Source organism: Molothrus aeneus, chromosome 6, assembly GCF_037042795.1.
Source record: "Molothrus aeneus isolate 106 chromosome 6, BPBGC_Maene_1.0, whole genome shotgun sequence".
Classification (NCBI taxonomy): domain Eukaryota; kingdom Metazoa; phylum Chordata; class Aves; order Passeriformes; family Icteridae; genus Molothrus; species Molothrus aeneus.
This window is the reverse complement of record NC_089651.1, coordinates 21,630,332-21,702,420: the sequence shown is the minus strand read 5'-3', so window position 1 is coordinate 21,702,420 and position 72,089 is coordinate 21,630,332.

Here is a 72,089-nt window from a genome sequence, read left to right as displayed (position 1 = left end):
GAGCTGAAATTGTTTTGTGTTACATATAAACTGGAAGGGTTATGCCCTGTACAGCTGGATAGACAATGGCCAAGGCTTTCAATTTTTAACATTATTTTACATCATATAATGACAATCATATATTCCACAACAACTGATGAATATATTTGTGGTCTGGAAACCTGAACACCCTTGAGGAAAATGCTGCAGCCAGTGACAAACCTCCTGAGCATACTCTAACATACAGACAGCCTGAACCACTCAGCACTGGGGGTGGATTACTAGAGTGTGAGGAGAAAACAGGAAGAATAGATCAGGGTGTTATCTCCTTGCTTTTGGGACACAAGCAGACATATTGAGGAAAGTGTTACAACATAAGGTCACACCTTTTTTTAAGAGGTGAAGGAGTTATAGATAACCCAGGTAGGAGCATAGATCTTTCCTTAGTTTAGAGTTTTATCTAGTCATTGAATAGAAATATTTCCAGCAGTGAATTTGTTTTCCTTTAAGAGAAAGCAACTCAACAAGTCTGTAAAGAAGAACAAACCTGAAAATAAAGCAAAACTCAAACCGATTCTGACATCAAATGAAACATCAAACTGGGCTTCTCCAGCACCCCTAACCATGATCCTTCTGACATACCTCAAAATTGTAATTTCCAATATCTTGCATACCCCTGTTAGACTGAGAGGACTCCTGATCTCTGTGGTTTGCTCTTTTACCTCACCAAATTTTGCATCTGAAATGTTCTCTCCTTCTCTTGAATGGGAGAAATGCTTTGAGAGGAAAGTCAGGCACAGCTTGTGCAACTTGTGCTCTGATCACCCACTGGTGACCCACTGAGGCATGGTGGGCTCATTTGTAACAGATCTCCTGTTGTCCTGGGACTGTATAACCTCTCCTCTGTATTATTTTGGCTCTTCCTCTCTGTGTGAAGAAAAGGGGAAAAGAACAACTACACTGGAGGCAGGAGGCTGAGGGTCTACCTGCAGTGGATCTGGTACTGACAGGAAAACAGATGATGATATCAAAATGTGTTCCCTGTCTGGTCTCTGCCTTTAGAACACTGTGGGCTCCTTTCCACAGCTTCTCAAACAGCATCTTCAGGACACTTGTTCTGAATGATCCTCGCAAGAGTTTTAAGTATCAATTTGTTTCTGATGAGATATTCTGTGTTTATTCCCTGTGTGGTTTTTCATAAGATCTATAGCCAGTTGATATCATGAACTATTACAATCACACACTCTCAAAGTGGCATAATGAGATTTTCTTCCTTTATCTGCAGTGTTCTTCTTCAACATTTTCCATAAAGACACTGTTTGTGATGAATTCATCCCTTTGATTGTGATGTAATTTGCATTTATATTGTAAGTTAGAATTTTGGAATAAAAGATTCTAGCTTTGTTTAAAACTTTGTGGCTTAGAAAATCTCATACAGTACAGATAAGTATAGATAAAAAAATTAAGCAGCCTTTTGTTTAATTAAGTAGGATTTTTGTCTGTGCAGGTGAGTCCTTGGATATTGTAAAAATTCTTATCTAAATCTAATGTTTAGGTTACTTTTTAATACACAACTTGCTTGAAAGCTTAAAATAGACAAAAATTTATTTAAATAGTTAAGGATATTTGCTGCCTGTGAATCTTGAATATAAATTACTACAAACATCTATCTTCTGAGAAGTAAGCAATATATTGGACTTTGTTATTTTAATTTTCTTTTCCCAACTTCATTCATCATGCACCTGTCAGTGAAATCCATCTACTTTCCAGTCCATCAAATAAACTTGTAATAGCATTTGGTTTTGACTGGTTTTGAATAACAACTTTCAGAACAAGATGGAAATTCAGTAAACATGAATTGTGAATCTGGTCCAAAATAGATGTTTCCTACTGTGAGGAAGTAGTTGTCAGTTTTTTTCTGCCCCTAGCCAGTCATTCTTGCCCTGTGGCAGCAATGTCTTGCTTTTCCACCCCTCATTCCATTATTTTGGGGTGCTCAATAAATCTGATAACTAAAATGTTCCAAGTTAAAAAAAAGTTAGCTAGCAAAACATTGTTTTAAACACTTGAGTCATTTTGCAACCAATGCTATTATATCATGGAGTTCTTAATATCCTGGTATGAAAATCAAAGGAATAAATGTCTTCATGCTGAGAAGAAGGCCTAAACTGATTATTAAATGACCGGATAAAGATTATGGCTGGGTGCCAAAAGTTAGACTTGGTGTTGCATGGTACTGGCTTAGCATTAGACTTGATAGCCTACAGGATGAAAGAAGAATTAATTCTTGTACCCATAACAATTTCAGTGTCTTCCCTAAGACTGAACGACTGGTAAAGTAGCTTTGGAATGGTGGACATTTGCCTTCTAACATCATGGACCAAACCCCAACAGTTCCTGTTGAAAAACAAAAAATTAGGCAACCAGCAGGCAACCATCAGACAGTAAAATTCATTTGATATGATTTTAATATCTGTGGTCCTCTATAGGTATGATTTGTTCATACAGGGCTGGAAGACTCCTTGCCCCATTTCAAATAAAGTTGCTTTATAAAGGTCCTTGAAAGGAAAGCTCAGGCTGTTATCAGATCACATCTGCCACACAATAGTTCAGCTTAACAACTCTCAAAACAAGCTAGTAGGAATGTGTTAAATCTTGCTTATATAATAAGTCTTAATTTCTGTGTTTCTGATGCTGTTTGACATGGCCTGCATAGCTGGAATATTTCCTGGTTTACACATCCTTTTAGTTTGTCTTTTATTTTCCTTGCATTTTACGCAGATTCAAGTAGTCCTTTGTGAGGTAACAAAAAGTTTGAAAAAGTGCCTTAATGTTTGAAAAAGTGCCTTTATATTTGAAAAACTGCATGTCAGGTAATGGAGATAGGAGTGCTGCAGGAAGACTGTGTTCAAGGGAACCTGACTTTTACCACTGAGTAGGAAAACATAGATTATTCTTGCAAGATTTGTTCTCTAGAATCACAGGCAATTTAGCAGCATAGCTGCATTTAGCAGAAGACATAATGGTCTTTCCTTTTAAGGCTTTGACACTGCCAGCCTGTGTACATTTTTATGCATACAAAACATACACTTTGAAGTTCAACCAGTCAGTTCTAAAAGCTATTTTTCTCGTATGCTTATTACTCATCTGTCAAGAAAAAAATGCATATTTTGTAGGTGAATTGAAAGGCCCACTTTAAAACTGAGAAGCACTAGACTGTTTAAGATCAGCTTTAATAAGTTAGCAGTATGAGTGCTGACATTTTAAAATGACCTACGAACAGAACAGACTACAAAGTTGAAACTCATCTCCAGTTTAACCCTTGAAGTCCTAACTTCAGGCAGAGATGAGAAGGTAGCCCAAAAAATGTCTGTAAACACTGTGCTCAATGCATTATTTTTATGGGTATAAATAAATGTGTCCAGATTTCCAAGTTTGTTTGTGCTTTCATTTGGAAGAAAATAAAGGCTAAGGAGAGTATCTCCTGAGCTGTAAGAGAAACAAATTCATGAACATTTGTCAGGGTGTTTGCATAGTCCTTCTCTTTAGACCTGAAAGATGAGAAGCATCTGGAAGAGAAGCAGAAGAGACAAGAGCAACAGCTACTTTGTGCACACCTTGCTCAGTCAGTGAAGGATGAAAACACAGCCCAATTCTGGGGCCATAGCAGCACCTTCCAGGAGAGCATGGGGCATGGGCACACAGAGAGGGCCCAAAGCATCAGACGTGCCCCAGATCTGGGGAGAAGTGTAGGAATGAGGCAACAAGAAGGAGAAGAACCTGTAGGCTGAATCTGATAACTTCATCTGCAAAATCAAACCTGTCTCTTTTGGTAGGCAGCTGTTGGCTTCAAAAGTGAGAATGGTGTTTGATAGCAGCATTGTCTGAGAACTGGAGACCAAGACATTCAATAAATGCAGTAATGAGAGGTTTGGCATCTTGCACAGAAGATCCCACACTCCATACCAAACCCCACAGTTAAAACTAATTGGCGAATATGAAGGGTGAGGAACTATTTTACAGATTAGAGCAAACCTGCAGTTATGCATTGAATAATGGAACTATTTTGTGAAAATATAATGAAATGGTGTATGAATAATCCTACCTATAGCTACAACATGTTGAAATGTTTATTTACAAATATGTGTCTACTTTTCTAATCTGTTAAGAAATAAAATAAACATTATCCCCACGTAAGTCCTTCTAGAGAAGACTGGTTTTGAAAAATGCTCCTGTTGAATCTTTTAGCCCACAATTAAAAAAAAAAAAATCCTTGTATTTATCTTACTACACCCAAGTCCAGGAAGACTGTCTATGAAAATACAAGAGACCTTTTTTTTAACAATTTTAATTCAGTGGTGGACTCTCTGTCACGTTTAATTAAGTTCCTCTAGTTTCCTCCAAGCATAACATTTCTCTTTTTATTGAAATGTAGCAAATAAACATGTATAGGAAGACCTGCTTATCATTCAGCCAAGGCATTCTAATGTATTTAGACCTGGTGTAACAAAAGCTCAAGAGCAAAGTGACAGGTAATATGGTATGGGAGTGGGGGGGACAAAGTTACAAGGGATGATATCACTTGCCTTGTATATTTGGTTTTTATTTTCTTTTTAGAAAACATTCAAAAAAACCTTACTCTACATTGCCTAGATTTCAAATCATCTGAGGTCTTGGCTTGCGAAATGCAGATGCTCTCTGCAGAACCTGAAGACACCATAGGCAAGTGCTGCAGGAAGGCAGGTGGTGTTTTTTGCCATGTCTATGGGTTGAAGCTGCTATATTGGGTGCATGTGAATCAAACTCAGACTATGCCTTTTCATCAGGTCCTCTGACAGAAGAAAGTCAGCTGGCCAGGCTTTGGCTTTGAATGTACTTCATCTTTTCTACAGTAAAGACTGTGTAGTTGCCTAGTACTTCTTTCAAAGCTAGCAGTGCTGGTTTGAAAGAAAATGTATTTCTCAGGACACTTGGCTGTCTGCTTACTCAGTCAATTTCTGTCTGCCCACCTGACTAACCGTGTGTACCAGGGTTCTCACCATGATATCTTCAGTACCAGATCTAAATGTATTCTAAAGAAGAATCTAAAGAAGAAAGTTAAAACTTTTCTTTCTTCTGCTGCCTCTCACCACCTCCCAGAATACATATTGGCATTTGCTTGGAACAAGCACTAAAAAAGTATCAAATCCTCGTCAAAAGAAGTTAAACAATAGGGGGATGGAAAAAGGAATAGAACTAATTTTTTGTAAATTGTTTATTTATGAGCTCATGATAGTTCTCCGAAGAACAGAAAAGGAAAGGCAGGCCAAGGAAATACTTAAAGGATATCTCTTAAGTTTCTGAATGTTCCTCTCCTTAAGTGGAACAATCCAGGATTTTGATTCATAATACACAAAACCCTGGAAGTAATAGATCTGAGTTCTATAATGTGAGTTAATTTCCTATTAATATAACAAGTAAAATGTTAGACATGCTTAATTCAAGAGCAAAAAAGCATTTAACATCAATATGTGTTTTTCATCTACTATAAGTGACACCCAGCTATACCACCCAGGCACCTTAAATACCCTTGTCTTGTGAAGCATAACACTGACATCTTACTTAGATTAGAAAATAAATGATTTTACTTGTCTTTATAAAATTTTAAATCAGCACCAGACAGTGGAGCTAAAGAGCCACAAGCAACACTTGGAGCACAAGCAGGAAAATGAACTTAAGGTTTCTTTTCTACATGTTTGTGTGGAGTATGTGTATTTACAAAATAGTCAAGCAGGTATAGCTCATTTCTACATGCAAGTGTTAAGTCATAATATATCTGATTGAGTGCAAAGTAAGAAGAAAGTATGTTATAGGCCAAATTGAGTCCTGTCACAAAGGAAATAACTGGTGAATTCAGAAGTGAATTTTGTCCATTGAAAAAAACACGGTACCTATTCTTTCTGGTTCCTTTGGAATAGAAACAGAAAATGCACCTATAAAGTCTTCCCCATTCAATTTATTTCATGCTTCATGCAAATGACTTAAGGCCTGTTCCAGTGAAATTGTGGGAGACTTGGTCCTGCAGTGCTTGTTGAGATGGGGAGAGGCAGAGCAGGGCAGGTTCACACCGGACAGGGGAGAAGCAGCTGTCTGTACCATCATGTTTCTGAAAGGTTGAACAATTTCACAGAACAGCTCCAGACTGTTATTTTAAAGGAAGTGACAGAGGGCTGCTGAGAAGAAATTGCACACGGACATGCTGTGCTGAGATGCAGCAAAAAGGCTATAATTTAAGGTCCACTCTTACTGTTCTAAAAGCCTTATCTGGCACAAGGAACACAAAGGTTTTTGCCTTATTAGTGATAAAATGTAAGTTTGGAGGGTTTTTTCTGTACCAAAAAATGTTTAGCTCCTTTAGGAAGACTTGAGGATCTTCCTGCTCTGATCTGCAGCTTTAATACTATTGTGTTTTTCACACAGATCTCATCCAACAGTTCATCAAAACAGACTACCTGTGCTTCTTCTATACTGCAGTCTTTTTCCACCATGGGAACTCAGACATGATGATGGTGAGTTTGGGATGCACAGAGATATCTCTACACAAAATCTGGATCATCTGTGCATTATTAGAGCTGATATCCTCTTTGTAAGAATTCAGCCACTAGAGAGACAGAGTCACAAGCATGTGAGTAGTTTTGATTCACTGCCCTGCAGCTATTGTTGAATTGTAGCACATTCATTTTAAAAATCAATTGGTATCTAGTTAATGTTTGCAATAGTGAAATAGGATTGAGTTGGATGTTGAAACCCAGGGACATTGTACAGTTGGTGACTGAAAATGAAGAGGTAATTGTCTTCACTTTGACTGCCTTATGTTGATATTATTCATATAAGTACACCAATAAAAATGGTTGCTTCAGCCCCTCATTTCATTCACTAGACAAAATAGAAGCTTATTTCCTTTTCTCAATTGATAATAGTTAATTGGTAGGCACTGCAGTCTGGAACAATACCTTGAGGAATAGTTATTAACTTCACCTCTGAGCTAAATCCTTTGGCTCCTGAGCTTGTTTAAGCAGAGATCACTGAGAAGCATGCACCCTGAAATTATTTTCAAAATGACTGCTACATACAGAAATCCTTTCCATCGTCTGGAAGGGAGGATCCTCTGCTCCATTATTTCTGTCTGCTACTGGAAAATGTTCTCGGTATTGCTACATAGTTTTTGGGGCCATGCCTCCTTCTATTTATTCTGAAAGAAATTTGCAATGTTTTTGTGAATGAGGGTTGTCTGGAAAGGACATGGTGTTGGGACAATCTCAGTGGCATAAAGCTTTGCTTAATTATAGGTGGGCAGGGTACAGATAGCAGCATGTGGGCTGCCTCAGTAGGTTTCAAATCTACTTGAGGAGGGATTAGGGGTGGTGTTCAAATCTGAGCATCCATGTTGTGCTTGGCTTCTCTGCTGTCACACCAAAATAGCAAGGGTGACTACAAGTCTCACAGTGTTTCACTCAAAGCACATTCTCCCTTCAGGAGCAGGATAAATATGGGAACCATGTAAGCTTAATAGTATAATAAATTGATCAGACTTTGCATTCATAGCTCCCTCTGCCTAAATCAGTCAAAGCTATCCACTTCTCCTGTGGGCCCTCCACAGCTCAGAGATAAAGTGATTTTCCTCATTGTGTTCTCAGTTAAGTTGGTTAGTGACAATTCTGAAATCCTTGGTGGACAATAATTTGTTTCAGAATTTATTTAATACTCAAAAAGCTACATTAATTTAAATGAACATTGTGAGGATGAATATGCAGGACATTAAATTTAAAATGATACTGCTGTGTCTAAAACCACTAAGAGTTTTACCTGTTATTTCTGGGTGAAGCACCTTGAAATTTTGTAGCATGACTATACAAGAGCTCAACTAGTCAGTGCACTCTGCCGCATTCCTTATGTCTAATCTAAGCCTGCTCTCTTTCAGTTTTCTACTCCAGTTTTTACAGCTTTCCTCTGGTTTGTCTCCAATAGTATACACTCTGCTAGGAGTATCAAGAGCTTGGGATATCTTGATATTGGGACAGGACAGAAATGTAACTCCAATGGCACAAAAGTATGAACTGAGTAACTAGGGACAGAGCAGGGATGCAAGGTAACAGCTTCATGATGAAGCACTTCTGCATTTCTGAGGGTGACTAAGGAAGACAATACATGTCCACTCCCTCAGAGTGTCCCTAACCAGGTCATCACTAAAGCTTTACATTAATAAGCACTACATATAGCACTGAAAAAATAGTAGGAAAGAGATCATCTGGATAATAGACTGATTTTGAGCTCTGTTTGTGGAGCACTGTGGCTCCACAAACTTTTTGAAATTATCCCTCATGGACAGAAGAGTACGTGAAAGTGAGCTAAGACCAAAGCCCCAAGTAAGATAAAAGAAAAGTTCATTTTCCTATTCTTAGGCCTTGTCTACAAAAGCATGTTGCACAAGTTTAATTCAGGTTATTTTTTAAATTGATATAGTTAAAAGTAATACAAATTCTTTATGGATCCAGTTAATTCAATAACTGAACTGAGACAAATCCATATAAATCAGTTATGAACCAAACCTATTCATATGGGATATGGAACAATTTAACTAAATCCATACCTATGCCTAGGTTGTAACCAAAGCAATGCAACTCTTCTGTGTCATCAAGGCTGCAATAACCCATTATTCTATCAAATCTTTTCAATTAAGCTGGAACATATTTTTGAAGCAAGTCAGTATTACTGAAACAATTTTTTAGATTTAGAACTTCTATTGTTTATGTTGTACTTATTGTATACATGGATAAAGTAAGTCTATAATTGAGATTGTTCACTAAGACATCTCTAAAAATGCAGCGGTTCATTTTTAAATACAAATCCTTTCAAGTTTCATGTTATGGACAATATTTTATCCATGTTACCAAGAGGATATTGAGCTACAGAAAAATTTCTGTCAAATATTTCCAAAAGTACTTTTTACTCAAGTCCTTAAACAGATGTGCCATAGCAGGAGGCAGACCAAGAGCACAGAACCTTACATGCCCTGAAATCTTTAGGAGAAACATCAACAGACCTGCATGGCTGCAGCAGCAGGAGGCACTGCTACGACACGGAATGAACTGTGCTGCCAAGTGAATTAAGAGGGATAAGAGCTTTCTTTTGACCCTGCTCCTCAAGTATGAATTTCTGAGCTATTGCCTGTAAATTACAAAGCTTTGATTTTCCAGTGCACAATTTAATACATGCTTTGACCTTTCAACGTGCCATATGAAACTTTGATCCTTACCAGCCGACTGTCAGGGTGAACTTTGCATAAGATGAAAACAATACATTTCAAAATCATATTCTCCCTCCCTTTTAGAAAACCCATAAAATATTTCTGAGGTGGAGTAAACTTGTCTTTATACACTAAGGGTAAATGCTACAGAAGTGCTACGTTTTAATGGCTATGGTCAGAAGCCTTGATTATCAAGACCTTTATGCAAGGTTGATACGAAGCACAGATTGTCTAGGAAGAAGATAAATGCCTAAGAAGAATATAAATCAAGAATACTCAAAAGAATATTCTTACTTCAGCCTTACCTTGGAAAGGATGGAGAAGTCACTGACAGGGCAGTCCATTGCTCAAAATGACTTTGGAACTAGGAGGTAGTTGTATCATTTCATGCACAATTATAGGGTGAGTTCAAAAGGTCTAGTTCATTCCAAATTAAGAAGAGCTGAGAGATTTCTGAACTGCTCACCTGAGAACAATGAAAATTTCATAAACACAAAATCCTGTGATATTTCTAGTCTTGCTAATGCTAAGAAAGTAAGAAAAAAGAAAACAAACCAAAAAACCCAGCAACCTCAGGATGAAGAAACTAACCCAAAAGCCCAAACAGAAAAAAAACCAGCACAGAAAAAAGGTGAAAATAAATGTTTGCAGCAGAATGTACTCCTTAATTTATTTTTGTTTGTACTGGGCTTTTTCTGTCTGGAAGCCCTATAAAATCAGATTGCAATATTTTAAAGACTAGATGTATTCTGCTATTTCCCCCATGCATGGTAACCCTATATAATTTTATATCACACACTATAACCTATTTTCATCAATTTTAAAGATAAAGAAATTTGCAAATTTGTCCTCAGTAAAAAAGCTCTTCATGTTTAGCATAGATACATCCTACTTTTTTTTTTTTTTTTTTTTTTTTTTTTTTTTTTTTTTTTTTACTGAAGGATATTATGAAACCTCCCACTTCCAGAAGGACAAAAAAATCATAAATCCTCTTCTATGTGTGAGCTGCAACATTGCCCATGGAGTTGCTGTGCTGCTGGTATTTAGCTCTTTGTCTTAGACTGCACAGTGAAAATCCTCAATATCAGTTCACAGTCTACTCTAAACAATTCTTCAGACCTACAAGCCTTGGATGTCAGTTTAAAGGCAGGCTTTGTCAGTTTTAAATATCAGTTTTTTTCTAATTTGGAAAGTGACTCTAGAGGCAGCATCTCTGGTATCACAATCTTCCTTCAGTGCTTTCTCTCAGAAACATTCTGTTCCCAAGCCAAAAGATTTCCTGGCTTTCTTCTGACTGCCAGTAGGCATATACTCCCCACATTCACAGAAAACCCACCAGCATAAATGTCTCTGACTTTCCTCCCTTGTCATCATGTGATCAATGGCACTGGAAAAATGTGCGCAGATGAGTGCAGTGACAGGACTCCACAGCTCAGCAGGAGATCCCCATTGTGCTTAGCGCAGATCCTGGAGGAGGGGACATCACTCCCCTCTGACCCAAGGCAGCCTGGGGTGCACCTTCTGATGCTTGTTTGGTATGTACTAACACCCAAGCCATGCTAATTCCTGACTGTCACACTGTACAAAGGACTCCCAGGGAGGGTGTTATAGCCTTAAAACTGGCTATACAGATTCCACATCAGTCAGGATTGGCTTTTTGCCTCAGAGCAGTCAAGCCTATTTTGCTGCCAGTTTATGCCAGCGCTACTAGCTGACCTCCTCAGCTGCTGGCATAAATTGCTGCAACACACCCCTAAATTTCCTCCACAGGGAGCAGATTTGTTGAATTAGAAGGTGCAGTCTTTAGATGGCTACTTTTCTGCATAACACGTGGAGGCCAGGAAACACAAAGAGTGTATCAACTTGATGTGTGCTCAGTGAGGAACTAAAGTGCCACAGAAGCCAGCCCTGGCTGCTGCGCTGTGGGGGCTGGGAGGACAGCAGGACTGATCCATGATAAGGGGAGACAGACATGGAAAGTGAACAGAACCATGATTACAGAGGAGAAATGAAGAGTTGCCTGACAGTGTCACACTGGGAAAGAAAAAGGCAGAGAGGATTAAGGATGGCATCAGAAGATATGTCTCACTGCTCTGTGACTCCAGCATGGCCCTGCTGGCAAGCCAAGGGGGCAGAGATGTGGTTAAAAAATACTGTCTAGGAAAGTGATGAGGGCCTGTGAATCACTGGTGATGATTCCTGCTTTTATTTTGATTGCATTAGTGGTTGTGGTGTTTCAGGACCTATTTTCAGTAAGGCATTTCCTTGGTAACAGGAATATAGTTTCAAATGCTTTTCATGTAAGACTTGGAAGTGTTAGAAACAGAAGTCTGATAGGTAAGCCTAGAATGGGACCAGATTGAATAAAAGGTGAGGCAAATTTCTTTTAACTCCTCTGTGCTATTATTAAAAGGCCACTAATTAGAGATAGAAGATAATGCTTGTAGACTTTAGCCATCTTCACCACAGCTGCAGTGGTGTTATTTGGGAATGAGAGGGAGAAAGGATAAGATTATAAATGAGAGGGATCGTAACACAGGCTTTCAGCACCACCAATTAAACTGTGCCTCGAGGACTATCTTCACATTTTCAGTCATTTGGAGACCTCACAATAATTTATAGGAATAAATCACATGGTAAATCATGTGATAGCTCCCTTGCAACCTCAAATAATTGAGACTCATTGGGGTCAGCTAAAGTCAGCTGAAGTAATTTTCACTTGGTTTCTAAACATGCATTAAAAATTAGCTTTGATTCAGCTGGAGAAGGCAAAGGAAAAAACACAAATCAAAACAAGTAAAACCCAACATGTGTATGTTCTCTCTGAGGTCTGCCTTTGCCTGATCCACTGTAGCCTTTCAGCGCCTTCTCCAGGTCCTCTCTTAATGATATTTGATAATTTTCCCTACTTAATATTAGAATCTTGTCTTAAAAGATGTAATTTTTTTGGGTAACAGAACTGGATATGATATATATACTTCCAATTCCAGCAAATCTGAAAACATGGTAAATGAGCACCTGGCACATTGGACAGGTGACGTTTGGGACATCCATGTTCAAGAATTGGAAGAAATTGGAATATTTGATCCAGGACTTGTGACACTAGGTTTATAAGAGATGTTAGCTAGGTAAATTTTATGCAGATGTCCAGACTTTGAGACTAGTTTCCTCTTAAATGACAGTTTGGAACAAATTTTGAAAATTTTATACATTACCTCATGTAGTTGACTTTGCAGAGATTCTCCGTTTTTTGAATTAGTACTATCCCCCTACCACATTAGTGCACTGAACCTATCTGTATTTAAACAGCTTCCTTGTGTGGATCACTATAGGCTGCTGTCTTCTAATTGCTGAATCAAGTATGCATAAATAATTTACTGAAATTGCATTGTTGCACTTAGACAGTTTTTGAAATTACCTCATGTAACTTCATTAAACTTCAAGTCTGGAACGTTAATTTGAGGGAAGAAAAATCACTGTTTCTGTATTATTAGATCATTCAGCTGATAAACACGTTCTCAAAAAAGTCACCTGATGAGTTTCAGTCATCAGATTCAAATTGTAAATGGAATCATTGTCTATGTATTAGAAAAGCACATGCCATGTTTTGTTAACATAATCAGAAAAATGGAGCTGCCACAAATCCTTTCCCCATCTGCCAGTCATTGCACTAAATGTTTCTGCAATTTTATTAGAATCCTGTCTCTGCAGATCCTGCTCAACTGTGAAATTGGAATTGCAAACAGAAATATTACATTTCTACATACAGTAGTGAATAAAAAGTCCAATTTTTACATGTAGAGAGACAGGGGAAATGTTTTTTTAAGACAGAAAAACAGCAGAGGGAATATCCTCTCTTTCCCCAAGTATGAGGCAGAAGGTAAAAGCGTCTGTTTCCTTTATGACATTTTCTATGACAGCAGGTAGAAACTGAGAGCAGCTTTCTGTCAGGAGCTTTAACACAGAAAGGACAAAAGACTGCCCATCCTTCTGGTCCTTGGAGAGGGACACCAGGTAAAGGTTAATAAACCTGAGTTGCTTTGGCTGCTGCAGATCAGACTTCCAGAATGGATGAGTCAAGGTTGGAGAAGGAGTGGGCAAGCCCTGCTGCCTAAATCCTCGCTTGTAGCTCCATTCTTACTGTACATTTGTTGCAATAATGCAAGAGATATTTATCTAGTTTTGATAACATCACCTGTATTGGATATTCCTGAAGTATTATTTCCAAAGCTGATAAAGCACAGTGGTTAAAAAGAATTTTGTGAGTCTGATGATTGAAGAATCGTGTCTACAGGGTGTTTTCACACGTCTCTTAATAAAAAGTCTCAATATAAGGTGTTTCTCCACTTCCCCACTCTCCCTCCTCCCATCTTCCTACTTTTTTGGTATTTGTTATCATTTCTTAAAGGGTATTTTCCAAGAGTCAAATGCAAACACTTTTGCATGTTCAGTTTGCCTGCAAAGCACATTTACATACTTTCTGGAAAATGAGAAATTAAAGTGGAAAGAGGGACATGAGGAAACTCTGCTTGTTCAGCTCCTTGTGCAAGCATCCTATCTTTACCATTCAAGACACAGGAGATGTAGAAAGAATGACCTCTAGGATATCTGGAAAAAAACCAGCAATGCCTCTGTAGAGCTGCTTTTTTTCCCACATTGACTGCAATATCTTAGTCATGAAGTTTAATCAGTCCTGCATCAGCAATACTTGATTTTTTAGCTCTTTGCATTGATTGACACTTACCTGCAAACAAAAGGTAGAAGCTACATGCACTTAGTCCAGCATTCCTAAAGAACTGCTACTATCTCCTTTCACAAGAATGAATATCCTTGTTTTTTTTTCTCTTAATTTAATAGGATGTTCGGATGTTCAAGAGCTGTTAAAAAATTTCTGTCTTTTTCCACAATTTTTTTCTTCAGCAGTCTCCACCTTGGATCAAAGTTTTGGTCTACTTTACTTTCTCGTCATAACTGAACTCTGGTATTAGCTATGGCTTCTTGTGATTTCTATCTAGTCTAGGCTTCTGTAATGATTCATGGAAAATAGCATTCAGAGTAGCAACTTTGTCATGCTACCTGGCTCAGGACACAGGATCTGCAGCTGCCTTCACTCTCTGATGACTATTATGAATACTTCATAAATACTGCAAATCAGCCTGCTGCATTCATCTTTCTCTCTCTAATAACATTTACCCTTAAATATTTTTAAAGAAATCCAGCTACAGCTGTGTCCCCTTCTACTTTTTGCATGGGGCACAGCCCACAAGGTGTCTCTGTGCTCCCTGGTGCCAGTAAGCAAAGTTCTCACTCAGGACAGGAGCAAAAGGCAGACTCCCTCTCTCTCTGGCCTGTGGGCATCAGCACCTTTGCCTTTGCTGTAGCCTGGGCTGACCTGATACCTCAGAACAAACCTGTTACAGAACAGTATCACAGCTGGTTACAGGACTCCCCTAGGCAACATCCACCAGTCCCCACCCTAGGTACTTTTTTCTGAAGCTGCTTCTTTTTCTGTTTGCAGTTTGAAGTGTGTAGGCAGATGTTTGAGTGTCCACACAGACAGAGTTCCTCTCACAGCTAAACCCTTAAAATTAACTCTCCCTCCTTCATCTTGTGGTAGACAACTATAGGTACATCCTTTTGACACCTGTGATGTACCTATCATCTGTTGCATCTTGAAGCAATTTAAACTTGGTTCTTAATTATTTACATCAGGTTTAGTCCAGCTTTGGTAAGGTGAAATAACAATGATGCAAAACTTGTATAAGGAGATAAGAAAAGGAGACCCCATAACTCTCTTTATAATCTGCCTTGAATCAGCCTTCTCATAGGCTGCTTAGAAGGATTTCTTCTTGCCCCCAATTTGTAGGTTCTACAAGCTGTGCTTTTGTACAAGTCTTGTTTAATTAGGATTTTATTTTAGAATAAAGACACACTTCCTTGGAAGGTCAGGGATGGCTAGATTTTAGTCTCAGACAATTTCCTCAAATCAAATTCATCCAAGGATAAACAATGAATTCAGAAAAGCTGTGTAATGTCCTTCTAAATGTCCCTGGATATAGGCAGGGGGCAACATATGAAGAGCTTCAACATTTTGCAGTCACACTATAATACATAATCTAACAATTTTACAGAAGAGAGATTTTCATACCTCTGCAAACTTGTCTAGAATAATTTTAAAACCTGTACTTTCTTGACAGGACCTACTCTACATTTCTGAGTTTCATATTCCATGTGAAAAAGAAACTGGCACTTTCAGCTTTACTTCAAAGAAAACCAGTGAAAAACAAAAAGCAAACACAAATTTCTTGTGATGGTGTATCACAGGCATTTATTTTTTAAGCTACCATCTTGAATCTCTTCAATGTAGCCATCAAGCAGGACTGCTAGCATTTAAAAGTGTTGCATAGAGAAAGTAATAATGAAAATAACATCTTTGTAACACTGTAATGAAGAATGAGATTCTGCTTTAACCCACATTTCATTTCCTTTCTTGATGACCTTCTTGTAGTTGTCAACATGGAAGCAGGAAAATGAAGCTTACCATGGTGTAAATTTACTCTTATGACCTTGATGCATAACTAAGTGATAAAAATGGACTAAGCTAGGGTTGTGTAACAACTACAATAAATGAGCAAAGTCCTGAAGAGAAATTGAACTGATTGTCTGCAAATGTAGCTTGAATAGAATGTTGAACAGTATGCAACAAAGCCAAGTCAAAGGACCACAAGCCAGAGGTTGGCAGATTTTTCTGGAGTTGCTTTACTGGCTTTAAGTGAAGATGTGGATGTCTCTGAACACAAACTGAACAAGATATCCCAGTTCAGTTTATCCTAACTATATCCATCTAGGTCTAGATCTAGATCTTCATCTTTTTCATTATAGAAGAGAGAAAATATTTTAGCTTGCAATCTCAATTCAGTATTCCCAAACTTTTTGTTTAAGCTCAAACACTTAAAGACTTTGCCTGTATTTGGAATAGTAACAACTTTATAAAAGCCCTATCTGCTTTCTTAAGAGTTATTATGAATTAATTTTCACCCCTACAAACTGTAGGGTTTTTAGCAGTAGATGTCATTGTCATCTGGCTTGTCTCAAGCTCGTTTCCCAGTGGAGCACAAATACATATGACACTACAGACTTACTCAAAATCAGACCATGACCAATTTACTCCAAGACCTCAAGGTGACATAAGAGTTTAACTTTGCATCTGATCTCATTCCTTGTGAGGCTTTCTCTTAGAGACTTACTTAATACAGATTTTTCTGATATGATCTATAGATTTGAAGAAATGCAATGAGATCTATGGGAAGATGATTGGGGGTAAAGTTAGACAAAACTGGAAAGTTAAAGTCACATTCTAACAAATGTTATAAGAGCACAGAAATTATACTAAAATGCAGCTGCTACTTCCTGGATGGAATGTGGCTGGCATGCAGAAAATCTCTTCAACAATGATTTCCCCCTGCCCCCTTAAGCAAGCACCTGCAACCTTAAGCAAGTGCTAAGAGGAATGAAATGGAGGGTGGAGTGGAATGGAAACACCAAGGCCAGGCTCTGCACGGAAGGGAACCTGATGGTGCCATGTAGCCAATAAATCGCATAGCAACTGTCAGCCAAGGTCTGTGGGACATGTCCTGCTGTTGAACCAGCAACCGTGGCAAAATTACTGTCCTTGGATTAACTTGCTTCATTGTAATCTCATTGCAACATCAACACACACCTGAATCCCTGGAGTTAAAGCCAAAGTTACCTGCCTCCAAGGTACAACTGTCCCTCACTGAAATTGCTCTCTGTATTTCATTGCCTACATTTTAAGAGTGAAACCAGAGAATTTTACACCAGTCAGTAACAAGGGTATGTATGACTAGAGTCACTCAAGCCTCATGCAAATGTAAAGAAATAGTATAAAAATGAGGTAAGGGTGGGGAGAAATTAGGGAAGACTCCATCATAACTTCAGGAATCAGTCAACAAGCTGAATCTATATTCTCCTCCATAGAGATGCCTATTGGTTAACAACCTTACTCTGTGTACACTAAATGATTATCTCAAGATAGTCCAATTTTATATTGTCAGTGTATTTTTTATTAAAGTTTGTTATTCCATCCTTTAAGGATGCTAGCAGTTCCTGGCAGTGGATATTTAACTAGGAGTGGGGAGATCCAGGAAGGGGATCTCTCTCACTAAATTGCAGTAAAGGATTTGCCTCTGATTCACTATTGGCATGTGTCTCTAAACAAGTCAGTTGAATTGGCCTCCAATATAGCAAGCTGTTCAGTGGAGTCCCCGTAATGGGACACTGATAGACTGAGCAGCCACGAGGGTCTCATCATCTCTGGGGCACTGGCACACTGATCAAACATAAGAAGGTTCAAGAAAACCAGTTTTTCACTTGGCAGGATTACTAGCTGATCACTGATTTTCTGCAGTCTCTAAATCATTTATCAAATAGCAAGAACTGACATACCTCAGTGCTTCTCCTGTAAGAAGCTATGAGATGAAAGTCTTGCAGTATTTTCCCCATGGCCTGAGCTACCTTTTCTTCAAGCACAAAAAAAATTTCTGTTTACGTACCAGAATTATTACCTACAGTGTTAACACAGTTATAATACAACATAATTTTGGATATATTTGTTTCCATCAAATCTAGCTATTGAAAAAATAGGAATATCAACTGGGTAGTAATATGATTTTCTTAGCTGATGGCAGGATCATATGCTGCCTAGCTGAGCATATAATACCATCCAGGGATGTCATACATTTGTGCTCTCAGGGTTTTATTACTATTTTACAGGTGGCTTCTGGATTGAGATGTAGTAGTCTGACTCAACCTATTCTGGCTTTTTACTCCAATCCCACTGTGAGATTGAATGCTGCTCTGGTATGAATAGGGGATGACTTTTTTGAAGTCAACAGAACAGTATCCACTTGTGCCAAATGAGAATCTGTCCCATATTGCTGTTTTAATTATAGTCATGTCAGAGCTGCTGTTTCATACATATCGATTAATCAAAATGTTACAGGAAACATATGGCACCAACAGGAGAAGGGTAAAGGACATCATCTTCCACTAGGACATCCACCTTCCACAGTCTTACCACATGAATATTAAGTCATCATTGCTATCAGATAATGCAAGTATATTTCTGTCAGGTGTACAAAACCACGGGGATATAGTCATCACTATTAGGTTGATGCAAACAGCTGTCCACATGGGATAAATTTAATGACATACTCCAGATGCTGTTGAAAACTGGCTCCAGAAATCCAGCAACCTGCCACTACTCATCCTTCCAGATCCAAGCTCCCAGCTTCCAAACTGAGCTTTTCATCTTTTAACAGTGCTTAATGATAGCTGATCTTGTAACTCCATAAACAAATCAAGAGATATGGCCCAAGACCAAAATATTCTTTCCCTGAAGAGAAGTCTAGACACATCACAGTATTTTTTATTTTGCTGGCTATTTTTTTTAACACTGATTAATCCACCCAGGCTTCATTATGAAGCATCGCCAGAGGCAATTTGCATAAGCTATTTTGTGTGCATGGTTTCTCTCCATCTTTTCAATATCTGTGTATCACAGGAATCACTCTGATCTATCTTAAATAAGTGTGGTGGCACCAAGCAGCTGCTGCTCTGCCATTGTTCCAGATTTCCAGAAATATAGAACAAAGGTCCCAACCGTTTGTGGTCATTAAAGCTAGTCTTGCAATTTACCATATGGATCAAGTTGTTGTGCCGCTATGCTCTTGATGGAATCCTGTCCCTGATAATTGCTCTGCCTTTATAAATTACTCTGCTTTTCAGCTTTAAACTGGTTTTCTGATTCCATTGAAGCCCTTGGGTGGTTTTGGCACTTCACTACTTAGCTCAGTGAAATTGCTTTTTAAAATTACTAAGCTGCCACTTCTAGTGTTGAATGTGACAGCAACTTCAACATCATTCAAAGATACTCAGTCGTTAAGAAAAATAATGACGAAAAATGTTGAAAGTCGAGTGCGGATTACTCAATAAACAGTTATTGTGTATGCTGGATTTTGGCCAGATAGGTTTGCATCTCTATTCTTATGAGGAGTGGCATGAAAGACACACTATTAAAGACTGGACTTGACATCAGAAGGTGTAATGTGTAGGGAAGGATACTGCTGCACAGCAATACAACTGCAATTGCTCTTGCAGGTCTGCATGCAAAGCCAACTGCTTCCATCTTTGACCCTGATTCTTCTGCAAAATTACAAAGGAGGCAGCTTAAGCCCTTTTCTTCCTGAAGTAAATTTTCTACCTGGGAAATGATCTTCTAATTCCATTTGTGGCTTCATAAACTATCAGGACGGTATGTGGGGCCAGATGTAAGATAAAAACTCTATGCTCTTAGTTTTGTGGGTATTTCCTCAACTATAATTTATTGAATAGGCATAACTTAAACAAATGTCATGAGCACTTTTTTTTTTTCTGCATAGGAAGAATAAACTGTTTACTTAACATTTCAAATAGCATTATCCCTAAATACCTCTACTTTCATTGAGTAGACACTCTGAAAAAGATTCTCAAGCAACAAAAGATAACATCAACACTATGAGCCTGCATCTCAGGTGCATCTTCATCCAGAAACATCCGTGTGATAAATGCTAAATGAAATTATTTATAAGGAAATAAAGGAAATAACTGGCCTTAATAGACTGGACTGTGTTATCTGTATCCAGAGTTATTTGTCCTGTCATTTGAGAATCATCCAGTCACAAAAAAATTTCCAAGAGAAAAAGCACAGGTCTTTTGCTCCTGAGGAGAATCTGCTAATGTAACAATGAGGGAAACTAGGCCCTAAGGAGCAACTGTCAATTAATTTCACTATTACACTTCATCTGAAATGCTCATGGTTCTTTTATTAAGATATAAGCTGTTCATCTTAGAATAAAATGAGAAGTATTTGTATCATTATGCTTGCTTTCCTTTGCCATCTCACAAGGAAATGAAATAATTTTATGACTTTTCAAAAGATCCTCTAATCTTGGGCACCTTTTCTGAGACACTACAGACACTGATTTCACGTGCAGTTGCAAATGTGCAGCTGCTTAGGAAAATCTGGTGCCAAATCTCACCCTGCAGACGGTGCACTTGGAAAATATGGAACCAGGTGATTTTGTTGGATAGCCTTGAGAAGGGGCCAGACAACGGATTTCTCAGTCACATGTTTTCTCTTCAGCTGAGAACAGTAAAGATGAAAATCTTATTAAAATAATTCCTTCTAGGTGCTTACAGCCCTTTACTAGTAATATACAAACCCGCATCTTTCTGTGCACTATCTACAATGTAGAAACAATTTGCAAACAGTGAAATTAATAACTGGAAATTTTATCACAGTACTGACACCTTTCAACAGCAACCTCCAGAAGTCAGTACTTCAAGTTTGATGAAGAAAACTGAGAGGGGCAAAATCCCCTTTCTGTCCCAGAAGTAATCCCATACACCTACTAATAGAAAAAAGCTGCCAAGGCTTTGGGAACTTAGCTACAATTTGTGAGCTCCAGTCACATCAGCCATGTCTGCATTGTTTAAATTTCCACATCCTAGGAGAAGGGCAACTCGATACATTACTGAATTCATATGCATTAATGTAAACCCTTTGTACATTTCCCTCAGGTCCTCCTTGGAGAGATGTCTTAACACAGTGATATCTTATCAAAACCTCTCACAATGTGATTTCAGAGGAGAATTTTTGCAGACTAAGCTGTGTTAAGGTAGAGCAGAAAAGGGAATAAGAGAAAACAAGATACAATTCTTAATCTATGTATTTTCTAATTTTTAATCATTATCTTGGGACTAGGTGCAGGTGGCACTGACCAGTTTGACACAGGCTGTATGTTAGTTTGCATTCTTATACAGAACAGGCTGACATCCTGAAAACCTGTCAAGGTTGCTACTGTCTTTTAGGAGAAGTTCTATTACCTGGGGATAAAACAAAATAGTCATAAAAGTATTTAAAAAGTGTAGAAGCCTAATTGACATTTTACCCAAGATCGCAAGGTATTCAACTAACTTTTCAAAGTGATTTCTGAAGTACAAACCAAAGTCTGCACATACACAAATTCAAGGTCATCTATGTGTTATATTTTTTCTTGCATGGAAAGCACGTTGGTGTTTTTATTCTGAACAAGATGTCAGTTTAGTCATGGGGACAATAAAACCCAGGAGAGAAAACAAGAAGTCAGCATACATCTCTTCCTTCTACGATCATCTGCTCTGCACAGCTCAGTGCATAATGAGAGCTGTTACAGGCTCCCAGCCACTTGTTATTCTTCTGTTCCAGGGCAAAGTCAGCTGGCACAGCATAGACAGCCTTCACTGCTGTTTTCAGCTATCATGTTTTCCTTGTGCTGCAGTAGATGAGGATCACTCACAAAACAGGTTCCTTTCCTTCTGCTGGCCTTGCTGTGGGGTGGGCAACCCACCACAGAGATGTTTTACCAAACTAGATGAGGTTTAATAATGTCTTCTTGCAGAGAATATCTGAGCACAGGCTGAATTGTTACATGAAATGTTGCATAGAACAGTGGCTGTTCCTGAAGCTAGGATCACATGAGAAAATTTAAAGTTATGGTACAGGTAGCATTAGAATACTGCAGGGCACAATTACATAAAATAAGGAAGGTTTTGGCAATTTGCACCCAAAGCAAAGGTGGGGACCTCTTGTTTGAATAGCTGCTTGAGCTTGAGAAAGGATGCTTACAGTCCATGTGCTGTTCTTTGTTTTCTGATAGTATAAAACTAGGTTAACATGAATCATAGTACTTTTTTTTCTTTTTGAAATTATTAACTCTATCACATTATTTATGATGTACTTGAATAAAAGCTCAATTTGAATTGATTTTGCAGTTGTACCCTTAAATAATGACTATTACAGCTGACGAGGGATGAGCTCTAAAGCAGGTTTGAAATTATTAATTATTAGGTCTTAAAGATGGTTGCACATATGTTTGTTTCATTTTATCTTTGTGTCAGTGAAGTTGTTCTGAAAAATCTGTGGCTAGAGAAGCAGCTTTGTTTAGTTGTGATTTGATGATAGAAGAAAAATAGATTGACTGTTTCCGTGTAAGCACAGGAGAAGTGTCTTTCATTCCTCATCACAAATTGCTATTCTCCCTAGTCAGCAGTTACCTGCACGGAACTTTACTGTCTCTGCAGTAAAGTTTGTATTCAACTGCTGTGGAAGGAAGGACTAGAGAGAAAGTATTTGACCTGGAAGGTCAGGAATTCCAGGGAGAGAACTCTGAGTTTTGCTGCGGGTGTCTCGTTAGCTGTAAATTCTTAACCCCGAACTACACGTGCCACTTTCATTCTCACTGCTTTTAGGTTTCAATTAAAATGCAAGCACAGGAAAACATTTTATTTCTTTGAGCTATGTGCAGGCTTCTTCATGGGGACTTCTTGACCCTTGCTTCTTAAAAGAATGGAGATTCATATGTGAAAACAGAAAGACAGGTCCTGTTCTTCCTTGTAACAGTAACAACCAGAGGCCATTAGAAAGGCTATAATCCAAATTGAAGGAGAATTGAATCCATTCAATTTGGATTATAGCCTTTCTAATGGCCTCTGGTTGTTACTGAGAAAATCATAGCAGACTGACAGATATGGCCTTATATTAAAGAGATTGGGATCAAGGGGTAGGACACCTGAGTCCAGTCAAAATTAGGCAGAATTCTTCCTTAGGCTTCCAAAAATAATTTTCAAACCACTTACATTTGATCTCTCTAAAACCCTCTCTTGTTGCAGGTCTTGTTTACTCGATTGAAAGTTGTTTTTCATGAGCACTGTTTCTTAGTGTAGTATTCCTAGATGTACCATCCTAAATGTACTATTTCTAGGCTTTTAGGATCACTTAGGGTGTCTCATTTTTTTTGAAATACAAATAATACTCATAAATAGAATCTGATTTACTTTGGAAGTAAAGAAGGTATAGTGAATACTTGGCATTTAGGTGTTTCTCTAGCCGCTGGTCAGTAGGATCACAGAGAAGAAAGACAGGAAAAACTACAAGAGAAAGAATGGAATATATCTAGAAGGAAGGTTATACTGAAAAAGAAATAGGGACTTGAGAGATTGAGGTTACAGGAGGGTAGAATTGGGTACAGAGAAAAAAAGTTTTAAAAGAGGTAGAACAGAAAGAAAAGAAAAAATATGGAGGTGAGAAAGGACCTAGAAAAGAAAGAAAAATAAATGGGAAGACTAAAAAAGCAATGAAATTTGGGAGAAAAGATTTAGGAGAAACAAATACACTACAGAGAAAGAAAGAGGATAAAAGAATAAAGAAAGCATGGAGGAAAACAAAAAAACTCAGAGCATTGCAATACCTTTGTTCCCAGAGCATATGCGTCCAGTGGATATAGGAGATACAGAAAGTCATTCTGGTCTGTAATGAGCTCTTTGATTCTGTACGATGGTCATTAAATACCTATATACTCATTTGTGTGACTGTCTTAGGCTAGAAACTACCTTATCACTGAAAGAACAGGACTTGTCTCTGAAGTATTTGCCTTGGGTGTATTCCAAATAAGCAGTATTTTAGCACTAAAAGAAAGCAGGAGGAGATGGAGTAGGGCAAAATTGGAGAAGAAAGATCAAGAGAAAAAACTAAAAGAAAACCCAGGTTTAAAATTACAGTTGACACCTTAGGTAATTATATTGGCAGGATCATTCAGTCTCTGCTCTATTTCATTAGGCTGCTGTACCTCTTAGCTTTTCCAGGGTGTGTTCACAATGTTTACTGTGTTTTGTTCTTCAGCAAAAATTACTGACCAGTATTATTATGATCGAGATAAATAAAGAAATAGATCAATTTACCTTGTATATTGTTTATAATAATTCAGATGCTCACTCTGACTATTCCTTGCAGTGGCATAAAGAATTGCAATCAATGGAGTGTTAGAAATTACTTATATCTTTCCTTCCAAACCTAAGCATGCTGCCCCTTGTTTTTAATCTACTAAGTGACATTAAAATAGTCATTTGGAAAATGTCCTCTGAGGCTGCTTTGTTCAGTTGACTGTTCTTGATTAGACTTGTATTAGTAGGACTGAAACCCCACTTTATAATCTGGAAGCTGTACTAAGACTTGTTCTAGTTTTATGTAATATTTTTATATTTTTATATTTTTTCATATTTAACCATACTTAAGATTATCGTGAGCCCTAGAAAAACTGTCCATACTATTTACTGATAATTTGCACTGACTCTGGAGGTTTACTGGTGCCCTGTGTTGAGGAATAAAGCTGTAGGTGTAGGTTCCTTATGTGGGCCTGTCTTTAGATGCGTAATCTAGACACTTAAGATATTTAGATAGATAATGGACAGATAGCATTGCTCATTCATTTGGTAATGAGCAGGCCAGAGAATGTGTCCTGAATGGAATCAGAAATTAGTAATAGCAAGGTTCTAAATCGTTACTAGTTAAGGACATTCTTAAAATGGCAAAGGTTGAGAACCCTTCTAACCTCACCTACTTTTTCGTTCTATGATAAAAGTGGTGATGTTACATGGCAGAGACTCTTTGCACATTTCCATCTATTACATGAGACAAGGATGTGTTTCTGAGGTCACAGATGCAAAAGGGACAGAAAACTAAACATATAACTATTCATGAGATAAGTGACTCCAGTCAGCTTCTATTGTCCAGGTGATAGACCTGTCTTTCCCTCCACAACAATGATTTTCTAATTAGACTACATCAGGTCAAAAGACTTGAGTGGGCCTGTCTTAAATGGACTTTTAGATGCTGGCCATTTAAACTATGATTTAAGATAAAACACATGGACAGTTTTTGAAGAATAAAGTATGGGAAATCCATATTGTGCAGTGCCAGTAACTTGCACGGGATTTTCCTTCTTTTGTTGTACATTTTTAGAGGTTGCTTTTTTTATGAGGCAGGAATTTCAAGACAATAAAGTCTCACAGTTAAAGCAGACATATGCTGAACTCAAAAATTAGGTCTTATGTTTTCTGATGAATTCTGATGTGTTTCTTAGCAAGTTTCTTCAAATCCAGGTGGGGTTTTCAGATGGGGTCATTAACAGTTTGTTCCTTTTTCCCAGGGTGCCCAGCATGAAACTCTTTTTCCTGATTGGCAGGAGTGTGAAATCCTCACAACTATAGCTGCAGTCAATCAAGGATGTGCTCTCAGCATACAAAATCAGATTGACTGCTAAATACTCTGAAAACTTAGGTGCTACATATCTCAGAAAGTGTGCTTGGTGTTAGTGGCTGTGTTTGACTTGAACTCTCCTGTGGCTCAGTTTTAGGTCTACAATAAGAGGATAATGACAGCCTCCACCTCACCTGGGCTGGAGAAGATAAAGTCATTAATGTTTGCAAAGCACTTAGATATTAGTCATCACCACTATAGAAACGTCTGCAAGGAAATGAACAGTTATGTATTCAGGGCAGGGTTTGAATGCAATGCAGTAAATAAGAACTGAGAGCACACACTGAACAATAAGAAGAAAGTCAAATATTAAAGAGCTGCTCATTAGGTACATCCTCTGAATTCTGAGCACTGATTGAGACCAGAGTTCTCTGTAAATAAAAACGAGTGATCATGGAACTAAGAGATGTATTGTGATGCATACATACCAGAGGCTAAACTAGCTTTGCAGGTACTCTCTTAGTCCTGTAATTTCCTAATTGTCAATTCTTACCCTTGAAACTTTGATAAAATTCTTAAAATTGTGCACATAATTTCATATTGATGTACATATATTAATATATACATACATCTTCTCATAAACACACAATCACAGAGCACAATCTATTTTACATGTTTTTATATCTTTCTTTTGTTTTTCCACATTTTTCTGACGCCATTTCAGCATCCAATCTGATTCATAACTGTAAATGTAGATACTGTGTCTAATGACATACCTAAGTATAAATCTGAAGGTTAAATAGTTAAAAATATTAGTAGATAAAATAATGACTTCTTGTAAGTAATCAAATACATTTTTCCAGACACATTTTCATCCCAATATTCCAAATTGTTAACCTGGCAGTTTCCCATATTTCTCCTTGATAAATTCCGTTCATTGCTTTTTATGTTAGAGCCAGGTTTACATTTGCAAATGAAAAGCGTTAGTTTTTTAGAATGATAACTTTTAATGCTCGACTCTAAAAGCACAGTTAATATAGCTAACAAAGGCATTTTAAAGATACAGAGCTAACAATGCTGAAGGTTAGAAGTGATGGATATTGTAAAACTGAGTTGCCATCACAAAAAATATTGAAGGTGAATCACTTTTAGATAGAAGACAGTGCTTATTTTGCATATACAAATGAGAAAAGATAAACCAAAATAAGATGTGGTTTTTATTTAAAATAGATCTGTGTACTCCATGCTCTACCAATATCTTAAGAAAGTCATTTACTTATGTCTGGTTTTAAGATGAGCGACAACAATTACCTTACTGCTGTTCTGATCTGTTCTGATTCCTGCTAAAGGGCAGCTTTTCAGGATGTCTAATGGAATGTTCACTTCAGGTTTTCACCAGAACCAGAAAGTTCAACTCTGCTGTGAAACTTACACTGATGTGCCTAACTTTTGACAAATGGGGATTTATCCATTGAATGCAGCTCTGAACAAATGCATAGAAAGGTGTGGAAAATATATGAGTAAGAAACAGGGATTTCACAGGCATAGCATCCTTTTGCTATTATTGTAATCCAGAACCTTGTATGGCTCACAGGCAGGATGTAGTGTCTGCATGAGGAGAGGAGCACAGGTTGAGGGATGGATAGTTTGAAGATGATAGAGAGTCTTTATACACAGATTGAAAATTATAGCTAATATTCCAACAGCACTGAACATCAGTTTACTTAGCAAACACTAGAAATGTGAATCCTCTCACTATGCTGTGCAACAGAATTTATACCATTTATAGCTTTACAGAAGAAACAATCCTGGGATCAGGCAAATCCATGAGACACAGATTCAGGGATAAACATTTCAGTGTTGGTTTAATTTTGAGACTGATACAGTACAAGTGATGTAAAATAAATGTCAAGGTGTGATGAGTTCATCAGAAAGAATATAATTAGAGAGTGTTGATTATGTAAACAAAATACCATCCTTCTCTCATGTACAGAAAAATTAATTCCACAGAATTAATTTTGAACAAATGCTCCTCTCTGTCAGTGATTTTTCCTGATATTCATAGCCAAGGGATAAGTTGATTAAATTTATTTTTCTGATACCCACATGACCACCCTCATTTTTTGACATGGAAAGTTGCCCATGCATTCAGGCTGGTAAGATTTGGATGCGTTTTTTGTTCAGGGCCCACTCTGCAGGAAATTTGTACATGAATAACCACTAATGAAAGCTAATTAGGAGCAGTCCAATGATCTGTTTTAGAGAAAATACAGTGATTGACTTAATTCTAGGAAGTATGGATTTAAGTGGAGTATTACTTTTTATTTTCAACATTGATATTCAGGGCACAAGTGGAAAAAAAAGAAGAGCTTAGATGCTGGACAATAACTCATTTGGAAAGGCAAGAAATAATTTAGAGGTGTCTGTGAATTGCAGAGAAGAGTAATGGTGTTACTGTATGTACCATGGCTCTATACCTGAAGAAATAACAGGACTTGATCAATGATAACTTATGCAGAGGAAGGATAGGAGATGATGAAGAACCAGCAGAGGCATCCCTAAGAGAATAATGATATCTTTCCCCATGGTCCACGTCGCCCTACGCAGCAGGTGTGCTTGGATTGATGAGAGCTGTGCTGAGGGCAGTCAGTAGTAATTTAGTGTGGTAGGCCATGCACAAACGACTTTCGTTACTGCTGACAGCTTCATTACAGCAGGACCATCCTTCACTTATTGTAGACCTTCTTCCATCAAGCTGAAGACAAATGCAGGAATGACTAAGGCCCTATATGTTTGCAATATTATCCTCTCCATTACTGTACCCTGGCCTGTTTTGTCTGTAAATTCTACAGTTGTACCTTTGAAGTGTACAGCAAAGAACCAGAAACATCTCTAATGCCTTCATCTGCATGCACTTACTGTATGTACTCCAAAAGATACACTAGGAGAAAATGAAAGAGGGACTTTAGCATAGTCTGAAAGTGCAACTTTTCTGATATCTTATAGGAAATGATTTCTGGAACACGCTGGGTCACCATGGAGTCTTTTTCTTTCTGACATGGTATGAACCATCTTTCTCTAAAACTGAGTTTCCAACCAGCTTTCCAATGCCTTTTCTAAGAGAATTATTAGGTTTCTGTAAAGCAATAAAATTACCCAGACATGAGTCATCCTCCTTAATCTTTTAAGTGGGTGTATGCCATAGAATGGAGCAAGACTGCAATCAAGTCTGAAAGTCTCTTTTTCTCACAGCAAGTGACTCAAAGCAAAAGGGAATTTCTATTTTCTGTGATAGAAAAAAGTAGCATGAAGGAAGTAAGGGGACTGTTCAGATACTTTATACATACAAGGACTGCAGGAACACAGAATGATGGAGTAAGGAATACACAGGCCAAGGCTGCATAGAGCTAGATGCAAGAAATCAGAGGAATGAATTTTAAAGGATCTTAGACTGGAACTCTGTATTAGTGTCTCCAAATGCATGTGAGAAGGTGCATTTTTTCCTGCTGGTAAATGTGGTTTTACTAATGCTACAAGACTGATGGAATTGTTTGTGAGTTTCTATAAGCCCTGTAAAATCACTGTTTATGACAGCATTTGCCTCTGGTTGTTATCATCCCACTCAGGAGATCTGTCAGTGCCAATGCAACAACTGAGATTCTTCCTTGGGTAAGTTCTAAGTCACTTGTTAAATTATACATTCAACTACCTTAAAAAACCTCTAGACACTGTACATAAAACCACTAGACTTCATAATAATATTTATAACAATAATCAGAACTTTGAATGAATATAAAGTTCTATCAAAATGTTGTATCTTGGATTTGGAAGATGTTTGAATTTATTACTCTAAGGCTGCATACCAGATAATAATGTAATAATGTTTTTTTATTGACTACAGTGTCTCTGACTGCATTGCACTATCTTTTATAGCACTCCCTACTGGAGGCTTGGCATTTCATCATGAAACTTCAGGACTTCCATGTATGAATGATCTGTGCATTTGTCACACAGTAAGTTCACTCTTGCAAGGGGCATGTGCATGCGTGTGTATCTGTAAAATTATAACACTCCCTGCCTACTGCAGGAACTCCCTGAAGATTCAGCTCTCTGACCAGGAATGTGCTGATTGTGTTGTAAAGAGGGGCCATCCATCTGGCACAGGCAGGCAGGATGAAGGTGCAGCCCATGTAAAATTGGTAATTGTGGATTATGACTGCACTTCAACATTAACTCAGGAAATACTGAATAAAACAAGACTTCCAACTCTGTCCCAAAATGGCCTGAAATACGGCTATTGGGTCAAAGGCAAGAGACTGGACACACAGAACTCTAGCCTGAAGCAAAGAAACCACTGGCACACTGGGTTGGTATAAAGTGGTCACATATTCACAACTTACCAATTGCTAACTATTATAAACATATGGCAAACGGTAGCTTTGAAGGAACACTTGTATGAAGGCAATTAAGTAGCTTTGTAAATGTCCAACCTAGGATTCTTGAGTCAATACTCTTTGTTCCATGCTTCTTAGGAAACAACTTAAAAATGCTCACTGTAACAACAGGATCCAGCAAAAAATCCAGTTATCGTTCTAGTTTATTTATTTTAAAAATTATATGTTTTATATAAAACCCCTCCACATAAGTACACTATGCATGATGACTTTTCTGCCAGGTGTGGAAGTGGCAAATTTCATGAGCCATCTGGACAATTACCTAGAGAATGTTTTTCTGGAGCTGTTGGTGAATGTTCATGTGGGTAACAGCAGCAGTGGGAGAAGTAAAGTGGAGATATGGGGAAAACCTACAGCTATGAGTGAGACAGTTGGCGTAACATAAATCTTAGGCACTTCATGGAAGGGCAATAAACAGTGGAACTCTAGAAAATCAAAGAGCAAATCAGAGACCAAAGCTTTATGCTGAGGAAAACATAGGGACAGAACATCTGCATTATTGGTGTACATGGTTAATACAAATTAGCATTAAAAAATAAAATCTCTACATTTGCTCCATAGAAATTCTTCAGATTAAAATTTCATGCTTAAATGGGGAGAATATAATGCATTGTCTTGACTTCATGATGAGGAGGGGAATGCTGGTTATGCAATACTGTCAGTGCAAAGAGAACCTGCAAGCGCTGAAAACACATCTGCAATGAGACCTTTCCCATTAATGTTAGCTAAGTGTCAAGGTAAAACACTATGCAGAAGTTATGTCCTTAGAAATCACTGGTGAGTGTCCCTTGAAGCAACTCTCTTCAAAAGGAAGAAAAGTTACTACAGATTCAGACTTCAACAGCAAAATTTAACTTCATAATGGATGTTGAGACTCATCCCTGTACAGGCCACCAATTGTTGGCATCAGTGCTTGGCACCAATCTAACTGTCACCATCAGTTTATCATCTCACTATAAAACTTTCATACCTTCTCTCTGTGAGTTCCCACAGGCAGCTCCTCACAACACTAACTCCTTTTCTCTTCTTCCTGCATGGCTGGCTGACTCCTTCCTGTCCCTCACAAAACACACTAACCTTTACTGTCCCTTATGCAACCACCTTACCCTCACTGCTCCTCTCAACACAGCCAACAAACACCAACTCTCCTCTCAAAGAGCTAACACACTCTTTTATAGCATCCATCCTTAGTGGACACGGCTGTGGCCTGTGAAGCGCAGGCCTTATTGGATATAGCTGTGCCCTATTAAGGGCAGGGCTGTTCTTACTCTTTGGTAATTAGTACAGCTGCAACTCCTCAGGGGCTAGATTGCCTTCAGCACTATCTCTACTCTCCTACAATCCATCCTCCCACAAAAGGAAACTGTGGTAACCAGGAAACTTTTTTAAAGGATGAAGGGGAGTAATAAAAAGGGTAAAATATTTTTGAGACCTTTTAAAGGCACCTTATTGCATCCTCAGCCTAAATTTTTATTTGTATAAAAATACTGTAAATTACAAAAAAAAGAGAATGTAGTTAGGGAAAGAGGCAATTATAAGTGAAAGGATATCCCTTAAAAAGTAGAATTTGTATCCAAAGGTGCAAAACTAGAAAATGTGTAAAAATTCTGATATACAAAATGTAAAAATACAGTAACCTGTATCAACACTGATTCTGAGTATCAGTCTGCTAAAGGCATGGAAATTGGTAATACAGTCTCTCTAAAACACATGAAAACCAAACATCCTTCCCATGTCTGTAGGGCTGACAGATGGCTGAGCCATGGAAAAAGCACTGGAGGATGCTGTGGTCATTGCAGAAAGGCTGAGAGAGCTGCTTACATTAGTGTTATCCACATGGAACTTAGAGACGTTTCTGCCTTTACTTACAGGAAATGAGTCTGAAAATCTGCCTCAAAGTGAAGCATCAGCAGAAGGAGTTTTAGAGCAGATCAATAAAATGTATAATAACAAACACCATAAGAAACAGATGGTATTAACCCAAGAGTTCTCAAAGTTGCTGCTGAACTACTAACTGCTCTGAGTGAACGCTTGAATAAATTAGTGTTTATTCCAGAGAAAGAGCAGGTGGCAAGCAGAACAACCATTTTTAAAGGACCCCTGGCATCTGTGCGGGTGGGGAATAAGCACACTGTGAAATCTACAAACAAAAAAGTATGACTTTCTTATCAAACAAATGGACAGAAGCTGTGATAAAAAATAAAAATAACAGATGTGGATAAATGTGACATTTTCAGGCAGAGTCAGTAAAGCAACAATAATCTGTTCTTGAGATCTTTGGGCATGTCTCATCCTTTTGACATAATGCATTTTGATTTCCAAAACACTTTTGATCATGCTCTTGTCCAAAAGTCTGTTGATCTTAAAAGAGCATAATCTCATAAAAAAAGAGAGACTGTGAGAGTATGTCAAACATATAAGATCACAAGTAATTTGAAGAAGGTAAATAGGAATGATTATGCACTTATTTCACAAGGAACTGTGATTATTAACTAAAATAGCTTAACAAACCTGGAGTAAAAAAACCCAGCTTTTTACTCAATGGGTAATTAAAATGTTGAACTTTCAGTCATGAAATAAAGAAACCCAAATCATTACAAGGTTTAAAAAGTGACTGTAAAAAGTGATAAAGTGTAGGCACACCATTAACTATTAACATAAAAAGTGTATTTAAACACTGAGTTAATCTTTGGTCTATATACAATGGGCTGGTATAGGCCTCCTTTCATGTTCTTTCCATAAGCATCATTTTCTGATCAGTGTTAGAGAGATGCTACTGTCCACTGCTGCTATTCTTTTCACTGTTTCTCTAAATATCAGGAAAACAGAATTTTAAAAAATTCACCTAATATAATAATATTTAATATTGTATGACTCAAAAGAGCAGAGAAAGTGATGGAAATGTTATGGAGAGAGACTACCACTAATTTTTGGTTTAACTGATATTAAAGCTTGAGAAATATGTTACATCAAACAAATTTAGTATCTGTATCTTTAAAGATATATGGGAGAAATTTATCAGAAAGGGTGGTCCTGCCACTAGAGTATTAGACTGGATTTGAACTTCATACCAAAATCCTGTCTGATGCATTGCAAAGACTCTCCAGGTTCCTCTGTTTCCCATCTTCAAAACTGGGTGACCTCCCACAGTAAGTCCCAACTTCAAGAGTGTTGTTAGCATAAGTACTTAGTGTTTCAAGGCAGCCAGAAAATTTCTTTGAGAAGGCTCCTAGCAAGTTGCAGTGTCATTAATCTTTGCAATTTGTTTACAGCCACTTTTCAGTCCATGCAAAAAAGGCTTATATCCAAGCCTACCTGAATTAATTCTTGTAAGACCTTGTGAGGCATTGAATCATTATACTGTTTTCTGTTTAACTTACTCTTGGAAGAATATTTTACATTCATATAGCTCTTCTCAACCTGAATGGTACTGAAATGCTTTGCAGACTATGTTAATACAACTGCAGCACTAAAATGCTGCACTAGCAGAAAGTGTTGAGAGAGAAAATTGCAGCCAAGGACAACAGGACAGAGTGTTTCTGTTGTAAGGAATTGTTTCAAAACCCTTACTGCACAATGACTGAAGTTTGCACAGAGAAATTCTAGAATGGCCTGTCATTGATAACAGTGCTGCCAAAGCAAGAGAGAAACTGAAATATCACGGGGTGCTCAGGAATCCTGTGCCTTGCTTGGAATCCTTCCTGCTCCCATGGTGTCTATCATGCCTTCTGCTCTCCTTCTGTACCCCTGGATGTGATGAGGGCTATGCCGCTCTGAAGCAACCCTGCAGACACATCACCCCAGGGATGACGAGAAATGTGTTTCTCAGTTTTGTGGAGTTTAGATTTGCTTCAGAATCTCTGCCTTGCTGCAAAACTTTGGGAACTGGTTTAACTTGCATTCAAAAAAGGGCTGCTTCTTCTGCTGCGTAGGAGGATGTGATGCTGGAGGCAGGAGCTGTGCCTATCATCAGTTTCAGTGCCTTACCATAACTGTAAGTGTGTGGGAGTGAGATCTGGGATTTCTCCTACCTGACATTAATTTCAGGACTATTTCCATACTGCTGTAATCCATTCAGGTACTGTAGGCAAGTTTCTGATATTTGTTTTTCAAATTCCCTTTACTTGGGAGTGCTGGCAACTGTATTCTGCTCTGCCTCTTTCCCTCAAAGGCTCTTGGACTGAACTCCAGTTTTTATCTCCTTTTTGAGACATTCACAGTCAGGAAAATGGAAGGAATGAAGGAGCTGGAGATATAGACCAGCACACAGTGTGAAGTGAGGGCTGTGGAAAGATAGACTGGACATGCATTTTGTCTCTGCATGGAGTCTCATCTCTGCTGATAAGGGATCAGAAACAGAGTGAAATTCACCATTTCAAACCCTCCAGGGCAAGCAGAGAAGATACAGGTCCTCAGGGTCACACTAATGGACTATTCATTGTCACAGCCCAGGCTCCAGGGTTACAAAGAGAAGGGAGGCAAAAGAGCCCATCAATCATGGAAGGTAATTGCTGAATTGTACATCAATGGACCTCCATTGTGAAGTGCCACCATGGTGGTGGGGGTATGTAAGAAGAGTAGGGCTGAAGGCTGTTACAGAATTTTTCTTATCTCAGACTTTGCTTTCCTGCTGCTGTTAAGTAGATGGCACTCATTTACCATAAAATGACACAAATATCATCTGGCATTTTAAGACTTTCTCAGTGCAGCCGTGTTACTAACTGTAGAGTGTTCTTTAATGGTCCCATTACTAAAACTTCAATGGCTACCTAAATTTCACATGTAATTTTCCTTTATGTCATTTCATACCTACAAGTAAAATTCTTTCTCTCCCTTCAACACTGGATTTATATGGCTGACTTGTGGAGGAGGACTGCTACTGACCCTGCTCTCTTCCTCCACTCCTTCTGGAATCACTTGCAAAGTTTCATCTGATTTCAGAGAAACAAAAAATCTCAGCCTGACTTTCTCTCATGACAAAAAGAAATTTCCTTAGGTCCTGAAGTCAAGGATGGCTACACAGGACCATGTTTTTAAGGTTTAAGACAAATATAAATGCTAGGCTATGAACCTGCAGCACCATCCAAAGTAATTTGCTGCTTCATGGGTTGCCTGTCAGGAAGAAGCAAGCTGAGATGTTTAGAATTTTTTTTAATATGTAATTAGAATAGATTTTATTAAGATCAAGTTTGAGTCAGATTCCCAACAATAAATCTGATGGCACATGAAGTCCTGAGAACTGCAACGCAAGCAGAACCAATATGTGAATTTTAAGTAGAGATGTCCCACGTTTCTGGCCCCCAACAAATCTCACTACTAACCTTTTGCTGCCCATAATAAAACGTGCCAACCCAGTAGGTTTACTTTGACAATGGGAAAAAAGAAAAATAGCTGTAATGATTCACAAGGGATAGTTATCATTAGGTCCCAAGAAAATAAGGATGTAGCACATGAGTTAGCAAAAGCTGCTTATCCAAGCTAGATTCATTTTGCTATTGCTAAAACTTGACAGTGATAATAAATTCCATGAGGTGCAGATCAGGTTTTTGTTCTGTGCTTACAATGTCCAGCATTATGAGGTCCTGATCTACATCAGAAAGTCCTTGATTCCACCAAACTATAATTAAAATAATTATAAATCTTTGCTATAAATTGTTCCTTCTCCAGTTTTTTATCCTAGCATAATGAACGTGTTTTTCTGAATTGGTTCGCAAAGTACCTGTGTGAGAACTACCAAAAGAAAATGCATTGTTTTTTCCAGAACTTTTTATTGGAATTTATATTTTTGGATTTAATAGTTTTTTGTTACTTTTAACTGAAAATCCATTCATTCAAACTTTCCTTCCTCTTCCTAAGAAGCATCTGAAACAGTGGAAGGAGAAGTGGGATGGGTAGAAAGAGAGCGGAAAAAAAAAGGGGTTCAGCAGAGCTTCTGCTGAGATCAAAAGTGGAAAACCAGCTATGGTCATGTTGCCTTTAAGCTATTCTTTGCCTGAGTTACATCAATACTGGGCTGTCCACCTAGAACAGAGAGGATACCTATGTAACCCAGGAGTAACTGCTGCAAGAACATGGGTTAAAATGTGCTCAGTTCTAGTCACAAATAAGCATCTTAATTCATGTGGATATTGTGACCAGACCCAGACAACAGCAAGCACATTTGTCTCTGTACACATGGACAGTTATTGCCCGTAAATAACCTGTCTTTAAATCAGCCTTTTCCCCCATGATTTATTTAAATATATCTACCACTCTTAGCAGCTACTGTCTAATCTGCAGGATTTGGGAGACCTTCAGATTCCTGGACCCGCTGGATTTTTGGATCTAGGCATTTATTTTGGCCACATTCAGACTCATATGACACATACGACACCCAGGATGCACTTTTATTCTTTTCTGTTGCCTTCTTATCCTGGAAAGGAGCCCAGAGTAAAACTCTGTTGTTTCCTCACTGAGCTGGTTGATTGAGCAATTTTGTAAATATATCTCCATATGTACATGGATGCTCCTGCTTTTTCTTATTACAGAGAAAGCTCATAACTAGAACATAAAACACAGGTAATGTTTAGATTGAATGTGAAACAGTTCCACATAAAATTAGAAGAAAATCACTTCTTCCTGCAGTTTGGCCTAAAAGGAAATTAACTTAATTGAATATGGACAGCTGTATTTTGCAAAAATATTACAGCTAAAGATAATTTGGTTTTTGAAAATATTTTAGTAGACTATTTCAATTTCAATGAGATTGCTTGCTAGAAAATTAAATACATTTTCAGTTAAATGTAATAATGAATTCCATTGTCTGCACTGCTCAGGCAGAACTATAATTGTGTTTAATAAAATTTAACCCAGTTTTTCTTAAAAGTAATAATGCAGACTATTGTCTACATTACTCAGGCAGAACTACAATACAATTAATGTCTCGTATTGAAGTCACTCAGAAAATGTATGTGCATTATTACATGCTCATTTTAAACATTGCATCCCCACAGCTCTCCATGCTAGTAAAAAATGCTTTTCCTCGTTCTAGTGGACCTCTGTTGTTACCAGCTGGCAACAGGTATGCACAAAGTACATTTAGTGGTTTTATCCCAGTTGTTAGTGTACTCAAACCAGCAAGTTTTTCAAATCTCTCATCCCAAAGCATTTCTCCTCAGTTTTTGCCATCTCTCATGCCTTTTAGCTAGGGGTCTTAGTATCTTGTAAAGTGCTCCAACAATGCTGAAAACCTCCAAAGATCCCACAGTGAAAACTGCTATATACTCTGGTTAAAAAAGTATTTCTATTCTAGAATTGTAACAATTTAAGTAATTTCTAAAGCATCATAGAGTGCTTTACTCAAGAACCTGAGTGTTATACAGACTAATAAAGTAACTTATGCTTCTTGAGAAAGCAGTGAATGCTAAAAATTGTGGTAGAGTGACTGGTTTTTATAAAACATAAACAGAACATTGAAGAATAGGAATGGAAACAAAAATTTGTGGAAAGAAACAAATGTGATTTTGGTAAGGGGTTGTGTCTAACTGAGCAAATATTCACTATTATTTTTTGAAAGAAAACCTTTAATAAGCTTTATTTCTCTTCAAAAGGTCATGAGAGGAAGAATGGGAAGATGAGGACAGGAATTTACAAAAATGATCAAAGATAGTGGAAACACAGTAAAGAGATGTAATACAAACAAGTAAATGGAAATAAAGGTGGGGAAAATTCTTGGAAAATTTTTTGATATGGCTCAGAAATGTTCTGTGAGTATCAGATCAATCCTGATGACCTGCTTGCATAATTTCTTCTAGAAGCAGAATTAACCCTGGAAAGAGCAGATCTGCTGAAACTGTTCTTTTACTTTGTTCATCTAATTTCTTTTTTTTGTTCTTTCTGTTCCTAAACATGAATTTGATCTCATATGTTCACCCAATGACACAAGAAGAGAACTCCTCTTCCCCTTCCCCTCTCCCTACTTTTTTCCTATTATTCTTTTACCTCCAGAAGGCACTGAGGATGTCACTGTTGTGGAATCAACGTACAGATGCATTGCTGTGTTTTAGCTTCCAGCACAACTTTGACTAGCTATGGAAAATTAAACTCTTTAACATTTTCAGTAGCATTTTATCAATAAATAAAAGTATTGCCAATAACTTTGAGGCCTGGGTGGTGAAAAGACCATAAATGGATGGGAAGATTTTTGCTTCCAAGATTCGTTGCCTTGGTTGGATTCCACATCATAGCTCCCTGTTTTTCACTGAAATTTTCTTCCTACCTCTGGAGAATCAGCTTCTTTTAGGGGGTGGAGGTTTATAAATTAGGGGTATAGAAACCTGCTCCAAGAATGTTCTTCTGCATTTATGTGGATTTTGCTTAGTTCAGTTTAGCAACTACGTAAAACCTGATACAAAGATGTATTGACTGTTAGCTGTAGAATTATTTCTTTGGGTAACTCAGGAAAGTGATGATGGAGAATTTAATGGTTTTAAAGTGTCTGTGATACAAAGGGCTTCTACTGCATGGTAGGCACCTGTTGGCTGTTACGCCCATTCTAGTACTTCAATTTCAATTTGGCACTCAGATTTTGTCACATTGGAGATAATTATAGTTATTTTCATTACAATAATGCCTGGAGATTTCAATCAAAATTAGAAAATTAGAAAAAATTTGCCAGGTAGTATAAAAACATATGAGAAGACATAATTCCAGCCCTGAGAAGATTACAATTTAAATAGACAGGATGCACAGTGGGAAATCTATTTGCATCTGCTGGCATCAAACCTCAGATCTTGAATACCAGACTATAAGTGGCTTGCCCAAAGGTAAGTGGGATTTGAGAATACATTTCCTGAGCTCCTGGCAAATCTTTAAAAAAGGACTGCAATAGCTGCAGTGTGAAGAATTATTTGCAGTTTTCTGAAATTAAGTTCTGATCTGTAACCATTACTTATTATGTGTTGTGGAATTGGCTGTGTCCCAGCTCACTGCTGTTCTCACTCTCAGGACTCACAGATGCTGCTGTTGTATTCACTTTGACAATACACCCGTTACTTCCACTGCCAGCCAAATACTCCCCACATGCCTAGACCTTCCAAAGTGTTGCTGACCTTACCTAAAAATCCTCAATTTCTCATCTTCTAAGGGGTCTAAATGATCTAAAGATGATATTAGGATTGTGCAACTTATTCTCAGCATGAATCAATAATGTAGATATCACCTAACTCTTAATTTTGGTGATCAGTCTCAAAGCAAAACCAGCTATCCAAAGGTAAGACACTCAGTACCTTTCCCATAGCTCAGTTTTAGCAGCTCCCTGCACTAAACAGTTTTATTGGAATATGAGGGCTGAGAAAAACATAACAGAAAATAAGTACTGAAAGTCATAAAACATTTCCAGGTGGCTAAATCAGTCTAAGCAGCAATTTCTTTCATATCCAATAGAAAAAAAAAGAAAAAATTCAAAGCCTTTTGTACTAGACCTGTTGTATCCTTCAGTGCATCATAAAGACAGAATAATTTTATTGCTGTTTACTCACAAGGAGATTGAGACCAAAGTGTTGAGCGATTTCCACTTCTAATACTCATGAGACTTTCAGACTTAGATTTCATAATGTATCATGTATGTTTCTGTGTTTGGTTTTGGTGGGGAATACTGGATTTTGTTTTGTTTTTTAATTTGATTCAGTTGCTTGCCTTTGAATGGAACAAAAGCAACAGCTGAATTCCTTACAGAATGCTTTGTGGTTTTGGGATGTCTACAGACATTGCTGGGAGAAATTAATCTGATGTACTTTGTCTGTGGCTGTAAGTCAATCTCTCCAAAACCTGAAATAAATCTGAAAATATTTAAAAGGAAAAAGTTATAAAAATCATGGCTGTAAATAAAGAAGAGCCCTCCAAACATTATCTCTTATAGGCAATGCAACCTAAATCATCACAGCAGTCTTTGCAGTAACATGGAAGAAATTAATGTGGTGAGGCAAAATGGAGAAGGCTTTGCCTCTCTTTACAGTAAGTATTTATCTAGTCTTGCTGCTACACTATCTGAGCACACAAGAGTTGAAACATATTTATTCACCCAGTGCTACTGAAAATAGAAGCTTTATCTATCAGGAAGCTCCGTGAATTGCAGGTAGTCACAGTGAAAATGCAGATACTTGAAGAGTGGGCTTGTGCAATAACTTTGGATAATCCTTTCTTTCTCATGAATAATCACAATTACCTCAGATGGAGCACATGAAAGCAGTGGTACTGTGGCTAATCTTACAGAGTTTGCCCTGTTTCCTCAGTAAGCTCCCAATGATCAGGGGAGGCACACAGCATGGATAGTAAGCTTTGCCTGAAGCTCCCACTGCACCTGTGACACACATCTCAAGAGTTAACTGGAACAAAGGATAAAAATTGAACAAAACTGTGAGCTTGTTTCCTAACATCAGCTATTCAGATGCTCCAAAAGTTCTTTCCAGCCATCTATTCCTATGATCTCCTCTCAAATCAAACTACTTGAGTAGTAAAGTAGCTGAGGGTTTAACATACTGCAGTCATACAAATATTTTAATGAAATGTTCTCAGAGACTGAAATCTTCATATATTATGCATCAGCACAGGACTGTTTACAGGTGTATTTTATGATAAGCTTCCTTATATGCAGACCAAGCTGGCAGATGAGAGAGGATGAGTGCAAGGAAATAAGAATACCTGATGTGTTTTCATAACTTTATATTTGTTATTTATTGTTCATTCACTCATTAATGACTATGCAGCCACTCACTCAGAAACAGGTAACATTCCAGGTAATTAGATTATAAAACCCACTGCAAACACTGGGCAGTGAATCCTTGCAGGACATAGCAGTTTGATTTGTGGACCCTTTGCTGGATGATCACCATTAACAGAGATGAACATGAACAAGGCACCAAAAGAACAAATTGAATGACTCGCTATGAACATATTCTCAAATCAGATTTGATGTGGAAGCATGATGCCATTTTAGAGTGTTTTTCAGTGAGAATCTAGTGAAGCTACACAGGTTCAGCTGTCTACTCCAGCTGAGTGAGGGCCAGGCTCAGAATCTGCTGGGACACTTTCCCTTAAAGAGAACTATTTCTTGCATTGGGATGAGCAAATTTTTGTTTGTTTGTTTGTAGTTCTGTTTCCTTTCCTTTCCTTTCCTTTCCTTTCCTTTCCTTATTTAACATATTATGAAGTATTTAAATTTAGGATATTTCTATCCCATCTTATCAGCTCCATATGGTTGATAAGTACTTCCCCTAGTTAAAATGCAGTGACTGAAAAAAACATTTTTTTTCTCTAAATAGGCAGGAAAAAATGTGGGGTCTTAATCAAACATGTCTAGTAAGTGACAGAAAGCAAACTCTGAATTAGATGCAGGGGCCAAATTCTTTTCTATAAACTCTTTTCAAATTGCTTCAGGTGTAAAGGGTATGAATGAAGCAGAGAAGGTGTAAATGCCCTGTCAAGATCAGATACATATGGGCAAGGTGGAAGTTCTGTTCATTGTCAGTGTTCATCTTAACATGAAAATTTATTTGTTTCTCCTCAAGGGGCTAAGAGCTGCTGGAAATAATCCAAATACAGAATATTCCTGTGAGTTAGCTTAGCTTTCAGGGAGTATTTTGTCTGCTCTAGTTCAGGTCTGATTGATCATACTTTAATTATTAATCAGAGAGATTAATTTCTGGCGAGTCTATTACATCAGGTTTTAACTGATAGCAAAAGCTAAGCGTAGTCCTAGAAGTTTTTGAACAGACTTGAGTTTTGGCTTACTTATCTCTTTCCTGATATGTATATATTGGTAATGATTCCCAAAGTGGAGGGATGTGGCACAAAGAGAAACAGCTGGTTAAGAAAATGAAACAGACTTAGAAAACAATAGAATAAACTCATAGAAGAAAAATCCATCAAAGACCATTGAAAACAAAGAAACCACCTCTAATTCAGAGAGCTTCTGAGCTGCAGACCCATGGGTATTGATCCCCTATCCTGGTATATGTTACCTGGAACTCACCTACTCTTATATTCTGCCCTAGGCATCTGTCTAGGACACTGTTGGCAATACTGATCTGGCTGGACCATTGTTCTCACTCGTTATAGACATATATATTTTTGTGTGACACAATCTCAGATTTCACTAGCATTACTGTGGACATTATTGCTATGGAAACAAACTACTGTAATTTACTGTCTACACTTTAAAAATACATTAGTATTGATGCATTTGCATCAAACCTCATAGAAATCAACCAAAACCTTTTGCATTTTTTTTACACTTCTGTGCAATGATCCAGCAATGAGGACCTGTCAGGCTTGACCAATGGCTGGCATTAATGCAGAAACATTTTAAAAGCTCCATACTGATGAACCTCTGATATCTGCATAGGGCCTTCAGGGCAAACAATTTGGTTTTTATAGTGCAAGGCACAAGAGGTGAAGACTGCAGGGCTGTTCAGCCCAGAGCCTGTTTCCTCTCCTCAGGAGCTGCCAGGAAGAGGCAGAACATGAGTTTTCCAGAAGAAGCTCTTGTTACCACCCCAGCAACTATTCGACAGCTGTCATTGTGGTTCTGTGCTGGGAATGCTACTCCATGGAAGAAGTTACCATCTAATGATATCAACTGTCTCTACAAGTCTTCGGTCCCACTATTTCTAATGGGATTATGGCAGGCATAGATTTCCTCTATAGAGTTTGTGCTGAAAGTACCATTAACTCAAATATTTATTTCAGATATTCCTCCCAAACCTTCTATGCCTGATAAAGGCTGTCCCAGTGCTCAGGGTCACTACCTTTGTACCTTGGAAGTCCTGAAGGAGACATTTTCAGGTGTGGAATTTTTCCAGTGAGATTGCTGTGGTACACATACATCCTCCTATGCATGTGAAAAAACAGGCATCACCTCTTCTCCCCCTAACTGATTAATGGTGAGGATACATTATCAGAGCTAATAGGAGTCAAATGAAGAAAGCTAGTCAAGTGAAACCGTGTAAATTGGTTCTTGTGCTTTTTCCATCTCTTCTAATACTTAATGCCAGGAATTTTCATTTGTGTCCAGCCAGAGCTAAAAGGGAAAGGATTAGAAAGTAAATAACTCCCACATCTGCACTAGGGGAGCAGTCAGCTGTTTCATTGCCCCATTTATTAGCAGGACAAAAATGTAAATTTACATCACAGAATTTTTTATCCTGTACAACCTGTCATTCTTCTTGGAAAAGTAGATGTGCATACTAGCCTTTCACCTATATGTCCATATCAGTATGTCTATGCACCTTTATTATTCTCTTCCCTGACCTATATGACCTTTACCTAGGTGAAATTATCAGTTTTCAATAGGAATTTTGCTACCAAAGGGCAGGCCAGTTTTGGTCTGATGCTCTTAGATGTCCTATTTTACCACTTTGGTTTTAGTTTAAAATTCCTACTATAAAATTCTGCTTTAGAGCCAGGTGGTGAGTCATGTAAGCAAAGACCAGGGGGTGGTGTCCTGAAGACCTAGTTCACAGACCTGCTGAAAAGATGCTGGGAGGTACACTCTGTCTAGCTTTCCATCAGCCATTGCCAAGGACTAGAGGTGGTGAGAAAGCTTATAGGGGAAAGCTGCATAGATTGGAGCAGATCATAGGTTGATACTGTCCACCTGTTTTCCATGTTGATTTCCCCTTCTGTCTCATTATCTCTCATTTATCTACCACATCAATGAATTTTAAAATCTATAATTGCCATTAAATTTCTGCCACAAAAATATGCAATATTGGAAAAATAATATGAAATGAAATGAAATGAAAATATGCAAAAGTGGAAACTATCCGTCTGCTTGAACAGAAGAGAAAATTATACTGATCTTTGCAGTCCTACTGCTCCCAAGGATAATTTTGAGAAGCTGGGGAGATTTGCTGTACCAGTGAGCATTCAGAGGGGCTTGATGTCTGTTTGCCTCTGAGATTCTTTCCATGCTCTGGGCTGTTCCCATGCTTTGATATCATTACACCTTCTGTAAGACATGCTGCAGGCACCTGGGAATGCAGGGTTGCTCCTCTGGATGGGAGTGAGAAATGTGCAGGGAGATAAAGAGCAAACTCATTTCCTATGCATAGAAAGATGAAATTTCTCTACATGCACATAGCTTATTGTCCCTGCAGTGGCTCTCTCTCTCTCTCTTTGCTTCTGTCACCCTGGTGATGGTTATCTCCCAACACTGATAGTCAAGGTGTCTCTCCACCTTGACATAGACTTTGATTCAGTAAGCCTATCTGTGTAACAGCTGTTGTGACAGAGCACAGAGTCTCAGGATTTTCTTACTTGAAAGCCAGACATATTGTCTGTTTTCTTTATCTTCTTTTCTCTTTCAGTTTTAGAAGGACTACATTAACAAAACAAATTATATAAACAGTCTGGAATGTCTTCTCTCCTTTCTCCCTTCTCCTCTGAGTATTGATTATTTGAAAGTAATGCAAAGACAATTTCCATGCATAATATTGTTATGCATATCTTTCCTTTTCCCTAGTTAAAGAGTATTAAATTAAATGTGTCAAGTTGTAGGACATTGTAATCAAACACTGTGAGCACAACAGGTTTTGTCTTCTTGTTTGAATAACATTTTTCTCATTATTTTTCAGCTTGGATCCCTGGAAAACTGTAGAATCAGTTTCATTCTTTGTGTTCTCTTTTTGAAGTTTTATTTAACATCCTTCTAAATAAAAAAGCCAGTGACCACACTTGAGCCATCAACAACAAACTTTTCAACTAGCAAATTATCAGTGTGAAGCTCTGTATTAATAAACAAAATGAATGCATTAAATCACAAAATGTATGTAATTCTGTATCTGACAAGCAACTATACCTCTTACTGAACTGTAAACCTATTTCTGAATAGCAACAAGCCCAGAGGAACCTGACCCAGATTTATATCTTTTATTACTACAGCAGAAATTATATGGTAATAATAATATTATCAATGCTCTCCCTTTCTCAACAGTTCTGAGTATTCCAGATACACGATTGCATGCAAATGCCTAAAAGCAGCATTCCAATAACAAACTACTTTATGTTCTACACCATTCCTGATTATCTCTACTGTTATTTTTTTCTATGTATGTATCCTATTTGTTAATAACAGTGGGAATGAACTTATGAGCTGTTCACAATTTCATTATCCTCTGGGAAGTAATCAAGGCACGTCATTGCAACCAAGCTTTTTCTTAACTGTGGTCCATGGTTGTGAGAATCACATATATCAGATTAAAAACAATTGTCAGTGATGGTTTGATGTCAATATAGGTGTTACACAAAATAACCAATGCCCAATTTTTTTGTGACTGTGAGATTTTCTACATGAGATTTGGTGGCAATCACAAATGTGATTCAGTTTAATAAACTGAACTATTTTTAGAAAATGAAAGACTATCTCAGTATGGCTCAGCTAGAATTGCTGCATAACTTCATCTACACAGCTAAAGTGGCAATGTTGTCCATTTACTGCTAACAACCCAAGTGATCCAGTAAATACAGAAAATGAAATAGCCTATTTGCATGTCAGTATAATACCATTTTGTCCTGTTCTATTATTCCGTATCTCTCAGAATCTCTTTTTGTCTCCTCCAATAAAAGGCATGAAACAAGAAATGCTGAAAATAATAACTGGGAGCTATAAAGCCAGCTGATATCTCAAAGAATGCTGCCATTACTTCTTTGTTTGGGTCAGTACTGGACAGTCCTGACTGTTAAACACCAGTTCATTTATCCTTCACAGGACTAAAATAATATTTCATACCATACTTACTAAATTCCATAAGAAACTGCTACTCCTTTATGATCTAGCTGGTTTTGTTTTTTTTAACTATGAAGCTGCAATATTGGTATGAACAATGTGTAATGCTGGTGCAAACAGCATTTTCCTTTCAGACATTAACTAAAAGTGGTTTAGAAATCCATCAGTCATACAATTCTCACTTTATTGCTGAGCAAAGTGCACCATAACAAATGGTGGTGAGCAGACCAAAACCACAAAAAGGAATAAATGTTCAAGCTGAAGCTAGATTGGAAGAGAGAGACCTATCCTTACAAACTTGTGCTTATTTTTAAATAAATAACATTGCCTCCGGCCTGGGACATGTGTAGGAATGCACAGATCTCTGTGACTAAGGGCTGCAATGTCATGTGCACTACATGCAGAGTAATATCTTCATTTCTGTGTCAAAGGAAAAGGAAAGCTTTCAAATATTTAGGAAAAAAAAATTGTCTGGACACAGTAAGAAATACCTCTCTAGCAGTCATTTAACTTTAGTGAAATGCTCCTATTATTTCCAAAATTAATCAGGTATGAAAGCTCTTCTTTGTTCTTTTGAGGATAATGTCTTTATGGCAATTCATCACAGCAGCCATGAAATCTTGATGACAAATCCATAAACCCTGAAAAATATTGTAGGGAAAGTAATCTCCTAATTTAAACATGAACTAGTCTTGTTCTTATTATAACAAACAAAGGAGAAGTAATTTTCTGATTAAAGTGCACAGATATTTAGTGTGTGACTTGGAGTGTACACATCTAAAAAACTCCAAACCCTCAGCAGTTTAATTCCCTTGTGTAGCTGGCCCAGCCCTGTCTCTCTGCTACTCCTGTGCCAACTCACCCACTGGTCTGTCTAGTCCTGCACATGCTACTGAGCTTAGTAGCAGTGACATTTGTCATGTCCTGACCTCATCATGATATAAAACTAAGTGTTCACCTTGCAAGAGTAAAATATTCATCTTCCAGTTATTTTCTTATAGTCCTACCACCTGCTGTTCTAGCATATCTGAGCTTTATTATTTTATTTTTTTGCTAGCTAACATAATCAGTATTTAATCAAATCAATATTTTATTTTCCATCTGAAAATATTTTGCTTTTCAATAGCAATTCCTGTTTCAAGAAATTTCAGTTTTAGATGTCCTGATTTCAAACAGTCACATAACCTTCTGGTATGGTGATGGTTTTATTATAGTTTCCTTTTACATGGAGAAGTTAGGCACAAATGTTTTAAACTAGTTTGTCAGTATAAAAAGTTACACTGTTAATAAACCAAGGCTAGAAGTCAGAAGACTTCAGACTTTTTATTGAGTTATTTCAGCCTATGATCTGGCAAAACACATCAATAAAAACATCACAAATAATTTCTGGCATGCGCCTCTACCGCTATCTTACACAATGTTAGGCTTTAGAAACTCCAGTTACATAAACCAGACTTTCATGCAGCTCCAATAATGTCACCCAGCTGAGGTCCAGTATTTATAAAACTGAATTAACACTATATTAACAATATATAATTTCTGTGAAATCTGATGAGTGTCACCAATATTTGAAAACTAGAATTATTTTTTTCAAGGTTAATTCCATCTATTACTGGATATTTTAACTGTCCCAGGAGCCCAAGAAGCCAGCACTCATAAATTTGTGACTGATATACAAACCTTTACCTTTTGGTAAGGTCTGATTAAGGTTTTTTTTTAAAAAAATAAAAACAAAACAAAACAAATCCACAATATATCTAGCATCAAGTTCATCCCCATCTTTTTTACCCTCTCATAATGTCCATTCTTCAGTGCCTGTGCTAGTCTGTTAGACTGGCCAGGTAAAGTTTGTAGCCATCCTGCACCTCCTGCAGCAGACAAACTGGGTGCCCACAGCCCCACAGCTCCTGTGCCAGGCAGCTGGGGGGGACAGTTCTATCAGCCAAACAAAAAGACTTTCCAGACCAAAACAGTCCACAAATGATGACAGATCCGAATTTGTCAGAAGCCTTTCTAATGCCTTAGCCAGCTTGAGCAGAGAAATTCACTTTTTCTTCTAAACTAACCAGTATCACAACTATATTCTGTCCACTTCTATGTCCCTGCTGAGTAACACCCTTATGACTTATAGGAAGTTGCTGCAACATATAAATTAGTATTTGTAAAACTCCTTTCCACGGTATCCTTCTGTCAATTCTCTCTTATTTATCATTGTAACCTATATCTGTGCACAAGAGAACAAGCAAGGACATGACTGATACATACTACATTCACAGAAACTTGAAGTAACTGTAAAAATCTAGCAGTTTTCTGAAACTGAAACATTCAAAAGAAGTGATTTGGTTTTTACAGAGTTGTGATGTGACCAGGCTACTGTCAGATCTTCAGTCTGGTGCCTTGGGACCTGAACACCTCAGCATCCCATCTGCTAGAGTTGATCAGAGTTGGGTGTCCAAACAGCCTGGCATCCAACCCTCAGCTGCTTGTCAGTCTGGGCTCCCAACTTCTAGGACAGCCAAACCCACAGAGCACTTCCACAGGTTGCACACCCCAGGGAATCTGTGCTGTAAAGACCATGGGAATCAGATCTCTAGCGCATTTACCAGAGAATTAAAACAAGTTGGATTTTTGTCCTGAATCAACCCCAAATCACATTTCAAAGTATTGTCTGTGAAGTGGAATCCTACATCTCTGCAAATCTCATGAATTTTGTTATTAACAGCAAAGAAACACAGTACATGCAATTTTTAGTAGACCATCATGAAACACCCAACCCTCCTTCCCCCCCACCAATGCCAGCTATTTCAAAGCTTTTATTTCATGTTATAGTAAAAGATATATGTAAAATGCTTTCTCAACATAAATGGACAGAAGAAAATCAATACTTTACAAAGACCTTCCATCTTTCAATTATAGGCACTCTTGGATTTAGCCTACATACCTTAAGGTATTTGACAAATTTAACTTGGCTGTAGCAATGAGCTATACAGAACTAGAATTGATTTATCCAATATGACATAGGAAATCTTGAAAAGAGCCAAGCCAAGAATCCAGATCTTCAGAATTCTCGTCCTATGACTTATCCATGCATTTCCTGTCACTCTGTATTTCTTTACATGGGTTACAAGGCTTAAAATTTATGCAAAGTGAGTGGAGGTATGCTAGGTTGTGTTCCCTTTACTGTCATAGAAGACAGTGTTGGAAATACTTTGTTAGGCCATATAAGGAGTAATGGATTGCTCTTTGCTAATCAAGATGTCAGCTGACAGGGCACCTTTTCATCCGCTGGAGTTCCAACATCAATTTACAAAGCAACAGTTTATACTAGGAATTGTCAAAATCATTAAAAAGAGAGTTTTCATAACCTGACACATGATACAGGCACTCTCAGTAGTCAGTGATGTCTGAAGTCAGTAATAAACAATGGTATATTTTATGTGTTCCCTGTTACTTTAGCTGAGTCAAACAGATATTTAAAGTGCATGCCATGATCTCCTGAGATGAAGGAATTACATAATTTCCAAAGATGAAAAAGGGGTGTATTCTATAAGACCTGAATGTGTTTGCAGTGCTAGCAATTCAACAAGAAAAAACCAGAATGTAAGTTTGGTGTTCTGGTACAGGGCTGAAGAAGTTGCTCTTGAGTACATTGCTATTCACAACACAATAAAGAGAAGGTCATACTATCAGTGGTTTTTGGCTTTTGAATTCTAAAGGGTCTTTATCAGGAAGCAAAAGGAACCAGCCTGGCAGTTCTGAACACTGAACACCTTTGTAAAAAAGCTTCATCCACACACTCCTGCCAATGTGTGCCTTCAACCACTGCCAGGCAGTGAATAGCCATAGAGCCCAGAGTATCTCTCTGCCTGGAGGTGTTCCCTCTGCATCAGAGATGAGGAAGGTCTATAGAGAGAAATGTGCGTGGTAGTGCCACTGCTCAGACTTCTCTAAACATAAACAATGGACATCAGTCTCCAGGGCTGTCAGCCTACCATTCAAGCTGGCATTAAACTCACTTTTTAAAAGAACATAATGATTGATAGAAGAGTTTAAAAAGGGCAAAACCAGGACTCTGGATAACCTACATGTGTGAAAAGAACAGAGGACATTTCTTTTTCAAGAGTTTACTTCAGAGTCTAAAAGACTAATAGCAAATGGATGAAAGCAGGGAATACACCAAAGGATATTTTCAATGTTTTTTAGTGCCACAGATTTTCAGTAATAAGTGAGATGGCTAAGCTTGCATGAAAACAACAAAAGGGAAAACTTTAAAAACTGTAAGAAGAGATGCTCGTGTAAAGTTAGAGTATCCTAAAGTTAACTGTATCCTTTCTCAAAGCCTACAGCGCTTTCCCCAAGGAAAAGTTATGGCTAGTCTAAGTACTTCAGATTTCTGTGGTATAAGAAAGAGGATATCAGGATCAAGTTTTTTATAAAACAATAATCTATAAGGCAATCTGTGACTTGGTTCAGGAAAGCATGTTTTTATTGCACAGTCAAAAGAAAATTCTTGGATTGTGGTCATAGACAACTTGCTAAAGCCTTACAAATGGAAAAGATGGATTTCTAAATTTCCAAGATGTTGAAGAGTGATGGAAAAGAAGGAGCAATGGTGAAGTTATCTGAAAAATGGCTGGTAAATTTTAAAGTATCAGGAGCTACAAAAGTAGAAGCAACTGCAGCACAGAGGAGTAATGGGAAAGGTGAAGAATGAGGTTTTTTTAAAAAAAACAGCAGCTGCCTTTACTTTGTGGTTAATCTGGAGATGAAAAAAATGATCAGCTCTTAAGGATCTGTGCTTCTAATAAAGAAGCTATGAGACTGGTTAACATCACTGGTGAAATCTTGTTCTACTTTGATAAAATTTTAAATGAAAAGACCAAACCAAACTAAAATCTCAGTTCCTATTAAACCAGGTTAAACATGACTCCTAAGGTCTCTTCTTGTTAAGATCATTAAATTCATTACTACATTTCCTCATACTGTCTTAAAGTTCTGGTAATCATAAATGAGAAGACTAGGAACAGGAGCAGAGTTGATATCAGATTAAAACTATAAAGCCTCTCCATAAGATTGTCAAGGATAGTCCTTTTCAAATACATGATGTGTCTCTATTTTTTTTCTTCTTATGACTGTTTGTATCATAATAGCACTTACTGGATAGAGTGAAGGGTGAGCTGCATGCTCCTAGCTGTGTTTACAAATAGAAAGAGAGAGCTGGTATCCTGGAGAGCTTATCCATTAAGTAGGCAAGAAGTATGAGGAAGAAAATCTCAAAGGATTAAAGCCTGGGATGGTTAATCCTCCCTTTTTGCCCAACATATGGTTCCAGAATAGTTCATGCATACTGGGAAGATTCTGAGATACAGAGTTGTAAATGGCTGGGAGTATGTACCTTGTTTCTAATTAATTGAAAAATTCAGTTCAAATATTGTAATTTCCTTTTGAAATGTAAGAAACGTATTAAAACCTCAATAAGAAAATCACTTTAATAAAACGGATTATGCTATTCATGCACAACTCTAATTTTGTGGTTGATGCAGTCTTCCTAGCTGTCCCATGTAATCTCCCCAATCTGTCCCCATGGGACATTTCTAAGTGTTCTCAGTCTGCACTTCAGTAAGCTGGTAATATCAAAAGAAGAGACTCAAGAATGGGATCAACAAAGTTTGCTTTTGTGCACTGTCAGCTATTGCCTGTAGCAACACTAAGTTAGGTGTAACAAGAGAAGTAATGCTTTTGAGCAAAAACTAATTTCTGGAGGTCAAAACAGACAGGAGAGCTCCACTTTTTTCCCTGTTAAGAAAATGAAACACTTTAGTGGTTTGTGAGTCAGTGGAGGATGACAGATACAAATCTTTAAATGGCATTACTTTTTGTTCTGAAGGAGGCAGCAGAGACACAAATATACTGGTATTTCCTTGTTATACGGAGGTAACAACAATAGCCTTGCATCAAAGATTCTCTCTCATTGCTGCAAAGGGATTTTTTGCTAAAGTCAAAGCAAGTACATTCAGTTTAAATTTCCACGATACTGAAATCTGATTCTGAAAAATAACAGATCATTCTAATTCAAATATGTGTAAAATTAAACTTATTGATACTAATGTAGCAAAAAATCAGTCCACCCTGTCAAATCTATATGTCTTGAGCTTCTAACATATTTAAATATTCTTTTTAATTTTTGGTTTTTTGCCCTTTCTTTTCACTTTAACTAGCTTATTGGATGTTTCAAGTTTCATGGGTGATGTGCTCATTCTTTAAGTCCCTAGGTATGTGCAGGCATGCAGAGGTTACTAGAGAATTTCAGCAGTGTCAAGCTGTTGCAGAGAAAAGTGGCTGGTTACAGAACTGTGAGTTATAGATGGAGTTATGTGAGTTATAGATGGAGACATCTTCATCTGTGGGACAACAGGCTTCAGTGTTTGATGCAAAGCTGGAGATATGAAATAGAGGGATAGAAATGGAATGAAAAAAAGAAGTAGTGGCAAGATAAAAGCCTCTTTCTTCTCTTAGAATACGAATAAATGCTTGCCTTTGGATTCTAAGGGTTATTGAAATAAAGCAATTTGAAACCATGAGTTCTTTGCTGCATTAATGCCTGTCTGACAGATCCTGGCATTAGTGGAATTTACTGATATCCAGAAATATGTAAAGAAGATTTAACTACAGGAAACAACTACTGTAAAATAAATTTTTGTCCCAGCTGAAGTAGAGACCTGCTTTGTGATCTGGTGATATTGTGCTAAAGTGGTCAACTAATAATGTTTTGTACAGGTGCCTACTGAATGTAACCTGCAGCTGTAGTGTAACCTGAGCAGATCAGATCTGGGAGTACATGGATGTACAGAGCTGATAGTACACAAAGAAATTTGTCTCTTTGTTGCACATGAATGTCTGGAGAAGACAAACCTTAACAATGCATTTTCCAGCAGTTTAAAGGAATAGATATTCACTTTTCAATACCAAGATCCTCAACTGAAGTCTCAGTGTACCCAGGAATTTCAACATGTAAATTATCTCTCCTTCTCCTGTGGGAACCACCTTACATTTTGCAGGCCCTCCCTGCAAAGACCTTTAACAGTCTTTTCACTGTGTCCTGGGGCACACCTGGAGAAGTTTGGGGGCTCAAAAAGGGTCTTTAAGGGGTGATAGGGACAGTGCATGACCTGCAGCACTGAAACACTCCTTATGCTTCTCAAGTGTCAATGCATATTTGCTGACATTTAAAAATGAGCCTTTTTATAATGGGGGATTCTTTTTGAAACTACCATGAAATAAAGATTCTTTAGAAACAGGAGATACTGGAAGAAATCTGCATTACCAATGACAGAACTTACTACAGTTATTCTGACGCAAATTCTTCTCCTGTGCCACAAAATCAGAGACAATAAATCTGCATTCTCTACATTAGATTGTTTCACTGCTTTTTACAGAGATTTTCTTCTACAGTATAAATCCAGTATAATGCGTTAAGATTACCAAAGTTACTTAACAGATTGTTCTAGTGGCACATTTATTAGTACTACATATAATGAAGATTTAACTGTGTAGTAACTATAGTATCTTTACATTTAGCATAAGGAAAAAGGACTCTCCTCCCTAACAAAACATACACGAACAAGTGAAGTTTAGAGTGTATGCCCATTGCCTTGAAGGATGAATATTATATCCAAATAGTCTTTAAACATATATTGGAAGTTTATAAACCAGTTAACAGTGCTCTAATTCACAGGATGAAAAAAACCACATCTATTATTTGTTTCAGATGCAAGAAAATAATAAAAAGAATCATAAACATCTGCCTGCTACCTAGCAGGGAGGCTGAAGAATTCCTGTACTGATGCTAAGCAACCCTGGAGGAAGAAAGCACTGACTTCGAACACAGTCCTTTCAAAAATGGTGTTACAGCAGAATCCCACCAGTACTTTCAAATCTGTCACAGCTTTCTAAAGCCACTGTGTGACTTGTCTATGACAGCACAAAAATAAGCAGTGACAGATAGGAACCCTTCATTTAAGAACACCAGGATATAATGATATTCTGAACGATAGCAAAGATGCAGCCAGTATGCAGAGGTTACCATACCTTTGCTTATGCAGCTGTTATGTGGGAATGCAATCGAAATTCTTTATTGGAAGAATCAGAAGAGTTATTTGGCACATCCTGTCAGGGAGAAATAAGGCTCACACACAGAGACTTTTTCAGATTTGGGAGATGATAAATTTTAGGGCAGATATGAAAATCTTCAGCTTGCTTTAGCATTTTAAAGGCAAGTTTTTGCAGACGTCTTAGAAGTGAATAACACCCTGCTTTTGATGGGTTGTTACTGCCATCCCTTTGCTAGATGAAAGCAGACCTGCATTCTCCAAACTGAAGTGAGAGATGTTGAAATACTTGGTTATAGAAAACTGTGGGTAGGGCCTTCTCTGGGACTGAGACAATCACTTGCCTAAAGGGGAAAATGCTCTCAGAGCATACTTCACAGACTTTACAATCACCCAAGATGTACTATATCCTCTCAGTTCTGGTTTCTCTCCTGCTGAAATAGTCCTTTGTTCTGAGGTGAAGAGTATATTTTCATGCACAGAACTTACTGTTTATACTGACAGTCTACCTCATTAACTGTTAATTTACAGGTTTCCATAAAATATCTGCCACTAACAAACATGTTATACATTTAGAGACATAGTATTATCCAGTTCACTCCAATATTTATGCTAACAATATACTAGTTGGGTAAGGAAGATCAAAGGAAGATTTCCTTCCCTAGCACTAATGAAAATAACTCACAGTTTTCAAACTTTTAGTTGTTCAATATTTAAATACTCAAGAAAAAAAAATCCAACAAACCATGGTTTGTGACTCATCTGGAGTGTTTACAAGTCCAGAAAAGCTATATGATCACATATGTTGGTTGTTAGATGTAGTATCCTTATGATAGCCATTACTATTAAGGGGCTCTTCAGAGCCTCCATACACTGATGAAGACAATCCAGTAGTTTTAATAAACATTTTCCTTAGAGACTGATTCTACCTAATCTTCTGGTAAGCTTCTACTCCCTTTCTCTGTTTTTCACAGTCATTGTCATGGTATCTGACTATTGACATGGTATCTGCATTTCACTTAACCTAGTTTTTAACTCTTTTTGTTTCATATAAAGTAAAAAAATCGCTAACCTCTTCTTAAATGTTGTGTGATATTCTAAATGGGTTGTAGAATGCATCACATTTTAACCGAGAGAGGCAGGCAGCTTTCTGTCATCTGACTCTGTCTTGAAAAATTAATTCTAATATCTTTTTTTAAAGCTCCTACACTGATAAGTCACAGCTGGGAAAGGAAATGCTTCATAAAATCAATGAGTCACTTCTGATCTGTTGCCTACTCCTCTGCTAAGGTCACCCCTGCCTGACTGCTGATTATCTGATGGAGATAACACAATGTCAATGGGTATCTCCAATGGGAAAACAAAAACCCCATAACAACTCACCTTTTTACCTGCTGTCTATAAAATATATGATTTTTTCCCTAGAAACTTGTCCTTAGTAAAACAAATACAATCTTGGAGGTCATTAAACTGGATTTAGGTAAACAGCTTCAGGGACTGTGAGCTCCTTGTCACTGTTCTTTCTGGTAAAACTTTCTGCTATGAAAGTTCCTACCAACCCTTTAATGACATTGCAGAGGATGTACACATTTGGCTACTAAGAGGTGATCCTAGACTGTTAATCCTGCATGTTCCTGACAAAATTTGCCCTTTGATGGTCTCACTGTAAACGACATAGATCAGATCCTTTCTGATCAGAGGAAACAGCAAGCTCTTCCCATACTGGCCCTTTCCCAAAGCTGTTTTTCAAAGTGGTCATTCATTCTTCATTGACACATCCAAGCCCACACAGTTTAAACAAGTTCCAAAAAGACAGAAGCTACTTTTAAAACCTTTTGATCTTGAGCTAATTTTAAACCTACTCCAGCTGAAATATTTACTGCATGTCTTCCTCATAAATTATGTCATATTCAAAAAGTGAAAATCCTATTTCAGCATCATCATCTCAAGTGGAAAAACTGCAAATCCTCCAACAGAAAATTAGGGAACATTTGTTCTGTCTGTGACAGCTCAAGTGTGCAGCAATTTTTTTCCCTGGCACAGATGTGTTTAGGCTTGCTAGCTGAGGAAACTATTGTAGCTATTCTGCTGTGTCCCTGAAGCCAGGCATCCTATGGCTACAAATGACTGTATTATTTAATCATGAAAAGACAAGACTTTGAATAAGAGAAAGCATTTCTAAAAGAAAAGTTACCAGGAACTCTGGGATCTGACTGCATAATTCAATCTCATTCCATTTTTTGAATGAAAATGGAATGCTGCTGAAATGATGTATTTGTGCCTTGGGAATACACTCAACGAACACTGAAGTGCAATGATGTACTTTTTTCAGCCTTGGATAAAAATCAGCTTTGTCTATAAAAGTACAGGAAGATATGCTCTCTGAGCATTTCACAAACATTAATCACTTCATCCCTCCATTGGAAAGATATGCACACTGTCCTTAATTTGCAAAGTACTTAGCACTGCTTCCAGCCTTAGGGTGCATCTGAAATTCTTTGAAGGGGTTTCAGTTTTAGTAAGCATTTGGTATTTTCTACTGCAAAATATGTTTGGTAAAATACCTCTATGGAAACACTCAGTTTTGAAATGTAAAAGACATCAAATCATCAGGTGTGTATGCACTTTTATATTGAATGCTACCATTTTGCTCATGTAAATGCGACACAGCTTATTTAATTTACCAAGAAGTAACTCAAAAATAAAAGACCTGGTGAAATTCTGATGAAGCCTAAGCAACAAATACATATTGCAACTAAATACTAGCTGGCTCTTTGAGTGTACTTCATTTCTTGCCCTTTACATTTCCTTTCATCCATATCTGATTTTTTAGCTTCAGTTTTAGCAAGTCACGTTTTTACCTGTTCAGTTGCTGAGACTAAAACCAGCTAAAAGTAAATACACATTATAACAGTCTAAAAAAAGCAACAGATTTAGGAAAGGTGGCAAGCACAGGAAAGTAATTTAAAAGTATAGCAGCAACGCAAATATGGGAACTTTATTAGAAATAAGGTAAAAATAAATCTTATACTCCTAAAAACTAGAAAATGCTAATTTTTTTGCTGTCCCTGAGAGACAAAAATATTCCTTTAAATTGGAGCAAATAAGGAAATGTCACTTTTAGATTAATTTTTGAGATGTGAACAGATGTGTTTCTGCTGTGTTCTTAACCTTGTATGCCTGTTTAAGTTCCCACAAATGACTGAGTCCTGGCTATGGGAGATTAAAAGAACCTAAGGTTAGTGTTTAATCAAATTTCACTACACCTTTCAATTAACATCTCTCTATGGTTTTCCCCTCCTGTTGACAGTGGCTGTCATGGCTCATCATTGACAAAAAGATTAAATGTTGTCCAAGGATATAGAAAATGGCAATCTGTACACTAGGGCTGAGGCAGATCACATTCAGTTTGACATCTGACTGCAGAAACTGATTCCAGAACAAGCTCTGCTTTGGTCTCTGCAGGTGTCACCAGTGCTGTAGAAGAAAACATGCAGTGCAGCTATGGGAACATTCCCTCCAGGAGCAATAGACTCAGTATTGAATAGAACACTTTACAATGGAGAGTTAAAATATTCTGGCCCTCACCTTTTACAACATTCTATATATAAAATGGCACAAATTTTCACACTAAGTGTTAATTTTGTCTTTGTTTTTTAAGACCAAAACCTCAAGTATATCTGTGAATGGAAAGGATACAACATGCCTATAGTACTGTATTGTCACATTTTAAATGCTATCACACAGATTTATATATGATCACAGAGAATTACAAATCCAGTTAGACCTGTGGCAAACAGGCTGTATAGTGAACAATATCATACAGTTTCATTTACCAATTCTTGAAAAAAACCTAGGAGTCAGCTGCTTTGAAGTTGTACTTTGATCTCACTGAGACCTACAGCCCAGCTTGTAGCCAAAGAAAGGGACATGCCATGAATGAAAAATTGAGCACCAGAATTTTAGAGTAGTATCAAGAACACAAATAGAGGGAAGCTGAGACTGTTAGGAAGTCAAATTTCATTTTATAATCACTAAACTTTGGGTGGTACCACACAAGACAGATGAAGAAATTTTTGTGGTGCTGAATCCCATGTTATGCTTTGAACCTGCTATTAAGATTAGCCAGTAATTCTAAATAGCTTCCTGAGGTCACACGATTCACTGCACATTTAAGGTCCAAAAGAAAAGAAATGCAGGTGAACAGACTAGTTAGGCATGAACTCAGACAAGCTTCATTGTTAAACTGTGATTGGATGTAAAACAAGTTCATTTTCATCCCTGTCTTCAATCACACTTTCAATGATGTTTGAAAAAATTATCTTCAGTTCACTACTACAATTATCACTCTGATTTCCTTCATGAGGTCTCAGATTTTTAGCTCCTCATCTGAGGTCATCATGTGGTCCAAGGGTGGGGGTGATGCACCACCACACATTCCCTCCCTCTTCGAAGCCTCTAGGATGTTTTGCCCAACTACTTCAAAAGAAGATCAATAGGTCCTCATGTACGTATGCTTGCAGTTTCACAATTTTGCTGACACAAAATCCTTATCTTGTAACAGAAGGAAAATATTATCATTTTTCACATTGTATACACACTATATGAAAAAAAACTTTATGTACTTTTACAAAGTTACCTATTCTTTATCCTAAATTGAAGTCCCTATGATAACACACTCCTTTTTGTTTCTTTATAGGCTAGAAGATCTTCAGACAGAGCTTTCTTTTGCCCTTCCTTTGTTCCTCCCTCCTTTCCCTTCGTTCCTCCCTCCCTCCCTCCCTCCCTCCCTCCCTCCCTCTCGGCATAATTTATCGACATGGGCTGTCTGACATTTCATTGTGATGATTACCTCTGGGAAGGAGACTTGGTTATTAACAGGTCAGCTGGACTCTTTATGCTTAAAGAACAAAGTTTCCCTCTCTTCCAAATGTGCCCTGAGTTTAAGGATACCTAATTTAATACTTTGACTCTTTACAAAGAGATCACAGAATATTCTGAGCTGGAAGGGATCCATCAGGATCATCAAGTCCATCTCTTAAGTGAATAGTCTATGCAGGGGTCAAATCCATGACCTTAGTGTTCCTAGCACCATGCTCTGACCAACCGAGCTCACTGATGTGCTGAAGAGAGGCTTACTAGCAACTACACCAGGTATTTATGACAGATAAATTGATATCAAACATTAAATGTTCTGGAATCACTTTGTTTCTTGAGTTAAACACCCAAGGCTAATTCAGAATAGCATACCTGTACCTTTGTTTTCCATGTGTAAAACAGAACTGTACCTCTCTTCACACAGCTGATATAAATATTAATGTCTTTGCTAAGAACTATGACACAGCATCATGAAGACAATAGATTGGCCTTTAATTCTATATTCAGTGAAAGTATTAGATGGCATTTAGTAAATAAAGCATGAGAGTCTGTGCAATAAAGGCTGAAGATGAAAGGCACTATTGAACAGCTACCATTCAGTAAGTACTACCCAATTGGTGCACTAAATGAGGCAAGGGACCCACGGGAAACATTTGATCTTGTAATTAAAGACTATCAGAAAGGCATATGCAGAGGGGATCTGAATAAATGTTGCACTGGAATCATTAATTCTGGAATTTCCTAACTTCAGAGCGTTCTATTTTTCAAACTTGATTTATTTTAATGTCATTTTAAGGAAATATGTAATATATATGATATTTGCAGTTCTTTATACTAAACTGTGCTTCACTCACAGCTTCTGAGGGGAGGAATTTTATTGTCAAGGGCATCAGTGAATGGTAAAATATCTTTGAAATCGCAAAGGAGAGTGACATACCCTAAGCAGACATACTGAACAGTGTCAGAATAACAATAAGATGTAAGAGTGCTGAGGCCCATTCTATAAGTGCAGCTGTTAAAAGAAAAGTTTTTTTCTGGTGAAAAGCCCCATTACTCAACAAATGTTAAGAGTAGGCACTGGAAAATTTATGAATGAGAATGACCTTGTTTTGACAGGGAAGGAGAAAAGGCCTCATGGAATCTGAAAGAGCTCTTTCTAGATTACATCTCAGCACTGTTTCAGTCCACTTCTGCCCCGGGGTAGCTCACTGTTACACATGTGCTCACTGTTCTCTCTGCTATGGGGTTGGACTTTAACTTAAGTAAATGTGGAAAAGTTTGCAGCCAAGAGCTCTGATTACTAACTAGGGAAGATTTTGCTTAGAATCACTGACATGTCTCCTCTCAGAGGTACTTTGAAAGTGATGGTGTCACAGTTTGAGGGAGATGTGTAGCTGATTCAATTTTACCCAGAGGTTCAGCTCAGCTGCCGAGCTGACTAAATTTTTCTGCTATGCAGAACCTGGAAGTAGATTCCTAATGTGAATAATCATATCAGTATTATTACTGAACCATGACATAAAGGCATCATTTAGGATTGTATCCTATTGGTTTGACAGCTATACTTTTCCACGTCCAGAAGTCAGGCCTTGCCAGCAGGAACTCGTCTCAAATTCTCAGTCAGACTGATGAAGCTATATGCAGATAAAGCTATAAAATGCCATCGATTTTGGACTTGCCTACAAAGGGTGCAGTGCAACCTACATCACAGTCACTTCTCCTGGAATATTCACCTACTGTCAAGGAAAGTCATAGAATCAAACATCACCATCCAAACATTCTAGGGAGAGCCCTGGATTGTGGTAGGCCTGTTTTACTTCAGTGTTGGGATCACACTATACAAAAAAAGGAGAAGCAGCTTCAATGTAGTTCGTAGTTCTGTAGCGATCTAAGTTCTGTAGTTCTGTACTAATAGTACAGCAGAGTTAGTATCTTTTCTTAGGAGTGTGTTGCATTATGTGGGCACATCAGTATATTTAGCATAAATGTTCCCATTTAGCAAAATGGTTCCCTGCTTCATGCAAGCAGCTCAGACTGCTTTTGTCTGCAATCAGAAGCACCTTCCATCACAAAAAGTCACTTAGCCAGCTGAAAATAGGCCTTTAAGTAGTTGTGATTAATCTAAAAAAAATTTTATGGTGCACAAGTCTCTCAGATGTTACTGCTAAATTCCAGTTCAAATTCTACATATCTGTATATTATGATGTGCAAAATCTAAGCATTCATCACATTCTTCCCACACCAGACATTTAGAATACTATGATATATATCTACAAGGTACAACTGGCACATATTGCAGAGTTGATCATTATGTAAATGAACAAATTTTTAGGTCAGCAAATCAACAGAAACTACAGTTCTAATCTCATTGCGAATAATATTATTTATTTCTTCAAACTTCTACATTAAGAAATGAAAAGAAATACCTTAACACTACAAATTCACAAATACTTTTAAAACTTTAGCGTTTCTGTTCTATGCACAGCATAGTTTGTGACTTTATCAGTTTGTTCCTTAAAGCCAACTAAATGGCAAGAAATCTTGTCTGATCTTTCTAGTAAACACAACTTCAGACACAGAGACAGTTTTATAGTGTAAATAACAGTCAGGTTAAATTGCCACTATAAAAACATTCTACTCATGATCAGTGGTTTCTACTTTTCTAGAATGTATTTGCATTTTGACATTGCAAAAGCTGAATATTTTTTTTTTGTTCTTGTTGCTTTTGAATATATAAAGAACCCAGCCCAGCAGCTAAATCAAGATAAAAGACATCAGTATTCTCTTTTCCCTGGGATGTATCAACCATCATTAGGAATGCAGACAGTAAAAAGGCAATTTGGGACTCTGAGAGCAGGTTGCAAAAATAATTTACAGTTGTGTTCACTGTTGGCATAATACTAAATCACATCAAGACTCTTCATTTGTTCAGCCTACATTCAGTATCATATTAAAAACAAGTCTTTCCATTGGTATTTTTATTGTTTTTTGCAAATAAGATATTTTCTTCTAAAGGTCTAATATGCCAATAGAGACATCTCTGCACAGATAGCAATTAGTTACTTACGTTGTAACGATAGACATTACAAATCAGGCACAGTGTGGAATGAAAGGAACTTATTACAGCATTTGTCAGGCAAAGTTGCTTCTCCTTCCTTTTCAATTATACGCAGGAGCAGTTCAATCAATGCTCATATATTAAATTTACTGCCAGTTTTAATTACTGAAAATCTAGGACAAACACACTGAAGTCTTACGTATTTACATATTTTACATATTTTTTCTTTCTGGAACATTTTTCTATTGAGTGCCATCTCAAAGTGCTTCATAAACTGTGAGTTAATCAAGAGAGCCACATGTAGCAATTAATAATGTTGCCCCTTTCTGTAAGCAGTCTGTACTTAAATAAATATTTTTTCTAGCATCTCAGGCTGAGCAGTGGAAAAATCAAAAAACCTTCTCCGATTCTCATAATGACTCAGTTTGGTGTGTACCAAGTAAAGCTATCTTCTGTCCCCTTCAACTATGATCTGACACAAAAATACTTGTTCGGATAAAACTTCAAAATATGATTACCTTTGCTTATGTTGTGATTCTCCTCTGTTTAGAAAAACACTTTCCCTCTTTGCTGGATTCCCTAGTTTCTTCTTCCATGAGCCAGAGACTGCTGTCACTGAGATGTGTTTTCACTGCTGCTGCACTGCTATGCAAACTCTCCTATCACTCAAAAACCAAAGTCTGTCTGAGTCCTTGTCCTGTCCTTGGCACAAATCTGATCTTTATACTGTGAAATATGTATACTAACCTTCTTTTCTACACTGCTTATTTTCAAGCTTTGTAACTCTGAACTCTTATTTTCAAGATCTGTAGCTCTGTAACTCTGGGTTCCAGACAGACAAGAAACACCCAACCAGTGCAGGCATGATCCATTTCACCAAGATTACAAGCTTGTCTTTTATGACTACAAAGTAGTTTAGATCAGTAAATACCTCCCCCTCTGAAAACGTTAAAAAAAATTTTCTTGATTAGTAAATTTTAATATTCTTCTTCGTTATGCCTTTGGAAGGATAATATTCTTAAAGAAGAAAAAAAAAAACCCAAACCAAAAACATTTAGCAAAAAGAGAAGTGTTTTAATCCGGACTCCAGAGTATCTCTAATTCTCTGAATTTTCAGGTGCTTCTCTGAAGTGCCCTCAGACGCTGTCTGGGTCACAGGCTGCCCTCTTGGCTTTGAGACCCCAGTTCTTTTCTCTAGTGTTAGAGCTCACAGATTATTTCCACATTACTCACAACCGTAGTGACTGACTGACATGCTTTTGTCCTTCAAAGCAAGGCTTTTACAGTGTGGTAACAGTGCTAAGAACTCATTTCCTCTGAACTGCAAATCTGAAAAGAGGCTACAACGGCTTGTGGCACCCTGTCAAATACTGTAAATTGTTCTCACAGCACCGTATTTCAAAGCCGATGGCAGTGTAAACTTATGGGTGGGTACGGTTGGAAGGTAACACCCACAGTGAGATTGTGGGGCATCAAATCTGCTCTCTGTCAAGGAGGTCAGAACAAATTGGCTCACTTCAAGAAACAGAATATTTTTTCTGTCAGGTCTTCAGAACCAGGCTAGATTCCAAATCCTATGTGTGTTAATTCCATCTTGTGTATTGCTGACTGATGATTTGTGAAAATGGAAGAAACATGAAAGAAGAAACATTTGCTCTCTTATATTTGTATTGTCTTGACAGGGAAAGAAAAAGGAAGTTTTTGTTTCTATTAAATCTTATTGATGATGCTGGCACCAAATCTGTGCCATTCTTTTTGAGAACTATTTCTGAAGTTCTGTGAATTTTATTGCAAAAACCCCCAGTAGTGCTTCAAGACAGATGGAATATAACTATTAAAAAACTCTTTGTTTTAAAAAAAAATTGAAAATATTTTATATTTAACAATGAAGTTATGAAAACCTATATGATGACTTAATTTATTACTGTACTAAAAGCATTATATGAAATACTAGTAGAAAATGTAGTATGCTTGCTATCATAATGTTAATGGATATCAAATTACCAAGATGGTAGAAGTAAGTTGTCAAATTCCAAACATTCACTTCATTGACTTGAAAACTCAAACAAACTGGCTGCAACCTCTTCTTATGTTGCAGAAAAGAAGCCATTATTAAAAAAAAAATTAATTACAGATTCCATGTAAGGGAAGAAATTTGGACAGACTTGATAAAAAGGTAAAAATTTTGTTTCCTCTTCAAGCCCATGAATAAAATCTGGTATAAAAAGGAGAAGATGAACTAGTTTTAGAAAGATAAAGGACTTGGTGATAAGAAAAAGTCTCTTTGATGCATTAATAATTAGTGTTTTTTCTTTTTCTTAGAGATCTTTCTTTTAGAAAAATCTAGAGATTTTTCTAAAAGAGATCTTAGAGATCTCTTTTCTTAGAGATCTTTCTTGGTCTGGAAAGATTTGCATGAGGTCAGGCTTAAAGTAACTTTGCTTAGATTTAGAAGAAAATGAAAAATAAACCAAAGATTTTGGTTGTTTTCCAATTTTCTTTCAGCTTGCCATAATTTTTAAGACAATCATTACATATTTAATAAAAATGTAGAATAATTAAAAAAATTGATGTCATAATTAAGGACTTTAATGACTATAGAGTCAGCTTTCTAAATTATCTACATTATGCTTACCCTGTCCTCCTGCATCAGTAAAGAGAAATGCCATATACAAGAAATGCCCTATAGAAAATTATATATATATATATGCATACATATATATATAATATATATATAAATAAAATAGGAAAAAAATGGAATGCACCAGTGGAAATAGAATTTAAGAAGTATGAAGCAAATTATCTACTCACTGATATGAATAATGATCAAAATCCTATAATTTCAATCTCTTTGAGTTAATTCAGTCTGCATAAAAAGCACAATAAAACAAAGAAAAAGATTGTTGTACAGATCACCTCAAGGACTTGCAACAGCTTATAGCACGTTAGCTTTGTAAGAAGCTTAGCAAGTGAATTTTGGGGAAGCCTTGAGTATCCAAGGGATTATTGGCCTGAGGCAATGAACCAATTATAAGAGCACAAGGGATGGCAGCATGTTTTTCTTCTCTGGCTGTATGGATCCCAAAAGATGGCTTATGATAATCTTCCATTGTGCCTTTTCCTCTTTCCCTTTCCATAAAATGCAGGCCTAGTAGTAAGTGGGAAAAGTTTTTTTTGACAGCAAACATAGCAAAAGGAAATATGCCTAGCAGACACAAAAGATTGGGTGCATGAGAAAATGAAAATTGTCAGTGCATCCCATTGCCCATCAGTCTCACAATATAATTATTAATTTTCTAAGGGAAGTGCATAGAATATTTCAATGAATTCAGGAGAAAGACCTGAACCTGAACGATGTTTTGAGTCTGGCTTAATCAATAGCATTAGGGAATACTGTGCTTAAATTATGAATATATTCATATTTACTGAAGCTAAGGATTGTGAAAGATGCCCTGGATGACAGGCTAAAAAAATTAATTTCTATCATTCTATTTGATCTCCAGCCTGTCAGTTATAGAGAGGGTATAGGCAATTTCATTTAGCTACGCAGTACAACTCAAGTGTGTCCTATAACACTCTGAATACAGTCAGCATTATTTATAAAACCAGCCTATGCCCTTATTTAATGATTTGGCAGTCGTGCTAAACCATTGAACCTTTTAGTGAATGGTGTTAGCTGAATGTCAATACGTACATATGATTGCCTTTCATCTGCACAGAGAAATGGTAATTAGGATTTCCATTGAATTTCTGACAGAGGCAAAGCTGAATTAAAGCCTATTTATAAATATTTTAATATCATAAAACAGCCTTAGAGCATTCAATTTGAGCAGCACTGTAAATATGCCCTTCATTATGTAAAGGTTGGCTGTTTAATAACAATATGCAAATATCTTTGCAAGAGAACTTGCTTTTTGTTTTTTTCCTTTGTTTTTTAGGCACAGTGTTTCTCCCACTGGGGAAAGTGTACAGACAACCCTACTATCACTTTCATTATTTATTTGTATGTATAGAACTTATTTATAGTTTTCAGCTGAATCAAAAACTTATAATCCTGGCAGCTTTTTTCATTAAAGTTTCTATTAAAACTTGCATAGTGTCATGGGAATGTTCATTATTTACAAGTCAAAGTCTAGTTGCAGAAGCAGAAATTCAGACACTTTTTAGCATGTATGAACTGTTGCATTCCACTGACTGCAGATAGGGATGCATCCCATAAATCCAAATTCTTTCTCACACTAGAATTTCATTCACTTTGTCTGTTTCTAGATAAAGCTGATCATCTTTCTCCAAGGGTGACTTCCTGCAGCCATAAGTAACTGACTTTATTTTGGAATCGGATTTTCTGCCCCAAAAAAGTCTGAAAACACCTAGCTTATTAGTGTATTCCTTTATTTTTTTAACAGGAATTCCAATTATGTTAGGATGACACAAAGACAGGAAAAAGGAAATCAGAATTTGAATGAATTTTGACAGATGCAGGTGAGATTTCTAGTAAACCAACAAGGTGCAAGATGTCAACCTCCCATGACAAGCAGAGGAGGCAGACCCCAACAAAATAATATTCCTGCTCACCTGTAGAACCCCAACAAGGTTAAAGCCTATGATCTGCGAAGAAATCAAGAACATTCTGACAATTTTACTGCTAGTAAGTTATAGACCTTTAGGGTTTTGTGTGGAACTGTCTTTCTATTCAGAGCAATATTATGTGTTCTGTGTCTTTTGTCTCTTTCTTTTACAACGTAGTTTCATCCTTCATCATCAACTTGTGGTAGATTAAAAAAATTAAATTCCAAATATGTTTTGGCCTTTATACATAGAATCTCTTTAACTTATCTTTCTGAATTTATACAACACTGACACAAATTTGCTATGTTTCTACTTGTTCTGAAGCTTGTTGCATTAGCTGAAGTAATATACAACAATTTATAGATCATTAAGCAATTTGTTTACAATGCCAGGGATCATTTGTGACCTAATTTTTATGTGGGGGGTCAAAATGAAAGAAGCACAAAAACTTATATGTATGCTCTGAAAACTCAGACAAGTGACTTTGCAAAAGTTTTTGTGCAAGAGTTGCCTCAAGGAATCATAGAGGAGAGATGGAAATGACCAAAGTGCTGGAGATGTTCCCTTCATCTCAATTGGATTTCCTAGCATGTCCATCACCGAAGACAATTACAACTACAGAATGGTGGCTCAAAAATATTAGGAACAGTTGAACTAGAAGAACACCACAAGGTACCACTTCAGCATTAACTAGTGTACCAGCAAAACAATTTTACACCTCAATTTTTACTTACTGATCATGTAGTACCATTCTGGATCACAGAGGAAAATCCCAAGTAGTTCAGTTCCTCTGTGGCAAGCATGTAGCTTCTTGCCAAGGAAAAGTGAGACTTTCACTTGTCCAGGGAGACATTGCAAACCTAGCATTTGGTAGAGTATCCTGTAGGATAGCCATTGTCTCAAATATCAGTGCTGCATGGATGGAGTGCAATTTCTTGACTCGGTTACTCCTATTTCAACTAGGCAGCTCTCTAGAATAGCTTGCCTCCTTTAGTAAAAACTTGGAGGTCACTAAAAGCTTTGAAAATGGGCCTTAGCTGACATGTTTCAGCAAAGAAAACAAAATATTAAGCACTACTTATATCAGCAGTTTTGTGCTTGTGAACACAAAACATCTTGTTTATATAAACATCTGCCAAAACACAAATATAGAAGTCATGCTTTGAGGTAGCTCTCTGTATTTTTCTACATATGCTGATCTTTACTATGAAGTTAATTTTAATAGGCTGTCTAGAACTGGTAAGATATTCAAGGAAAAATGAAAAATAATATTGGGTGAAATACTTTAAGATTCCACTTCCAGCTTCTACTTACTGTCACACTTCCAAGGAAAATGGCATTTTCCTTGGAAGAAATATCTCCTTTTTATTAAATCTGAAGGAAGGACACTGCTTACTGAATGGAAAAGTTGTCTTCTAAGACTGCTTTGGCCTGTCTGTGCTTACTTTATGAGAATTGACAACATATTTGACTTCCAACAAGGACACATACTCAGAGAAAATGCCATTTATCCGTGTCCAATCCAAAAGCCAAAAAGTGGGAGAACACGATGAATTAAGCAGTTGTCATGCTATTAGAAGGTCAAAACTCTAATTTTTCCTAGGAAATTAATATAATTGTAAAGAGTACAAGCTGTGACAGTGTTAACTGAGGAACCAGGGGAGTTTCAAAGATATTTCTTTAGTTCCAGTCAGGATAAGGCTTTGGTTTATATCTCCTGGGTGTCCCCACTTACTGCATTTTTATTCCTAGCTCATTAAATGGCTTCCTGTCAGACCAAGGTAAACCAGACAATGTGCTCTAGTAGAATATGTACTGGGCTTCAGCTACTAATGGGTCCTCAGGCTACCAGAAAAAAGTAGATACAACTAGTCTGAAATGGAATTGCTGGTAAGGGAATAGAATTCCAATAGTGTTTATTGTCATTGTATTGTTAATGTTTTTTTTACTCTTTATTACTGTTCTAGTATCCACTCCTATTGTACCATGCTATTCGCTAACAGTTGTATCTAATTCTCTAACTGGCAGCTTCTCCAAGGGCTTGCTTCATGTTGATCAAATATACACAAGACACATTGAAAAAGAGTTTATGGTCTTGTCCACAGGAGCAGTCTTTTTGGGGAGTTTACTGAGAAATATGAAGGTCTAGAAAAATCTTTAAAACTATTGTCATTATTTTGGTGAGTTACTTTTTCTTTTAGTTCTCATAAGCAGAGGCAACAAAGAGAAGAAAAAAATGCCAGTCATGTATCGCTTTTTTTCCATGACCAGGCAGAAAGAAGATTTCTGAGCACTCACGTCAATGGTAAATATTCATTTGATGCTTCTCTGTAATCATTGTATCATTTGTCATGAAAACACATGTATAGGTAGAATTTTCAAAGAACAGTGGCTGTGCTCTGGGAAGACAGATAGTATCTATCTTCCGCTAAAATTATATAAAAAAATTTTCATGTCAAGACTAACAAGGGTCAAAAGGCAAGATTTTAATCCTGACAAATGAGCACATTAGATCATTCCTATGTGGAATTTTTATTTTCTCTGGCTGAAGCTGACAAGTAGACACATGATATTATTAGATATGGGTCATTAAAGAGAGCTAATTAGCAAAGGCTACCTGTAGGAAAGGCTAGGGATGGGATACCACACCTCAGCATCAGGCTAAGTGCAATGTAAAGCTTGTCTACCTACTCCAGTCTCAGAAGGTACATAATTACTAATGTACCATCACAGATATTAAAGTTTGTTCCAAAAAACCTAATTGTCTTTTTGAGCCTACATAAGACAATTCCTGCAACCTTAGCCAAGTACTGTAAAGGTATTGTTAAGCAACCTATGATCTCAGAATTTATGACCAAGTAATAATCCATATACACTATCAGCTTTTAATTCTGAAAACTGAGGTTTTATTGTGCTCTTTCAAATTAATTCAGGAGTTAGCTTTCTTTAATCGTATTATTATAAGTCCTTTCCCTTCACAAGATAAATTTGTAATTTAAAGTTGGAATCTTCATACCATTTAATAAGACCCAGAGGAGAGAACACCATATTACAAAAATTATTCTCTATTGATTGCATTAAAATTCTGTTAATGACAGCATTTTTAAAATACCCTAGATATTGTATAGACCAGGATGCCTAGTAATTACTTTCATCTAGTAATAAAGATGTGAGAAACTAGCAAAATATACAAAACAAGCAGGATAGACGAGTGTGTTCACAGAGATTTGAGTAGGTATGGTTAAGAACAAATAGGAAGTATAGAATCCTTAAACATTCAGCTGTAGCAGTAGCAACAGCTTTTCCATGAGTTCCAGAAGAACTGTCAGCAGAGGAGCTTCAATTTCCTGAACTGAGGCATAAGATGCCAACCCAAATTGTCCCATGAGAAGTATTTTACACATTGCAATGGCACAGTATAGAGAAAGTAAGGGATTATATGATCTGAGAACTGTTTACAGTTTCTGAACTTTAGGAAATATCTGGTCTCCCTGTGAATTCATGGAGAATTTAAATTCCAAAAATAGAAGTTAAAAACTACAAGTACATGAGAGTCTTAATTGGTGGCTGACTTAAAAAGTATAAAAGGTGTAGATGAAACAGAGGTTCAGACAAGAGAAGTCCTTAATATGATTGGTCTGGAGTGACACAATTCCTGAAGTAATAAATAAATAATAATAAAAAAATTACCCAGGACCAATCTATCTTGCCTGCCTTTTTAGTGATAAACAGGGTGAAAACAGTGCAACCACAAGTTTGGCAATCTCTGAAAAAGATCTGACCACTTCCTGTTTTCTTTTCCTGAGTGCTAGATTTGCATCAGAGAGCTTAAGTATTGTCTGTATGAGCTTGTGAAACCCAGAAGTGTTCTCCAAGATATGTACGACCTGTAACTATTGGTTTGTGGTTGTGTCAAAGAAAAAGGGAGAGGGATAGTGGTATATTTATTTTTCTTGTAATCAAAATATATAATAGCTTATGACAAGGTCTATTATCCCCTGGAAGGAAAAGGAAACAAGGAAATGCCTTTATGCTGCAACAAAAGCTAAATCACTTCAACTGTCAGCCTCCATTAAGACACACTGAGCAGGGACAGTGATTGCTAAGCCAATTTGTCCATCAGTTTTTGAAAAGTGCTAGCAAATACAAATAAAGAAATAGAGACTGTGTTTCTATAGGCATTATTACAGTTGATTTCCATAGATATAAGCCACCCCTGCTGATAATTTTCATGTCATTTTGGAGATCAGTGCTAGGAGCAAAATACAGCTCTGCTCCAGGATGCTGAGAAACAAAAAGTAGTATTTGTTTTTATGCTAATAAGATTGGAAGAATGTCCCTTCATCCTGGGGGGTTTATCTTTCAAAGGACATCAGTCACTTTCCTGAACCAGTGTTTAGGTTTGATTTATGCATTGTCTATCATCTCTAAATTAGGCAACCTGCATTAATATATTTTCAAATCTTGGTTATCATCCTGTATCCCGAAAGTTCTCCATGCAATCCAAAGTCTCTTTCCATATGGTACTGAAGCAGTCTGCCCACAGAAGAAGGTGAAAGTCTGCTAGAGGCAGAATCACTTGGGCTGATGATTTGCCAGCAGGTTCTCAGCAAGCCCATCCCATTGAGAAATGCAGCCAGTAGAATATATCCAATGTCCATGCTTCACAGATTGGGTGTTAGTCAGGCTGAGAATTCATAATGCGGAAAGGCAGAGTGTGCTGGGTTTGGTTGGGGCAGAGTTAATCTTCTTCACAGTGACTGGTATGGGGCTGTGTTTTGGACTTGAGCTGAACACAGGGTTGGTAATACAGAGATGTGTTTATGAATGCCTGAGCAGAGCTCACATACGGCCAAGGCCTTTTCTGCTCAGTTGTGGCTGGGGTTGAACCATAACACATAGAAAAAGAATCTGTTCAAAAAAGAATTACTTTTCTTGTCCAAGATGAAAATGAAAGTTTTTTTTATGTAGTAGATGGGAATTTGTGGATTTGCATCTTGCATTTACTCCCACATCTAGTCTGAGCTTCAATTAGAGCAGGTAGCATAGTTTGTTTGCTTGAGGTAGCTATTGATCATAGTATCTACCTATTCACCTTTTTTTTATTACCTACTTCATCAATGTGGGTCAAAGTACTTGCTTGAAACTGTCAAGATAATTTACTCTGAATTCTTCTCTTGGAAATGCAGAGATACATGGAGATTAAGAAAAATAGAAGAAAATATGAAAAGAATGTTCTTCCAAGGCTTGAAAAGAATGGTGCATGAGTGTAAGGGCTTGGCCATGACAAGAGAAAACTTTAGACAGGATCAATGACACATTAACTTGCTGAGTTCTACGGATGACAGCTGGGCCTGTTTTTTGCACAGGATAGCTCATGATACAAATATCAGAAAATCCAAGCACTCCTCAAAGAGCTGCCTGACGGATGTCAGCTAGGCCTCCAAATATCTTTTTTTTACTGTCATCTGTATGATGAGGATAGTAACAAGTGTGATAAAGTCATGTTTAAACTCCTTAGGAGTCTAAGTTCTTATGTTAGTCACATTTTAATTATTTTTTAATCAGAAATCTTATATTACCTCTTTTTAGTTCTGTGTTTGTTTCTGGTTTCACTAAAGGGATTTTTTTTCTTCAAATGATTAGAAATTGAATGTTAACAAGCAATAATAGCAGGAAAAAGAGCTCATAGATATAGGACACATCTTTCAGTAATATCAATTAGCATCTGAAATCACTGAAATCAATGTGAACTGAGTCATTGACTTCAAGAGCTCTAAAGGCCACCAGAGATGTTTTAGATGGAGATATGAAAGGAAACCTGGAGAGATTTTCAGGCAAAGGTTTTCTTTTGTTTGT